Source organism: Ascaphus truei, chromosome 1 (genome assembly GCF_040206685.1).
Source record: "Ascaphus truei isolate aAscTru1 chromosome 1, aAscTru1.hap1, whole genome shotgun sequence".
Classification (NCBI taxonomy): Eukaryota; Metazoa; Chordata; class Amphibia; order Anura; family Ascaphidae; genus Ascaphus; species Ascaphus truei.
The window spans coordinates 553,925,504-553,997,592 of NC_134483.1; the positions used below are offsets into that span (position 1 = coordinate 553,925,504).

The 72,089-nt window shown below is 44.2% G+C and overlaps 1 protein-coding gene across 1 annotated transcript; it reads right to left on the reverse strand.

Annotated features, from left to right (window-relative positions):
* Positions 1 to 14,284: 14,284 nt before the first annotated feature.
* On the reverse strand, positions 14,285 to 50,505 carry LOC142466674 (vomeronasal type-2 receptor 26-like). The gene is made up of 3 exons (XM_075571990.1): positions 50,263 to 50,505; positions 43,476 to 43,599; positions 14,285 to 15,259 (listed from the first exon to the last, which is right to left on the reverse strand). The coding sequence occupies exons 1-3, from the start codon at positions 50,503 to 50,505 to the stop codon at positions 14,349 to 14,351; spliced, it is 1,278 nt and encodes a 425-aa protein (XP_075428105.1). The 3' UTR covers positions 14,285 to 14,348.
* Positions 50,506 to 72,089: the final 21,584 nt, after the last annotated feature.

Below are 72,089 nucleotides of genomic sequence, written 5' to 3' on the forward strand. Positions count from 1 at the left end.
GCTGCTTTGAAACGGCTAAGTCAGAATGAGCAGAAACCTGGAACCCATAACTCCGGTTCTGTTCAACCTAGAGGGCTCAGATTCGGTCACCATGTAGGACTTGTTCAGGCAGGCTAGCATGGCAAATAGCGACCCTCTCGTGGCAACAGAACGGAGTCAGGGTAATTGCGCAATTGGCGTGGGAACTAGGGCCTCAGTCAAGTTCACGGCCAATTGGCGTGGGAACTTCTGTTCTAGGGCACCTAGAAATAAAATTCATTTTGCCTATAGATGTTAGGAACCCCCTCACTCGACCCCAACAGGGTTCGACCAGTAATGGCGACGAGAAAGGGTCACGCCGGCGAGGAGGGTCCTATCATTGACCGTAATGGCGGACAAAGCCGTTTCAAACCAGCGCGGCTAAGTCAGAATGAGCAGAAGGTATTAGACTTCAAAGACAACAGCTCGCAAACGCCCCCATGAGTTTTTACACGGCATTGCAGTATTGCAGACAGCGAGAATAAAATGCTTATATCACGGGCGCGAAAATAACGCAATTCACTCCGGGCGAAAACGACACAAAACCGCACATAACCGGGATAATCTGAAATTCGCGGAGCTAGCCGAGTTAGAATAAAAGGTGCCGCCACTGTACATGTGTATGTTGTTTCATTTATTTTACATTGCATTAAATTTGTAATAATCCTTTTATCAATCTTTTCAGTGCTTTTTGTTTGTTTTGTAAGTTACACTATGATCTTTTTTCTTCTGTCTTTTTTATTTTTGTCTTATATGTTTGTTTGTCCCGATTGAGACTCCATTGAAGATTCCTCCCAGGACTCCTCCTCATCTTTGTTGGACTTTATATTTGGTCAGATTTTATATTTTAGAGGCGCCGGTTCCCCCCTTTTTCTTTTGTACATTCCTCTAATGCCAACTTGATAGCCAAGAGCTCTCGGTTACCGACATCATAATTCGGTTCTGCGGAAGCAATTTTTTTAGAAAAGATGGCTCATGGGTGTAACCTGGCTAAGGGGGAAGTCCTTTGGGACAAAATGGCGCCAGCCCCGGTGTCAGAGGCATCCACTTCCAGGGTAAATGTAATATTAGGGTCTTGGTGGGTGAGGATCGGAGCAGACACAAACGCCTTCTTGAGAAGATTAAATGCCCGAATGGCAGATTCGGACCATAAAGAAGGATCAGCACCTTTTTTGGTTAGAGCGGTGATGGGAGATACCGTGGTGGAAAAATTGCGAATGAAACGACGGTAGTAGTTGGCAAAACCTAAAAAGCGTTGCACGGCTTTAAGGGTGGTAGGACGGGGCCAGTCCAGGATGGCCTTTAGTTTTGCTGGATCCATAGTGAACCCGGAGTCAGAGATAATGTAACCCAGGAACGCCACGGACTTCAGATGGAATTGGCATTTTTCCAATTTTGCAAAGAGATGGTTCTCCTGGAGGTGTAACAGCACCTGCTGAACGTGTTTAATGTGTTCTTGGACGGACTTGGAAAAGATTAGGATGTCGTCTAGGTAAACGATAAGAAATTTGTTAAGAATGTCCCGGCATCAAACGGCATGACCAGGTATTCATAATGGCCATCATGGGTGTTAAATGCAGTCTTCCACTCGTCCCCCTCGCGTATCCTAACCAAATTGTAGGCGCCCCTTAAATCCAGTTTGGAAAAAATGGTTGCCTATTGCAGGCGGTCGAACATCTCCGAAATCAAGGGCAGCGGGTAGCGGTTTTTGCGCGTGATGTTATTCAAGCCTCGGTAATCGATGCATGGACGAAGGGACCCGTCCTTTTTCTTTACAAAAAAGAAGCCTGCTCCAACTGGGGAAGAAGATTTTCGAATGAAAATCCCTCTCCAAATTCTCCGCAATGTAAGTGTTCATGGCCTTAGTCTCTGGGAGAGAGAGTCGGTAGGATCGCCCCCTGGGAAGAACTGCCCCTGGCAGGAGGTCGATCGGACAGTCGAAAGGTCGGTGCGGAGGTATTACCTCGGATCGTGCTTTGTCGAACACATCGCGGAATTCTAAATATACCGTAGGCAAGGAGTTGACCTCCTCTGGCAGGGTACGCAAACCTCCAACCTTCTGGCACCGCCTGGTACAGGTCCTGGCACATTGAGCACCCCACTGGATGGGTTCCCGGTTGGTCCAGTCGATATGAGGGTTATGAAGTTGAAGCCAAGGAAGGCCCAGAATCAACTCGACGGAGGGAGTGTGGATGACATCGAGGGTAATGGTCTCCGTATGAGCCCCGACGAACTGCAGTAGGAGAGGCACCGTCTGTAACGTGATGAAGGCCGGCTGTAGAGGTCCCACTGGCCTCCCCTTGCTGGTAAGTGGGATATTGTTCCGTGTAGCAAAGGCTTGATCGATAAAATTGCCTGTGGAGCCGGAGTCCAGGAATGCCAGTGCTTGAGTATGAAACCCCTCTCCAGACAGCGTCACTGGCAGTAGGATCCTGGTGGGAAGGACATCCTTGATGATGGGGGAGAGAGGTAGCGTTCCCAATGAGACTCCCCAGGATCTCATTGGGATTTGGCGTTTCCTGGCTTGTAGGGACACTGGGGCACCAAGTGACCGGAATTGCCACAGTACATGCAGAGACCTGCACTGCGCCGACGTTGTTTCTCAGCAGGAGACAGCTTATTCCCTCCCAATTGCATTGGTTCCGGGACGTCCACAGGGGGAGGTGCTGGAGGGACGAACGATGGGGCGAGAGGCCTTGAAACCCGTTGACGATAACGAGAGCGTTCAGTCCTCCGCTTCTGCAGACGCTGGTCCACCCGAATGCAAAGGTCAATCAAATCCTCTAGGTCTGTGGGACGTTCCCGCGCCACAAGCTCATCCTTTAGGGACTCCGACAGGCCCTGCCAGAACGCCGAAGATAGTGCTTCATTGTTCCATCCCGTCTCGGCAGCAAGGGTGCGGAACTCCACAGCGTACCGGGCGATGGAGCGATCTGTCTGGGTTATGTGGTGGAGAGAGGAAGCTGCCGTTAACTGCCGTCTAGGGGTGTGAAAGACCCTTCGGAACTCACTGGCAAAACGGTCGATGTCCTGTGTGATGGGCGATTGTTGTTCCCAAATGGGGGAGGCCCAGGCCAGTGCCTCGTCGGAGAGAAGAGCCACGATATAGGCGACCTTAGAAGTTGAGGAGACAAAACGAGAGGGTGAAAGTTGGAATTGGATGAAACATTGATTAAGGAAGCCCCTACATCCTTGGGGGTCCCCAGCGTAGCGGTTGGGGGCAGGAATTCTGGGTTCCATAGCAGACGGAGGAGATGCGAAGACTGTTGCAGAGGACGTCGTGACCATTGGCACAGGTCCCAGACTGGAAGCTCGGGCTTGAACGGTAAGGGAATGAAGGCTCTGCTGAAGCAGATCCATCCGCCTATCATTTTGTTCCAGATAAGTCTCTAGCCTGGCGAAGAGATTGGAATGGGAAGTTAAAGTACGCTCCACCTCAGCGGGGTCCATGTTTGTTGGGCTGAGCATAATGTCAGGTCGAGCTCACCACAAACGAGGCGGGACCGCGGTGCTGAGGTGGAAATGGATATAACGCCACCCACAGCGACGAGGGCACATCTTGAGTGTAGAATGGTCTGGAAGTCCTGAGTCGGGGCAGGAGAGGTACGGATGAGTGGGTGCTGTTTAGCCAAGTCCGGGGTTAGAGAGAGGGACGTAATCATTTTACCGTTTGCCGAGTTCGGGATTCCAGAGGTGCGGAGAGTCGTATTGCCGGATGCCACGTTCGGGGTGCCAGAGGTGCGGAGAGTCGAGTTGGAAGCCGGTTCGGTACACGGGAAGACTGTAAGACAAGACATGACAGGACTAGGGAGGCAGAGAGTAAGGAGAACAACTGGTTCTATGCTCAGCCGACGAGTCAGTGATCCTGCAGGATATATATAGGTGAGAGGATCCAATGGCAGCGTAGCCAGGTGGGGGTGTGTGGACGGCCCAGGCTGCGGCAGGGATAGGTCCAGAATGGCTCCCAGGGGAGGAGCAATAAAGCCCAGTGGTTAGGCTGCATTTGACTGCAGCAATGGTTTGGGCTACTGTGCCTTTAAGAGGCTGGTGCGCCTCCGTGTGGCCACGCCTCCGTGTAGCTGTGCTTGCGGGCGCGTGACCGGGCCTACCCCTAGGGACGGCCCTTGAAGAAGGGGACCGGCGTGCGCGCGCGCGCCCACGTGGAGGAGGAAGCGGCGTCTTGGAGGGAGGCAGTGTGAGAGCCGCGGGAGGGCCCGGCGGCGCAGCAGGTGAGTGGGGAGCACACCGAGGGCGGCGTGACTCCCCGGTCGTTACACTAGCCTCATTCCTGGCACACATTAGAAAAATACTTTACACTTTTAAACCACTGTAAATCTGCTCAGCTTCATAACCTCAGCGTGAGCACCTTCCTGAACCCCAACACTAGGCTCAGGATACCGGGGCATGTATTTGGGTACCTTAGATATACTAAGGACTCAGTGTATAGCTGCAGATATATATATATTTTTTTATAACTTGAATTTTTATTGATGTAAAGTACAGGAACAAATTATACCGTAGCAGTGACATATGCAGTGAAAATTAAATGTGAGAATAAAAACAGGACAACATAGGACAAGACTAGACTGACTGAGACAACATCTAGCTCACGGTGTATCGGTTGCTAACTTATTTATAGCATATATAGCGTGCTACCAGATGGTGTTGGGTGGGATAGACATGGGGGGGGGAGAGAGTAGGAGGGTGGGATGGGTGAGCCAGCCCCTGGGTGTGGAGGGTGATCTTAGGGAGGTGCATTTTGGGTAAGGGTTTCCATACCTCGCCCTCTTTGGGTATGTTTCTAAGTCCCAGCTGTGCGGGAACCATCTTGTGAGATTGTGTATGATAACAGTGGACTCTGTGTGAAGATGAGGTATGATCTGGTCGAGCTATAGGAGAATGCATTTTGTGCTATCAATGCCAAATTGTGGTACGCTCCACCCCGGGGATGTCTGTTTGGGCTAGCCAAGGTATCCAGATCTTTAGATAATTGTTGCCAGTGTCATTAACTAAGCTTGTTAGTTTCTCCATCTGGCAGACATGCCAAATCCTGTTCCGAATCTTGAGGATGGGTGGGATCTCATTAAGTTTCCATATTGCTGCGATCTCGCACCGGGTTGCTAAGGCAAGATGCCCGATTAATTTATTATTTGCTCTTGAGAGTCCCTCTAGTGGTCTGTTCAGGAGGAACAGCCACGGGTCGAGGGGAATCGGGAGGCCCAAGATCCGCTAAGTCCAATCTCAAATTTCTTCCCATAGGGAGGCGATACGGGTGCAAGACCACAGCATATGTAACAGGTCAGCCGACTCTCCGCACTGTCGAGGTCACAGCGGGGAGAGTCCTGGCACATACCTTGATAATTTTAGTGGGGTGTGGTACCATCTCATTTGGACCTTATATGCATTCTCCTTTAGTGTATTACAGATTGAGCTTTTGGCTGCAGCTAGATAAATATTGTCCCAGTCATCATCCTCGAGGGTTTCTCCCAGGTCTGATTCCCACTGGGCTCTGTATGTCGGGTGTCGCTGAGCCGGGTGAATAGAACCGACTACTTCTCCGTATAACAGTGATGTGAATCCCAAAGTGTCTGTTTCTGCCAGACAGAGCGTTTCGAAGTTAGTCCGTGCTGGATAGGGGGAGAATTTCTTATAAAATGCTCGGACCTGGAGGTACTTAAAAAATTCGGAGTGCGGGATGCTTTTTTCAGATCTTATATGTTCAAATGTTTTGATTTTGTGCTATTTCCCTCCAGGTCTCTGAGGCGTAAATAACCCGCACTTTCCCAAGACCAGGAGCAAAGTTGGAGTTCCCCCACAGGGGGACATCAGGGAGTTTCTAGTAGTTAGGGAGTACTTGTGCTTTGACGTATTCCCTATTGACAGTGAGTTGGCCATAGAGGAAAGCGGGATATCAGCCGCTATTCGTGCTGTTTTGGGGAGCCAAATTAGGGACTTCAGCTCTATTGGGGCGCAAACCGCCCCCTCTAGTTCCACCCATCGTTTCAATTTACTGTAGGGCTGGAGTGCCATTGGATAATTTGGCTTATTTGTGCCGCTTTGTAGTAGGACAACAGGCAAGGTACCGCTAAGCCCCTTCGGCAGTGGGTCGTTTCATAATTAATTGGTTTACTCTCGTTTTTTTGCCTCCCCATATAAATTTGGAGATATTGGACTGAAGCGAGAGTAAATCTTTCAGTCTCAGTGGCACCGGTAGTGTTTGGAATAGGTACAGGATGCGGGGGAGAAGATTCATTTTGATACTCTGTATCCTTCCTATCCATGAGATTCTTTGGGAAGACCACTTTAAAATGTCAGCTTTTAGTGACTGAATTAAGGGAGGTAGTTTGCTTTATAAATATCTCTGACATTTCTGGTGATATGGATTCCCAAGTATTTAATCTGGTTTTTCTTCCAGCCTAAATTTTGATATCAGTATTAATTAGGGAGATTAGTTTATAGCTTTTGCAGTCCAGCGGATCTTTGCCTGATTTATGAATTAGTGATATAGACGCTCGAAGCATCTCTCCAGGGATCGGGGCTCCCGCTGAGATTGCGTTAAACATGTGGAGCAGCCTGGGGGCCAGTATTTTGCAGAACTTTTTATAGTATATCCCTGAGAAGCCGTCTGGGCCGGGGGCCTTAGATGGCTTTAGTTCCTTTATAACCGTGGCTATCTCCTCTATCGTAAATTCAGCACCAAGACTCTCTCTGTCAGCCTCAGTAAGTTTTGCTAGGTTTGAGTTTGCTAGGAAATCTCTTTTTGGTGGTATGTGCCACTTTCTTCCGTTATATAGAGCTTCGTAAAATTTGCCAAATTCGTCTACTATAGTTTTAGGATTGGCCGAAGTGGCGCCCGCATGAATATTATAATTGGCCTGCCGGTTACGTAGAAGTCGGGTCAGCATCGTATCTGGCCTGTTAGCCCTCTCATAGAATTTCCTCTTAGACCAACAGAGCGAATTGTCTGCCCTGGATGTCAGAAGCCTATTTAATTCAATTCTAGAATCTTTCATTTCCTTGAGGACCTGCGAATCTGGATTTTTTTGTGTCTCTCCAGTAGGGAGCTTAATTTAGTCTGAAGGGTGATAATTTTAGCATCTCGCTCCCTTTTACGTCTTGCTGCGACACTTATCAACGTGCCTCTGAGGGTCGCCTTGTGAGCCTCCCATAGAATTAACTGAGATTCCACAGAGCCTGTGTTGATTTCAAAGAATTGGTCAATTTCTTTACCAATGTGTTCACATATGTCAGGAATTTTCAAATTGGATTAGTTTAGTTTCCAGTTTGCTCCGAGCCTCTCATGTTTAATTTGGTTACACCGTAGCTCGATAGGTGCATGGACAGACGCGTTTCGGCCTTCACTGAGGAAGGCATTGCCGAAACGCGTCTGATGTGTTTTGGGCACTCACAGCCACCATAGTTGTCTAAGGGCAGAGCTAATTCCTCACACAGTCCTCACGCAGCTGTTGGAGCCTGGTCACGTGCGCTCTTGCACTCTGGACCAGGAGAGGAGAAGCAGCCAGCTGGCAGCAGAGAGGCTGATAAATCCCCCCCTGAAAGGAAATCAACAGAGGACAAGTGAAGGAAGATCTGCCTAACAAAGACAACAGGAGCTGGCAAGCTATGCACCAATGCACTGCTGTATAGCACGATTGTGAGTGTTCCTACTTTTATCTTTTCCTGTAATAAACGTTCTTATGCCATGTCCCTCTCTCTTTTCTTTTCTTAAAGTGGAACAAGTGTGAAGAGACATACCTATCAACTGGATCAAGTTAACCTGTGGATACTTTCTCCAAAGTGGACTTACTTTGTGGGATATTTTCACTTGGACATTTGTTTATGTAAGTGCACTTTTCACAGAGACTGGATATTTTTTGCACTGTATATGGGATAATTGTGTATTTTATAGGTTTAAACACATAGCTTATTTATTTATATATTTTATTTTTTGCACATTAGGGGACATATTTAACCCACACGCTGGTATTCTCTTTTTCCTTTATACAGTATATTGCTTTTTGGGAGGATATGGATCACATCCTCTCCCCCCACAATCCAGCAGCGGGATATTTAGTCACTGTTAGTATTTAGAAGTTGGCGCTGTGTTTTCTTTATTCACTTCACCACGGCTTCTACCTTGGCCGGGTCGGTGGCCACTCCATCCCCATATACTATATGGCCCACGTAAGTGACAGACGTCCGGCAGAAGCGGCACTTCTTTGCCTAGTCGGTCCAGCACCTTCATCAGCCGATTCTCATGTTCTTCGAGTGTTTTTCGAAATACAATTATGTCGTCTAAGTAGACCAAGCACTCACGAAGACTCATATCTCCAATCTTTTTCTCCATCAGCCGTTGGAAGGTGGCCGGGGCAGCGCAAATACCTTGGGGCATTCGGGTGAACGGATAAAACCCCAGTGGACAGACGAACGCCGTCTTCTCTTGATCTGCCGAGCTCATGGGAACCTGATAGTATCCAGATCCAAGGTCCAATACGCTAAATCACTGACTTCCAGACAACGCGCTGAGGATCTCCTCCAGTCGTGGTAGCGTGTATTGGTCAGGCACAGTACATCTGTTCAAGGTTCTGTAATCCACGCATAGGCGAACGGACCCATTCTTCTTCCGTACCACCACTATTGGCGAGTGTAACGATGGGGTTGCTAGCCCAGTAATAAAGGGGTTACCTCCAGCTGGCAACCCCTACCATCGTGCAGGAGACGAAAGGTTAATGTAATTATGTGTGATAATCTGTATGCATTCCCCTGCTTCAGCACAATATGTGTTTCCCCCTGGTTCATATGTTCCTGCGACGTGGTTGCATCAAACACATACACGGGGATCAGGTCGGGAGGGCAAGGGTTAACGGTGTTCTCATGTTTATAACACTTTGTCCCCCTTCCCCGCCCGTGGGGCAACCATTTTCCAGGAGTACCGGCAACCGTCACAGAGCCCCATGTAATCCTATGCAATGTTTAAAGGGCTGCTGCAACGGCAGAAAAATTAAGCTGGGCTTCAAAAGTGATTAAAACTGATGTTCCTATCTCCGGTTCAGTGATACCTAGAGAGATGGAATTTGGTCACCGTGCTGTCACCCCTACGGCATGATTGCATGGCAATTTTCAGCCCTCTCGGACAAGCCGGACAGAGGGAGTGTAGGTATATAAGTTACAGTTACCGCTATTGGCCGCCATGGGGGAAAAAGGATAGCTGGTTTAAAATACTGTTTAAACCCAAATATGCTATCTCCGGTTCGGTGATAGCTAGAAGGCTGAAATTTGGCCACCAGGTGGTCACACCTCCGGCATGATGGCATGGCAATTTTCAGCCCTCTCAGATTAACCGAACGGAATATTTTTTATATGTATAAATTGTTATATGTTTATTGTATTTCTCTGCCTACTGTAAAGCCTGTGAAAGTTACTGGCCCATCAGGTATGCTAATGGCCAAGAGGCGCCTACCTGTCTGTGGAGCAAGCTCCGAACGAAGGATCACTCCCCCAGATTAAGTATGCAGGGCGGAGAAAGAGCAGGACATGGCTTTTCATGTTAAGTGCCATATTTCACACCTCTGGTCAGAGTTTCCCGGTCCAGATTTCCAGATGGCAGACTTTGAGACGCCAACATTTTAGTGTGGGGCTCGGGAAATAGGACTCTGACTGGAAGGATGTGCGCAGGTGCCAAACACCTGGGAGCAGTTACCCTCCTGCTTCCCACGTGAGCTGGCAAGAGGTAATTGAGTCCAGGTAATTGTTTTCCAATACCTGAGACCCAATGTTAAGGGATAGAGACTAAATCCCATATAACTGATTGCAAGTATGAACTGTATCCTGTGCTGGATGAACTGCTAGCCCTGTGTCCTGGGCTATTTCATCTTCCCCTTCCCAAGTAAGTGTTATATTCAAATTGTTATTTGTCCAACATTGTGTGTCCACCTGTCTTTTAAGGAATACAATCTCTTTATTATACCACAGTCGTATTCAATTCAACCCAGATGATAAGGTGTATGCTATAACCCTGACCCTACTGTGACAGCGAAGCGTAGGGACTTCGAGATTCGGTCACTATACCGGCCGTCTCCATATCCTTTAGTACATTCCGCACATCCTCCACATCTCGGGGAGCTATACGCCAGGATCTTTCCTGGAACGGAGTGTCATCATTCAGACGATTCGTGTGCTGAGCGTTGCGGCTACATCCCACGTCCATCTCGCTCGTAGAGAACACTTCTCGTCGCTCTCTCAACAGAGCACATAGCCTCTCTTTCAACTCTTCCTCCAGTGGAGATTCCCCCGAAGTCAAACTGCAGTTCTTCTGCCTTTTCCCCCACACTGGTAGCATTGACTGTCACGATATCGTCCACGGGATCCACTGGGTATATCTTGCCCAGCCTTTGTCCTACTTCAAATGACATGGTGTGCAAGGAAGTATTCTGAATAGACACTGTAATCTTCTTAGGGATGTCTGATTTCCACTCACATACTTCGGGTATCATTCGGTACCCCCAATGAAGCTCAGACTCGGGGAAGGTCTCTATGAAAAATATCTATCGGTTTCCTGGTGACCGTAATACTTGACCAGCGCTGTCATGTGTCTTACTCCCCCTGGTGGAATCTCCACTACCCTCGTTCTTGATTGAAGATTTCGCCATACTCTTCTTGAGACGCTATCCGATAGCATTCATCCTTTAGTCCATGGGCTATTTTCAGGGATGACAACGGCAGCTCACCGGCTTCATGAAGATACGAGCGAATCACCGACATCACAATGTCTGCATTCGTGCCTAATATGATGGGTGCACTGGGATGTTCTCGAGCCTCGGGGCAAACCAGGGCTTCCACTGTCATGGGGTGTGATTTATTAGTGTTCAACTGCAGGATATCAACCTTGACTGCCACTGTTCCGTCTATGGGGTAATTGTCTTTTCTCAGCCCCCACAATGTCATCTTCTCTGCCGACTGCAAAGGAAGGTGGCTGAGGTGCTGATCGTAGAATGGACGATAGATGATAGACACCTGAGACCCTGTGTCCAGTAGCGCTGAAGAGTAGACTCCTTCCACGACAACTCATATGATCGCAGTGGGTCCTACTCTACTGTAGACATCGGGGGGAAGTTCATCTTCTGTTTGGACCCTTACTTCTCTTCCACTCTCTTCGGGTAAGGACTGGAACATAGTGAGGGTTTGCTGTGCTCGGACCGAAAGGGATTTGGCACTGATGGGAGATCTTTGCCGTTTTGGACACTCTCTACCGAAATGATCTGGTCGTCCACAGTGGTAGCATGTGTGTTCACCATATTGTTGTGAATTTCTGGGTGATCGAGGCATTGGCCTAGGACTCTCAGCGGGAGAGGTTTCCTTCACAGCAGGAGTCCCCATGGATTTTTGGCGGGATACCTCTTTGGTCTCTTCCTTACGCAAATATTTATCCTTCTTAGGAATATGTAGTCTAGTATGGGCCTCATGGACTTTACCTCATCCAGTAGATCTTCTAACGAAAGGGGCTCTCCTTTCATCAGGGCACATCTAATCATGACCACGATATGGTGTGTGGGTATAGCTCCTCGTAGAAATTGGGTGCGTCGATACTCATCCACAGGTGATGCGGTAATGACTTTACGGGAGCGTAGGTCCCACAAGACCAGTTGGAGTCACTGTATAAAATCGGATTGGTCTTCTTCGCCTTTCTGTCGGAGATTGTAGTACTTGGTCCATAGTTCACTCACGTCGTCTTCCTTTCCGTAGGCCCAAATAATAGAGTCCATCATTTGTTGAGCCTTGATCTCTTCATGCTGGTCCTTGTACATCTTTATCGTGGTGGAAGCGGGAGGTCTTAGACATTCCATTATTCTTTGTCGTTTAATGGCATCAGTACAGGTCCATTCGTCTAGAACCTGGGAAGTATATTCCTTCCAGACTTCGAATGCATCTTCGCCGGTAGGAGTGGGCTTGACCCCCGAAAAGATTCTTAATTTGCAATATGGCTGTGGGGGTGGAGATTCAGACTTGGACTCACCCAATTTCTGTATGACCCTGGCTAGCAGTTGTATATCGCCCATCCTAGTAGGGCTTGAGCTCATTATACTTCAACGACAGTTGGCACAGGATGAAACACTAACGTCATCTCCGCAACTACTTTCTGGTGGGGAGGATGAAAAGCGCATAGCAATCTCTTGCAAGTCAATACTGGGACAACAGGGTTGTGACTTAATCTGCATTTCAGGATAGATAATCGGGCACACACCTGTTGGAGCCCCTGGCAAACTTAGGAATTGGGGACCATCTTCCTCACATATGGCGTGACCAACATCCATTATTAGAGCACTCCATTGCAAAGTGGGGTCATACCTTCGCCCTATGACCCACGTATGAGCTAGCTCGGGGAGTTTACGAACATGCTCCTGAATCAAGGATACACAAGCAGGCACGTTGCCTACGGCCACCAAGTGGTTGGGAGTCATGCTAAGCTTCAAGGCCCATGTGTGGACCTCCAGCCTTGAGGGCACAAACATTGTGGAGAAGTAAATAAAACAATTTGGAATACTGAATAGGACACCCCAGGTCTGGAATCTCAGCAGCGCCTCCAAATATAGCCCTGTTTCCCCTAGAACACAGGAAACTAGTAATTGCTGCTCTTATACCTGTTGGCTCCAGGAGCCTGAGCCTCTGCCACGGAGAGCCTGGGGTGTATACTTACTCTGGTGCAGCGCCTCCACCTGTGAGGGATCCCAGAAGAGTGGAAGCAGCCCCTCACAGGACACAATAATAAACACCCACACAGTGTAAAATAATGCAGCCTTTACTGTAGTGCAATTGAATAGATCATAGAATTACTCTCCCTTATGAGTAAGATACATATACACAAATACCACACGCCTTGCAGGACTTACTCTCCTGAAATGCTACCCACCACCGTGTCCCACACCATGCCCAGAGAAATGTGTATCTCACACAGAGTCCCCAAGCATTCCACAGTATGTTAAGTCCCTTGGCCACTAGTCCTACAGTGTCCCCAAAGAACCCACCCTTATAGACGTGATCAGTGCCTGGGTATAGACCGGTATGTTGGTGCACTTGTTGACCTTTACCTGCCGGGCGCGACAGCACCCGGTCTGATGAGGCTTCGCAAAGGATCCGCCAATCCTCTCTCTCCCACACCGACGTCATCAAGTTGATCCCACCAAGGCAATGTCTCTGCAGTCTCTTCAGTGAGGCCTGATCCCAAACCTCTCTTCAAGGAGTTCAGCGTCTGCAGTGTCCCTAATATATCTAGGTACTACAGGGATCCGTTCCCTAAGCTATGGCCTGTCCCTGTAGCAGCCACAAGCTATGGTTGACTCAGGGCCTATTTTAGGCCTAGGGGGGATATATACTTGCCTAGTGTAGAGGCTTACTTGCCCTCCACATGGACCCTCTGCCCCCTACCTCTCCCTGTCACACTCTGCCTGCATGCTCCCTGTGACACACTTCCTTATCCTGCCTGCAGCACTTCTCCAGCTCCTAAAGGCTCCCTGGCATCAGGTGGGACACTGCTAAGGCTCATGGGACTTGTAGTCCTTTCCCAGAGCCTTCCCTTATTGGCTAGCATTCGCGTGCTTTTACACTGCGCATTCGCGAACTAGAATGGCCACCGCTCTGCGCATGCGCGAGCTTCTCTAAGATGGCTGCTCTCTCTGCAATCACCTGAGCCCCCGGCGACGCGATTGCCATCTCGGCACACACCACAACCTCCCGCTGCACGCCCCCTCTATCGAAGCTCATGACACGCGTGCACGCGCATCCGCACGCCCCCACAACCAGCCGCAACTCTACTGACCGAACAGAGGTAACATAACAAAGGGGCATAACCTCAGAGAGGGGGAAACTGGTAACAGGTGTAAATGCCTGGTCTCCTGTGACATGTAGTTTATAACTTCAGACTCTTGCCAAGTATAGAAAGGGATTATGGGTAAGAGATTGGTTCAAGAAAATGTTTAACCTTTAAAATTGCATAAACTATTGTTCTCCTAAAACAAGGGTGAAGCTTTGTTTCTTCTACAATTCTGACACACCCAGTCGACTAGGACTAAGGAGTTAGAAAGAGTCAATCCAATGTAATGTTTCTATAAGCTCGAAAATATATATATATTGTAAGATATATATATATATATATATATATATATATATATATATATATATATATATATATATATTGTAAGATATTCCTTCTGTGCTCAGTTAGTCAACTCATCACAGCTAGAGCCTTGGACAGATTAGGCTCACTCTGCCTGCACAGATAGAGACATGAATAAACATTAAAGAAGACAATATGAAATGTAAGCTTATTTCATCTTCTACATGTTAGCATTAGATCTCCCCATCAGATATTCTCTAGTGTTTTGTTCTGGTTTCAAAAGGATAACATAACATTTGGGAATAAATATACATCCAAAAAGCCCTGAGCCAGAAGCTAACATTGCAAATATCTCAACAGTCACCATATATTTGCCTTTTGTGCTCAGGTAGGCTGGGATGAAGGAAACCCAAACACTACAGAACATCAACATGCTGAAGGTGATGTACTTGGCCTCATTGAAGCTGTCAGGTAATGTCCTAGCGAGGAATGCTACAATGAAGCTCACAGCTGCCAGAAGTCCCATATAACCAAGGACAGAGTAGAATGCAACCAAAGAGCCTTCATTACATTCAATTATTATTTTCCCAACCTCCGAGTTCATGTTAACATCCTGGAAAGGAGCAGAGATGGACAACCAGATCACACATATCATAACTTGAATAAATGAGCTCATTATGACTATACCATGAGCTATTCTGGTCCCCACCCACTTCTTCAACCTGCTCCCTGGCTTGGTGGCTGTGAAGGCGATGACAACCATGACAGTCTTGGCCAGTACAGAAGACACAGCCACAGTGAAGATGATACCAAAAGAGGTTTGTCTGAGTATACAGTTTACATCCATGGGACGTCCAATGAAAAGTAGAGAGCACAGGAAGCTCAGCATGAGGGAGCATAAGAGAACAAAGCTGAGGTCCCGGTTATTGGCCTTGACGATGGGAGTGTCCCGATATCTCACAAAGAGCATCATGACCATGACAGTCAGAAAGGAGAGAAGCAAAGAGAGGAAAGATAACAATTCACCCAGAACATCTTCAAGAGATAAGAAATCTGTAACTTTGGGGATACATCTGTTCCTGTCTTCATTGGGCCACTGATCCTCCGGGCATGGTGTACAGATTTCCACATCTGGGGAAACATTAGTAATACTCAGATCTTTCAGAAACATATTTAGTGTTATACGGAAAAATATCGGTGGGGTTGCAAGCCCGGTAATAAAGGGTTTACCCCCTAGGTGGCAACCCCTACCATCGTGCAGGAGACGAGGGGTTAATGTAATTATGTGTGATAATCTGTATGCATTCCCATGCTTATATATATATATATACATATAGAATTGGAGATATGTGCCTAAAGGAGGCACCAAAAGATCCCTTTTGGAAGGCGCACAGCAAAATCTTATAGTATAATATGGTCAGGGGTGAATAAATGTGTGCATAAAAATAAAAACGTTTTATTAAATGTCTTTATTAAAAATCTTTATACAAATAGTATTGTGTAGTGTAATGTGTATGACACAGATAAAATAGACTAGGAGAGTCTATAGTACTACTCAGGTACCCTAGTAGCTACCAATGATGCATTGTGTTGATCAATACACTGCGCTATATGCGCAGCAAATAATCCTGCTAATAAAAATAGCACCACTCTGCAGAAATTTCAGTTATCAACTGCCAGTAGTAAATATGTAGCATTGTTCATCATTGGTAGCTACTAGGGTACCTGAGTAGTACTATAGACTCTCCTAGTCTATTTTATCTGTGTCATACACATTACACTACACAATACTATTTGTATAAAGATTTTTAATAAAGACATTTAATAAAACGTTTTAATTTTTATGCACACATTTATTCACCCCTGACCATATTATACTATAAGGTTTTGCTGTGCGCTTTTCAAAAGGGATCTTTTGGTGCCTCCTTTAGGCACATACCTCCAATTCCAGTAAGATTCACCTAAGATCAACCAAGATCCAGCGTCACCGGTTCCGGAGTGTGAGGGGTTAACTACATCGTAACGAAGGACCGTACCCTTCTTCCAGAATTTGTTTGAGCTAAGGATTCCCGAACGAATCCTGTAAGGACATTACGAAAGTATCAGTGTTCATCAAAAGGTTTGATCAGAAAGGAACCCTTTATAGTTAGCACTCAAATGTCACACTTATTATAATGATGGACACAGTGGTCCCGCAGTGAAATACTGCTTGTATGTCTGGTACTCCCGAATCACCGAGGATATCAAAAAATAATAAAATTGTATTAATTCTACATAGAAATTTAAAAACACAGATACATTGTTAAAAATCCCTATAGTCATGAGGTTAATATGTGCAGGTCAAATAGGGTAAGTACAATTGACTGTTCAATATATTGACATATCCTGACATCCAATTGTCACAGCTGTAGTTAGTTAAATATATATGGTATAATGTATATACTCAATCACACGACAGGCAGGCTAGAAAAATGCTCATATACCAAATATCCTTGCTGTAGTGTATCTTAGATAGTCTAAGAGCTCGGTAGTGATATACAGTAGGTATGAGATTCCTTAATGGGCAACTCTAAATTTGTTCATTAGATGTGTTAGTCTCTATATATCACATGAGACAAAAAGGAGTAAATGCCTTTAAACCACATTCGCCGTATATATCTATTGTTGTCCAAACAGAGGTCTAGATATTATAGTGCATCACAGTAAAACACATCTATATACAGCGGTACATGTATACCTGAATTGTAACCTATTGGTCACTGCCACTTGTATAGTATAACCTAGTATATCGTAGTTAAACCACTTTGATATAGATCTCGCATAAATAGCCCGGTATCCAAAGTAGGAAAAACACAGCGGTCACTTGTACCATAGAATGTATCTAGAGCTATGTTAGATATTAGGATATAACATAAACTATCATGGTTGTAGCCACTGATCTGCTCTATCTAGTGGTACAAGTGAGTTAAAATGGTGAATGTATATATTCTCAGCACGATACAAGCCTGCCCGTAGTTCCTGCTGTGAGGATGTCGCCACTCGATGACGTCACTAACGTGACGTCTTACGTCCCGACGCACGTTTCACGTGTTTACCACGCTTCATCAGGGGAAGGAGGGATAAAGAAATTATGTCCCCGGTGCAGTTTTTATAGCCCCAGACGAAATAAAATGATTCAAAACCGGGATTGTAATTGGTGGAATCTGAATCAATAGGTTCGTGTCACACCAGGAGGTAGACCGAACTTAAAGGTGTACTAGCTCTCTTGCCATGTCGGATTGGAGTATGTTATTGCGGCTATACACTACCGACACGCTTTATTGCGCATCGGCCAGATCCGCAAGCCGGGAGATTTCCCGGCTTGCTAGTGGCCGCCCCTCGGCGTGCCGCGCGTCATAGACGCGCGGTCACGCGTCTTCGGGAGCCTGCGCCCCCTGCACGCGTGTCCAGGGCTCCCTGAGGGAGCCCTTGTGTCCCGCGATGTGGGGGACGGCGGCAGGGGGTTCCGGGGGACCCGGCGGACCCGGCAGCGGTAGGGAGAGCGCCCCGATCGGAGGGCGCTCTTCCGCTGCTTCGGCGCGCGCCCGTCACCCTCGGGCGCGCGCCAGGCTACTGCTGCGGCCAAGAACGGGCAAATGCTCGAATAAACTTGGCCGCAGCAGTATGTCCAGTAGAGGTATATAATTTAAAATAAGGTAAGTATGATAGTGGATGTGTTTTGTCATCTCTTACAGTATGGTTATTGTTAAGATATTAATTATGGTAATGAACAGGAATAAAAAGATCAAATCTGTCTTGTTTCCATTCATTGGTGTCCTGTCGTTGTTAGGCTTATTCACATCAGACATATGTCAAAGTAAGTATTATTGGTGTAAAAGATGTTTAATAATATCCCACTGCCGATGGAATAAATACAGAATTAGCAGTATTGGGCGATATGTAAAGGTGATAAGTGGAGATTATTGCAATTAGGGTTTAGATATAACCATCATAATCTTGTCAACACTAACTAAGTGATCCTCTATCTATAATTGTGTTATGTGTTGAATATAATTAATAATATTACAGTGTTAGATGTAAATAAATACTTAACATCCATGAGAAATATTATTTATATAGTATAATAAAGTGATGTAGGACTGTGCTTAAAATATATATAGAGAACCTGCCCCTAATGGTCAATGCAGGTCTAGTTAACGTCATCATTAAATCTATAGTGTATTATGTGTAATGTACTGTGTAGAAGTGAATGAAAATCAAATCAATTCCACAACCTCTATATATAATTAATATGTTGTGATATTAGTGTTAAATATAAATAAACAAATAAGTAACATCCTTGAAAATTATTAAATATTGAATAGTGAGTGTAGTGATGTAGGACTGTGCTTAAAACATATAGAACCTGCCCTAATGGTCAATGCAGGTCTAATTAACGTGAACATTAAATTAATAGTGGTTATGTGTAATATTTTTAAAGAGTGACCCAATTTTAAACAGCACACTCCCAGAGAACCCAAAAATAATTTTAAAAAAAGCACAAAACCTAAAAAGTATCGTTGCTCCAAGTGCCTTAAAAAAGATAGAAACAAAAAACAAAGGATGGCTCCAAAAGTTGGAGGGCTTTTTTGGTTGTACAACGTGCAAGGCAAGTGAACATAAACAGACAGATAAGAAGAATTTTATGTGCAATGTAAATAAAGAACACTTCAAAATAAAGCAATATATGAATTGCCACAGTGACTATGTCATATACTTATTAGAATGCCCCTGTGGACTACAATACGTGGGAAAAACTAAAAGAGCCATCAGAACACGCATTGTAGCACACCTCAGCAACATCAGGAGAGGCATACTAACGCATAGTGTGTCCAAACACTTTGCCAAGCACCACAACTCAAACATTAAAGGTCTAAAATTCCCTGCCATCGAACATGTGCAACAACATTGGAGGGGTCGCAGCAGAGATATAGATCTGAGCAGACGTGAGATGTATTGGATACATAGACTAAAAACTTTAATGCCCAATGGGCTTAATGCAGAATTTGAGATTATCCCATTTCTCATCTAATACATTGTCTGCCCCTTATCTCTTTGCTGCGACCTCTCCCTCTGACATTATTTCTTCAGTTACATATCAGGTGTTTCTCCTTGTTTTAACTATGAAGTATTGGGTCACTTATTAAAAGAATAAATAGGTTTTTATATATATTATCATGAATTTAATTATATATTAATCATGAATGTATTTAATTTTTAATACTTTTGATGTATATAAGTGTATATTTTAATCAATATTTATATGTTACTAATCCATTCTTATACTCTTCTCCCCTCTCTCTCCCTCGTTGCTCTGTGAGTACATAAGACACAATCAGCTATGGCTCCCTATAAATAAATTAGCTTAGTGTTATGATTAGATTTCTATTTTTATTCACTTAGATGTTGTTTTTAAATGCTTAATTGTATCACCATTGCGCCGTTTTGAACACTGAGTTATGTACCAGCTTTATTGGAGAACCAGTGTGCCTTTTAAATTTATTCAGTAATAATTAAATTGTCATATTAAATTGTTTAATTGCTTATTTGTCTAATTGTTTAGCATATAAATATCCACAGCTCATTAGAGTGCTATTCATTGCTCCTGAGGAAGTTGTCTAGCACAACGAAACGCGTAGAGCCACGTTCTTTGCTGCAGCTGCTCTTTTCACTGAAGGCTCCAGAGTTGCCGAGTTCCCTCACCGCTCCCCTCTAAGACCGGATGTCGTCACCCTAACAGCGGATGTGACGTCAGACGCCATCTCCCACCCGGTCGGTTGTGAGTTAAGGAGAAGACCCTCGGTGAACTGTTCCACACTGAGCCGGCACTCCATTTGCCTCAAGTAAAACCTTATGTGAACTTTGAATATGTACACAATGTGAGTACGATTCTTAAAGCTTTACTGTTGTTTTATATATAAATTTTATGCACGATCGACACTATGGTCTGCCTTTCTTTTGCATGCCTCTGATCCAACCACATCCACTGACGTCTGAGCTGAGGTGCTGATATCATATGCTGTAAACCAAGGCTGTTGTTCCTGAAGATCCTGACACCTTTCTACCTATTGTGTATATCAATGCTTTTTACCATTTGACCTGCTGTAAGTAGGCATTGCTATAGAGCCAAGACGTACATGCTTTATCCAGATTGAAAAAACCTTATTGCACTATTGTATGCATTTATTTTTTATTTTTCATGGTGTATCCCTGCTATCTTCGCTCCCTCCCCATCCCGGACGAGCTACTATTGAAAGGAATCTGTACATATTACTGGAAGGTTGAGAATTTGATCAGTGATCACCTTGACACATTTATTTTGAATTTTATTTTTTGTGTGCACTATTTAATCACAGATTGGGTGTGGTTAGAGCCGGTAACAAATCACTTTAAGTTCACTTAATATACTCTGTAGAAATTAATGAAAATAAAATCAAATCCACAACCATAAATTAGAGAGTATTGTGAGTTAGTAAATTGGAGAAATTCATTTCTGTGAAAACCTTTTCATCAACCTGATCAGTAATTCACATTATGCAGTAAATAATATATATAGTACAGTATATTAATGTAGGAGTGTTATTAAGGTAAAATGGCCTGCCCACTAATGGTCAATGCAGGTCAAATTTAGCTTGTAACTAGTGATGTGTTATATGTAATATACTGTGTAGAAATGATTAAATGAGAACCATATTCAATATCCATACATAATATAGTCTTATACATACTTGGCAGCATTAAATAAACGGGGAAAAAATAAACCCTTCGTTTAATCCCAGTGGTGCCATAGTTTGCAGCTGGAATATCCATCGACTCTCCTGTTGTAAAAGTCGTTGGTCCCAGTTACCACCTCTTTGATCTCTAGGTATATGCTCAATACCACAGAAGTGCATTACTTTAGTGTCACCTTTATGTTGTTCGATGACATGCCTCGCAACTGTGGTATCTGTGGCATTCCTAACACTACCAATATGTTCTAAAATCCTCGTCTTTAGAGGTCTGTGGGTTTTACCCACATACATAATGCCGCAATCACAAATCATAAGATAAATAGTTCCGCAGGTGAGGCAATTGATAAAGTCTTTTATCATATACTTTACATCCTTCTCTGAGTTCATGAATTGTTTGGTAGTGGTCATGAAGGGACAGGCCTTACATTTGGCACATGGGAAGGAACCACACGGTTTAGTACCTAGCCAGGTCTTAGTCTGATTCTTTTCAAGATGGCTGTGAACTAACCTGTCTTTAATGTTTGTATTGCGTCTGTATCCTGTTGTAGGTTTATCTCTGAGAACTTTACATAGATCAGAGTCTCCCAGCAGGATATGCCAGTGTTTGTAGAGGATGTTTTTAGTAATTTGTGAATGACTATTATATGTTGATATAAATCTAATAACTTCCTCTTGAGGAAGGGTTTTTTTAGGTGCCAAAAGTTCATCTCTTGGGGATGTTAATGCCCTATAGTATGCTTGTTTGATTAGTTTATTGCTGTACCCTCTTTGTTGAAATCTACTGGACATATCTCCTGCTTGTCTGTTGAATTCTTTCGTAGAGGAGCAGTTTCGTCGCAATCTCAAAAATTGTCCTATAGGGATATTGTCAGTCACATGTTTGGGGTGATGGCTGTTGGCTTTTAATAGACTGTTGGTCGAGGTTGGCTTTCTGAAAATGTTCGTCTCAACAGTACCACTGTCAGTCCTAGTTATGGTGATATCCAAAAATTCAATTTTGTTTTTTATCACATTGACTTGTCAGTTTCAGATTGAAGTTGTTATTGTTCAGACTATCAATAAAGGCATGCAGTAGTGTCTCTGAGCCCTTCCAAATCATGAAAATGTCATCTATGTATCTGACCCACAACTCTATATGTTCAGTGTAGAATTCGTTCTCTTCTATGAAGACCACTGTTTCCTCCCAACAGCCTAGGTATAAATTAGCATAGGTGGGAGCACATGTGGTCCCCATAGCTGTACCCTGTATTTGGTGATACAGGGTATTGTGAAAAACAAAGAAGTTGTGGGTCAGTACATAGTCCAACAATTTGAGGATGAGATTGTTGTGCGCTGTACAGTCTGTATTTCTTGCTCTCAGGAAATGGGCAACAGCATCCATACCAAATTTATGGGGGATGCTAGAATACAACCCCTCTACGTCGAGGCCTACTAAGATAGAGTCAGAGTTGAGATAGACTCCTTCTAGTTTGCGTAACACATCTGTTGTATCTTTTACATATGATGGTAAAATTTCTACAAATGGTCTTAAGATTCTATCTAAATAAACACTTGTATTAGCGGTGACATTGCCAATACCTGAGACTATGGGTCTTCCAGGTGGAGGTCTCTTTTCTTTATGAATCTTAGGCAAATGGTAGAAGGTGGCAATTCTAGGAGTCTTGATCATCATGAAGTCATATTCCTTTTTAGCAATAAGTTTCTCTTCTAGACCTAGATCTAATATCACTTTTAGTTCGTTCAGATAAGTCTGAGTAGGATCTGTGCGTAGGACAGAGTAACAATGTTTGTCCGAGAGGAGACGTTTAGATTCTTGTATATAATCTTCCTCATTAAGAATAACAATATTACCCCCCTTGTCAGAAGGTTTCACTACAATAGTCTTATCTGTTTCTAGGTCTCTGAGAGCTGTTCTTTCTTGATAGGTTAGATTCTGTGGTCTTTTAGTGCTTTTGAGTTTAATCAAATCTTTAGTAACAAGTTGATTAAAAACAGTGACATTGGGGCAACAATCTACAGGTGGTGTGAATTTTGATTTTAATTTGAGATCTGTGAAGGGGCCCTCACCTGGAGGTCTAGAACTTTCTTCATCAAGTCCTTCTAGATTTTCTAAATTGTTAAGGTCTTGAGTATTTAGGAACTCTAGGGGGGTATTAGCTATTTGACACTGTTTCCGTTTTTTGAAAAATTTGTGCAGTGATAGCTTGCGACAGAATAGATTAAGATCTTTTATGCAGTCGAATAAATCCATTTGGCTAGTTGGACAGAAGGATAAACCATTTGACAAGACGTCAATATGGTTTGGATTGAGGACTTTGCTAGATAAATTGATTATCTGCGTCGTCTTATCTTCCCCCGGGAATTCCTCCTCCTTGATGGTTCCTGATAGGCCCATCTCTCCCTGTCTCTTAGATCTCTTTGATAATTTTCCCTTTCCCCTCCTTGTTTTCCTCTTGTTGTTGGAATTGGAAAAAGGCCTGTGTTCTCTAAAAAAGAGGGGCCTGACCTTTGTGGTAAGGGAAAGGGGATATCTATATCGGTAGTATGGACTTCTCATCCTTGTGCACCTGTGTCTTGTTCTAGATCACTGGCTGAGGTTTCCCAGTCTGTTGTGGAATCTTGTGTTTTTGAGTGTGTTTGCTTAGACGAAAATCTAGTTTTAAACCTAAAGATTTTTCCTTCTTTAAAATCGTCATCATCCCTGATAAATTTCTTCTGTTTTCTCTCTTTGAGGTCTTTTGTGAATTTATCAATATTGGATTTCAATTTATCTTCCAATTCTACAAAGAGAGTATTTGACTGCCATTTGGGTATATCTGCTCTTAGAGTGACAATCTCGGCTTTAACTGCATTCAATCTATTAGTCTCGTAATCTACAAGGAGTTGCATCAGTTGTGCTGAGCAGTTAAGCAGAATTTTTTGCCATTTTGCAATAAAGTCTATGTCTGTTACCTGGTGTGAAGGGGGGAGTTTGACTCTAAGTCCTCTAGGGACCAGTTCAGTTTTTAAATAATTTTCCAAACTCGCCACCTCCCACCAGATTTTTGCTCTTGAGGTGTATACCCTATTCAGTTCTCTAAAATAGCTGTTAATATCTGTTGATGTTCCTTCTTCATCAGGTTTATATGTAGTGGAAAATATTTGTAAAGCCTCATTAAGCCAGTGATCAATGTCTTGTCCCTCAGTAAAAAAATTTGTCATACTGACAGAGATAAAGAAAAAATAGTCTTTATAATAGTGTAGACACCCTATTTGTATAAATATTTACTAGATAGTACGGGAGCAGGTCCCACAATACAGAACAAGGGCTGTTCCAAAACTCACATTGAATACGTGAGTGAGACCGCAATCACCATATGTTTTTATTGTATCTATAATCTATGACAGGTGCTGTAAAGGGTAGATGCACAATAGTATCAGTGTTCATCAAAAGGTTTGATTAGAAAGGAACCCTTTATAGTTAACACTCAAATGTCACACTTATTATAATGATGGACACAGTGGTCCTGCAGTGAAATACTGCTTGTATGTCTGGTACTCCCGAATCACCGAGGATATCAAAAAATAATAAAATTTTATTAATTCTACATAGAAATTTAAAAACACAGATACATTGTTAAAAATCCCTATAGTCATGAGGTTGATATGTGCAGGTCAAGTAGGGTAAGTACAATTGACTGTTCAATATATTGACATATCCTGACATCCAATTGTCACAGCTGTAGTTAGTTAAATATATATGGTATAATGTATATACTCAATCACACGACAGGCAGGCTAGAAAAATGCTCATATACCAAATATCCTTGCTGTAGTTTATCTTAGATAGTCTAAGAGCTCGGTAGTGATATACAGTAGGTATGTGATTCCTTAATGGGCAACTCTAAATTTGTTCATTAGATGTGTTAGTCTCTATATATCATATGAGACAAAAAGGAGTGAATGCCTTTAAACCACATTCGCCGTATATATCTATTGTTGTCCAAACAGAGGTCTAGATATTATAGTGCATCACAGTAAAACACATCTATATACAGCGGTACATGTATACCTGAATTGTAACCTATTGGTCAGTGCCACTTGTATAGTATAACCTAGTATATCGTAGTTAAACCACTTTGATATAGATCTCGCATAAATAGCCCGGTATCCAAAGTAGGAAAAACACAGCGGTCACTTGTACCATAGAATGTATCTAGAGCTATGTTAGATATTAGGATATAACATAAACTATCATGGCTATAGCCACTGATCTGCTCTATCTAGTGGTACAAGTGAGTTAAAATGGTGAATGTGTATACAGAGGCAACCAACTTTATTCTAACTCGGCTAGTTCCGCAAATTTCAGTATATCCCGGTGATGTTCGGTTTTGTATAGTTTTCGCCCGGAGTGTATTGCGTTATTTTCCCGGCTGTGATTTAAGCATTTTATTCCCGCTGGCTGCAATACTGCAATGCCGTGTAAAAACACATGGGGGCGTTTGCGAGCTGTTGTCTTTGAAGCTGTCCCCTATACCCCCTAACATACAGTACTGTACATTTTTATTCATAGTGTACATGTGCATTGGGTCTCCAGAGCTGAACCGCGTTGGTTTCAGGTCGGGGGACCCCCTGCTCCCCGAGATACAGACCCCTTTATGAGGTGCCGGTATCCCTCTGTATTTCAGATCCCGATCACGTGACCGCGGCCTGTGAACAAAGCAGAGGGATACCGGCACCCCCTAAAGGGTCTGTATCTCGGGGAGCAGGGGGTCCCCGGACCTAAAACCACAGCGGTACAGCTCCGGAGACCCTCTGCACATCTACAGTATGAATAAAACACATATATAAATAAAAACTCATTCCTTACCTTAGCGGCTATGTGCTACGGTAACGAAGCAGCATTTCTGTATTTTAATAATATTGTACAGTGAGCAGGGGGTTCCATGAGCCAAAAATTAATGCTCAGGGGACCCCCTGCTCCTGCACAATATTATTAAAAATACAGAAATGCTGCTTCATTACCATAGCGTATAGCCGCTAAGGCAATGAAGGGGTTAACCCACCGTGCCCACTTTATTGTGGGTAGCGGGGGTGTGTGAAGGGTGTATTTGGCCCTTGGTGTGAGTTTAGGACTTGCGGGGGGGTTTCGGGTTCACTTAACCCCTTCACGACCGTAGCAATTAATACCGCTACGGTCATGAAGGGGTTAACCCCTCCCGCTACCCCCCGCAAGCCCTAAACAACCACCGTTGGGGCTAATACCCCCTTCACCCACCCCCACTACCCACAATAAAAAAAACTCACACACACAAAGCAGCCGCCAAAAAAAAATAAAAATAAATCTAAATAAATAAATTAATGAATATAAATAAATACATTTGAAATACATTTTTATTCATAGTGTAGATGTTCAGGGGGTCTCCGGAGCTGAACCGCATTGTTTTCAGGTCGGGGGACCCCCTGCTCCCCGAGATACAGCCCCCTTTATGAGGTGCCGGTTTCCCTCTGCGTTTAAAGGTCCAGATCACGTGACCGCGGCCTGTAAACCAAGCAGAGGGATACCGGCACCCCCTAAAAGGGATGGTATCCCGGGGAGCAGGGGGTCCCCGGACCTAAAACAACAGCGGTTCTGCTCCGGAGACCCTCTGCACATGTACAGTATAAATAAAACACATATATAAATAAAGAATCGTTCTTTACCTTAGCGGCTATGTGCTATGGTAACGAATCAGCATTTCTGTATTTTTAATAATATTGTACAGTGAGCAGGGGGTTCCCTGAGCCAGAAATTAATGCTCAGGGGACCCCCTGCTCCTGCTCAATATTATTAAAAATACAGAAATGCTGCTTCATTACTATAGCATAGAGCCGCTAAGGCAATGAAGGGTTAAGGCAGAATAAACAATAAATACATTAAATACATATTTTTAATGTGTGTGTTAAACCTCCCTGCCTTCACTGTAATCTATGTAAAACCCCCTCCCCCTAATGTGTCTGCTAAGCTTCCCTACCTTGACTAATCTGTGTAAGCCCCCCTCCACTATTGTGTAGGTTAAATCTCCCTGGCCTGTGTTTCTGTGAGTGCAGTGTACTGTATGTAAATGTGGGGAGGGGGATCCCGTGTAAATAACCACACCCACACCCACTACCCACCTGCACATGGCTCCTCCGCTGCTGCAAAAAAGAGACAAAAATGAAAACATACAAAGTAATGTCCCCTAACCCCTTAATCACCATAGCGGTTATTAACCGCTATAGTCATTAAGGGGTTAACCCACCCTCACCCACCACTCGGGATGCCTACATACCCTCCCACACTAACCCCCCCCCCCTGAGGCCTAACCACCCTCACCCAGTACCCACAAGGGAGGCCTACCCACAAACCGTTGGGGAAACACCCCCCCCCTACCCCCAGTACCCACAATAAAAACAATACAGTGACCCACAATAAACATCATTCTATTTATTAAATACATTACCCACCCCCTGTGCACCCCCATAAATACATGATTTATTCTTTTACATACAGGGTTCATAACGCAGCCCCACGTGAGTCCCCGGTGGGCTGGCGGGGCACCTGGACAGACCTACAGGGTACCAGCATCCCTTTTTACACAGGTTCTGGAGGCCTGCTGGTAGGTCCCGCCAGCACCATGGCCCACAGGTGGTCTCCTTGGGTCACCGTGGGCCACAATTGGGTCCCCACGGTAGGCCCGCGGATGTCTGGGAGCCCCGGGTCAGACCCACAGGTGTCTGCGGGGCCTCGGGCTGTTCCCACGGGTGTCTGGGGAACTCACGAGTGCTCACTATGGGTCCGCGGTGCTCCCACAGAAGTGGGACCACACATCATCATCCCCGCACCTTCGGGTCGGCGGTGCCCCCACAGAAGTGGGACCACACATCTTCATCCCCGCAGACTACGGGTCGGCGGTGCCCCCACAGATGTGAGACCACCGCTTCATCCCCGCATGTGTCACCCGTGGAACCACCAGCCTGATACCCGTGAGATACCCGAGGAGACCCGCAGGTGGTCTCCAGAGGTCCCACGCAGAACCACGGAACCAACCCTGAATGTAAAACAAATAAACCTGGCCTATACATTCAATACATACACCTCCCTCCCCCCAACACCTACAGTACAATAATGTGCAAAATAACTATTATCCAGATATGGATAATAGATTAATTGCCCATTATTAAAAACATTAACTAGCATATTAAAATAAATAAAGTACTACTGACCTCATCAATACGAAGTGTCCGTCGCCAGCAACATCCTTGTCTTGCCCACAAAATACATAGCAAATACAAAGCCAATACATTGCAATTACATTCAGATATCAATTAACCCCTTAAACACCTTATCAGATAATAACCGCAAAGGTGATTAAGGGGTTAAGCCACACTGGACCGATACCCACCCTTCACCCATGAATTTGTACACTGGCTTCATCATGCAACTATATATACAGTATATATATATATATATATATATATATATATATATATATATATATATATATATATATATACAAATAGATATATATATATATATATATATATATATATATATATATATATATATATATATATATATATATATATATATATATATATATATACAGATATATATATATATATATATATATATATATATATATATATATATATACAGTATATATACACACACTTCTCCATACAGACACACTACAATAAAATCAATTTCCTTTAATAATCCTAACTGATCTCACAATCTAAGTCATCAAATGCCAATGAAACACCTCACATTCCAATCAATACATTACAACCAATCAAGTAAACAAAAATCAATTAGCAATCATTATTTACATCCCTAAACAATTGACACTCCATCCTGAACAATGAAACAATTAACTAATTCACGCCTGGAGCAGAACAATTTAGCATGTGAAAAAATATAAGTACCAACCAAAATACAACCTTTAAAACCAAGGCTATCCCTGACCTCCCTCAAACACACAATACAATACCAAGGATTACATCTATCTAATTTTAAAATACTTTAAACTCACAATAATGCATAGCAGCATAGACAAATTAATTTAAAACACATCAAATCAAGCTTTTAAAACAACATCATTTCTTACCCTGTATGTATATATCTCTCTAGACATATATACATACATACAGTGGCAAGAAATGATATACCACAAAAAAAAATACACATGTTAAAAAAGCTTTTAAAAAAATTAACAAGTTAAATAAAATACATTTCTTTAGTTCACTTACCATTACTTGGCCCCACCGACTCCCATTGCGCAGCTTACTCACGAACCAATCCACCAGGCACAGGAACCCATAGAATAATAAACCATAAAAAAATAAACATTAAACTAAAAATCCAAATCAATCCACGGGTCTTCTAATTGTAATCCATCTTCATCTGTATTCTTCTTTCTTCTATCTTCTTCCGGGCGGGGTCTTCTTCCCGCCTTCGGCCACGCCCTTGTCTTCTTTCTTCTCCGGAGGTCCTTCCTCCGCGGCGTCTGGCTTCAAAATGAGACGACATAGGCTTTTAAAGGCCTATGACGTCACATTTTCGTCATATGGTTCCCACGGTCCTGATTAGGCCGTGAAAACCATGTGTTTTGGCCGATAAAAATAAAAATGATGACGTCACTTAAAGGCAATGAAAGCACAGAAAATCAGAATGGATTTGCTTCAATTGCCTTTAAGATGACGTCATTAAAAGACACATGGCCGTGCACACATGGTACGGTAGCCAATCAGAGCGTGTGAACTGCACCCCTACTCTGATTGGCTCTAGTATACCATGTGACAGAGGCTTGGGGGAGAAAGGATGTGACGTCAATGAAAACCTGTCACATGGTACGGTAGCCAATCAGAGCATGGGAACTCCATCCCATCTCTGATTGGCTCTAGTAGACCATGTGACAGAGGCTTGGGGGAGAAAGGATATGACGTCAATGAAAACCTGTCACATGGTACGGTAACCAATCAGAGTAGGGATGGAGTACCGCGTATGACGCATGCGCGGTCTACACACTCCGTGGGTATGCCATATGGACACAGTGTGAATATTTTTTGAGTTACTGAGGGAAGCTAAACTGTTGATATAACACTGCCCTCTCTACAAAGTTATTTTTGGAGCACCAATATCTATATGTCTATGTTTATGTGACAGGTTTACTACATTATCAGGGTCACTTAACACCACCTCGATTTAGAGGCAATATTTGAACCTATTCAATACATTTTTCATGATCTTGGAGAATCAGTCTCTGTCTCAGTACACTGATTTTTTGACAAACTGTCCCATTCAAACACAGTTCAAGGTGTATTTTATCCCTGTGCTTGGACACAGATGTCCAAACATAAATTACCTTGAACACATATTCTATCATCTAATCAACACTCCTAGTGGGGACCAAGGGGAATTATCATTAGTGATCGTAAAGTGCACAATATCACATTATCTGATCACATATACTTACCTCTACCACGGAGCATGTGATTTGAAGGACTATAGGTATCCTATGTAGCTACGATACTACATTGACCAGAGCCCAAGAGCTCAGCGAGACGCTTGGTGGAGTAATATAGACGTCACTGTCTATCTTTTATTTTAGTGTATGGTACTGCACTATATACTGTTTTAATTACACATTTACACAGTTATTTAATAAAGTTTAAACTATTTACTACATCCACCCCTGACCGTCTATACTATAAAGGTCTGCGGTGCGCCTGCAAGGGGATTCTTCAGTGTACCTTCCTTGGTACACATCCTTATCTAAGAAATGATGTTGTTTTAAAAGCTTGATTTGATGTGTTTTAAATTAATTTGTCTATGCTGCTATGCATTATTGTGAGTTTAAAGTATTTTAAAATTAGATAGATGTAATCCTTGGTATTGTATTGTGTGTTTGAGGGAGGTCAGGGATAGCCTTGGTTTTAAAGGTTGTATTCTGGTTGGTACTTATATTTTTTCACAGGCTAAATTGTTCTGCTCCAGGCGGGAATTAGTTAATTGTTTCATTGTTCAGGATGGAGTGTCAATTGTTTAGGGATGTAAATAATGATTGCTAATTGATTTTTGTTTACTTGATTGGTTGTAATGTATTGATTGGAATGTGAGGTGTTTCATTGGCATTTGATGAATTAGATTGTGAGATCAGTTAGGATTATTAAAGGAAATTGATTTTATTGTAGTGTGTCTGTATGGAGAAGTGTTATTTGTAGGACAGTATGGTTTTGATAACCCTTCTACATTTATTTGTATATTGGTTCATCATGTGTGTGTATATACTGTATATATATATATATATGTATATACAGTATATATATATATATATATATATATATATATATATATATATATATATATATATATATATATATATATATATATATATATATACTGTATATACAGTTGCATGATGAAGCCACTGTACAAATTCATGGGTGAAGGGTGGGTATCGGGCTAGTGTGGCTTAACCCCTTAATCACCTTTGCGGTTATTATCTGATAAGGTGTTTAAGGGGTTAATTGATATCTGAATGTAATTGCAATGTATTGGCTTTGTATTTGCTATGTATTTTGTGGGCAAGACAAGGATGTTGCTGGCGATGGACACTTCATATTGATGAGGTCAGTAGTACTTTATTTATTTTAATATGCTAGTTAATGTTTTTAATAATGGGCAATTAATCTATTATCCATATCTGGATAATAGTTATTTTGCACATTATTGTACTGTAGGTGTTGGGGGGGAGGGTGTATGTATTGAATGTATGCCAGGTTTATTTTTTTTACATTCAGGGTTGGTTCCGTGGTTCTGCGTGGGACCTCTGGAGACCACCTGCGGGTCTCCTCGGGTATCTCACGGGTATCAGGCTGGTGGTTCCACGGGTGACACATGCGGGGATGAAGCGGTGGTCCTATACTGTGGGGGCACCGCCGACCCGTAGTCTGCGGGGATGAAGATGTGTGGTCCCACTTCTGTGGGGGCACCGCCAACCCGTAGGTGCGGGGATGGTGATGTGTGGTCCCACTTCTGTGGGGGCACCGCGGACCCGCAGGGAGGTTAAACACACACAATAGGGGGAGGGTTTTTTACATAGATTACAGTGAAGGCAGGGAAGTTTAACACACACAATAGGGGAAGGGTTTTTTACATAGATTACAGTGAAGGCAGGGAAGTTTAACACACACATTAAAAATATGTATTTAATGTATTTATTGTTTATTCTGCCTTAACCCTTCATTGCCTTAGCGGCTATACGCTATGGTAATGAAGCAGCATTTCTGTATTTTTAATAATATTGTGCAGGAGCAGGGGGTCCCCTGAGCATTCATTTCTGGCTTAGGGAACCCCCTGCTCACTGTACAATATTATTAAAAATACAGAAATGCTGCTTCGTTACCATAGCACATAGCCGCTAAGGTAAAGAACGATTCTTTATTGAAGGGTGTGTTTTATTTATACTGTAAATGTGCAGAGGGTCTCCGGAGCAGAACCGCTGTGGTTTTAGGTCCGGGGACCCCCTGCTCCCCGAGATACAGGCCCCTTTAGGGGGTGCCGATATCCCTCTGCTTGGTTTACAGGCCGCAGTCACGTGATCGGGACCTTTAAACGCAGAGGGATACCGGCACCTCATAAAGGGGGCTGTATCTCGGCGAGCAGGGGGTCCCCCGACCTGAAACCAACGCGGTTCAGCTCCGGAGACCCCCTGCACATCTACAGTATGAATAAAACACATATATAAATAAACACTTGTTCCTTACCTTAGCGGCTATGTGCTACGGTAACGTAGCAGCATTTCTGTATTTTAATAATATTGTACAGTGAGCAGGGGGTTCCCTGAGCCAGAAATTAATGCTCAGGGGACCCCCTGCTCCTGCACAATATTATTAAAAATACAGAAATGCTGCTTCATTACCATAGCGTATAGCCGCTATCTGGAGACCCCCTGCACATGTACACTATGAATAAAAATGTATTTTAAATAATTTTTAATGTGCCGATGTTTGCGCAGAGAGAGCAGCGGATCTCTCTCTGCTGCAAAAACATCTCGCCCTCGCCGGCCATAGTATCATTGATGTGCATATACAGTACTGTATGTGTACAGTACTGTATGTTAGGGGTTATAGGGGTTGTTGTTATACAGTATATATATATATACTGCATTATAATTCATGATTTTATGCCATCTGGCGGACACGCGAAGCATTGCAGCCTATTAAATCCTGAACCATTATAAATTAACACATCAGCCGCGCGTCAGCCGGGCATGACCCCTGGCTGGGAACGTGGCATGCTCCGGGTGAACAGCGTCGCATTCCAGGAACAAGCCAGGGACAAACCGGTGAATTGTTAGAATAAAGTCTGCCGCAGCAGTATTCTAAGCACGATACAAGCCTGCCCGTAGTTCCTGCTGTGAGGATGTCACCACTCGATGACGTCACTAACGTGACGTCTTACGTTCCGACGCACGTTTCACGTGTCTACCACGCTTCATCAGCGGGAGGAGGGATAAGGAAATGATGTCCCTGGTGCAGTTTTTATAGCCCCAGACGAAATAAAATGATTCAAAATCGGGTTTGTAATTGGTGGAATCTTAATCAATAGGTTAGTGTCACACCAGGAGGTAGACCGAACTTAAAGGTGTACTAGCTCTCTTGCCATGTTGGATTGGGGTATGTTATTGCGGCTATATGTCCAGTAGAGGTATATAATTTAAAATAAGGTAAGTAAGGTAAGGTAAAATAAGGTAAGTATGATAGTGGACACTGAGTGCCTTTTAAGGTTGGCAGTGTGCTCAGCACTTTTCAAAGAAATTACGTTACAAGTAATTAGTTTGGAGTTCTATACAGAATTATTTTAGCCATTTTTTTCTTTTGGTTTGGCAATAGCTGAGGCACCAATTTGAATGAATTTAGATTGTAGCAAAGTCAGGACCACAGTGACTGTTTAGTAAAACAATTAGTAAGTATTGTATGCAACTAATATATTTTTGAGTCTCTCTAGGCACATGTCAAAGTTGAAAGTGCACCTACGAGAGATGGGTTAATGGTCAAGCATTTCCTACGCAAGAACGTTCTTCATCCCAGATGAAAAGACGCTACTACTACTATTAAAAGTACTACTCATCACCACTACAGCAAATAAAGTGGCAGAGGTCTCTTTTTGGATCCACGTTACGCATATGAAACTTATCCCAGCACCACCCACAGTTGCTTCAATCTGCACCGTATCCAAAGTGGAAAAGCCTAGAGACACAGCCAAAATTCCAGGCCTCAACATATGAACTTTGAACTTTTTAATAATTTTTTTTTTCTTTACAGGTTTTGTTATTTTAATTATAAATGTATAGTCTATTAGGTTTGTGTAAATAGTGTGCACACAAAGACGATAGGGTAGGAACAGGTATATTTTGTTTAGTAATTGTTATTTTGTTTTTATTGATTTGTGTATAGCATATATGCACACCTTTTGTCACACAATGGAATCCTAGTAAACAAAGCCCATATTTTATGTATAATATAACCCAATATACTATCTATATTCAATAGGTTGCACCCCAGGGAAAATAAATGTTATATTTAACCCCTTCAGAAAAAGACAATATGAAATAAGACATTTGTAGAACCATCTATAAGAAATTGGTTACGAAGGGTGTAGAAATAAGAGTTTGCCCTAGGGAAGTTATTGACTCTGTGATAGGAGGACAGATAGAATATTACCCTGCAACTAGAACAGGTCATGTTATTTGGGGAAAATAGTCCAGTGTTTAAAGGTAGAGATGACGGATGGGATTTGTTGGGACTTGGTGGTTGGATTAGTTCTCTGGGAGCGAAGCTATTGGATGCTTTTGTGTGTGTGTCTGTCCTACTCATCACTCTCTATGTATGTGTCATATGCAGTAAACTTTGATCCAGAAGTGCGTTGCACCCCCACCGACGCTATGCCTCTTTTCGGTGATGTCAGCAGTCCCCCAGAAGAAGAGACCGAGAAGAAATCAACTGTGCCGATATAATGGCCGAAAAAGAATGACAAGGCACAATTGGACAATCTCCTGGTCCAGCAGGACTATGCAATGGTTAACTGTTCTTTAAATAGACTGTCTCTAAAGAATAAGAGGGGACTAAGAAGATTGGATATGAGGCTATGAGGAAAGTGGGAGGTCACCCAGAGGCGTGTGTCAGCCACAAGGAAAGGATCATAAGTCAGCCATTTTTTACCATAGCAGCCATTTTTCTGTTTTGCCATTCTGAATAAATGCAGTATGAAAGATGCGTGCAAGATGGATATTTGTGCAATCGCTCCCGGTAGAAATTAGCCCCACCAATTTTCACAAATTTTAGCCGCCATAATGTGCTAGTAGTTACAGAAGAGCAGTGTGAATAGTAATTTAGAAATTGGTAATAGTTTTTGTAGTAATAGTCAACCCGGTAAACAGAAAAGATATCATACCAGCCACACCGATATATATCTCTCTACAAACAAGAACTCCTGTGGCCACATATATATATATATATATTTATTTTCTTCGGACCCCCAAAACCTGCACCACTATTTCAATACGACAAAATATATCAACAATATCAAAAACAATATAGTAGTTGTTAGGTTATGGACCCACGACAAAATGAGGGAAAGAGAATTGTTATGGGACTGATATTTATCGTTTGCATATTTGTAGTATTAGTTGTTATTATTTCATGTTACAAATTAATGTGTTTATCTTTATGTAAAATGATTATGCCTTTTGGTAAGTCAATTGATCACACATATGCATCACTGGACGTTAATGCCCCCATTCACAGTTTCCCAAATATGATACATGACTCTGGACCTACTGCCACTAGAGTCCAGATACCTTTGATGGATTATGATAATATTCAAATCCAATACGAGACCCCCATATCCTAGAGGTTAATTGTCATTTAGTCATGACAAAAGGGGGGATTGAAAATGTGCATATAAGGGGGGACTCCATTTTGATTGCTGGATAACCATTTTTCTATAACTATTCTGTACTAACATTTAAGTCTCAGGAACTAACCACATGCTATATGCCATACGTAATTGTGCTGTCCAGGCAGGTCTGAGAAAATGACCTGACCTATCACCCACTTATCACTAGCTGAACTGTATTTGTTCAGACTTATTTTTTGCCCTGTAGAAACAGGAACTTCTTCCCAGCCATATTGAGCATGAGTTACACAAGAATGCATTACTCAACATACTGTCCTAAAGACTGACATTTCCTTTAACTGCCTCCAAGTTCGGTATTAAGGCCCCTTCCCAGACTATAAACTGTCTATGCTGTCTAACTGTTATTTTGCTGAGATAGACAGACTGTAAATTAAAAGAGGAAGTATGTTCTCATATGTGTGTTTTTTCTATGCTCAAGTTTGCTATATAAACTGGCTGTATACCCTTCAATAAACAGGAGAACAGTTTTTGACAAAGCTTCACTGTCTGACTCAATTACTGCTTTCCTCCGAGCTCGTCCACCATTTTGTTTTCCCAGATCATCAGCGCTATAAGAGTGGGCTAAATCCTCCGGAGGTTGAAGTCATCCCGAGTCGGGCAGCTGGTGTATTTTCACGCTAAGACGTTGGAGAATACAAGGGCATATTTTCAGACTATCTAAGATAAACTACAGCAAGGATATTTGGTATATGAGCATTTTTCTAGCCTGCCTGTCGTGTGATTGAGTATATACATTATACCATATATATTTAACTAACTACAGCTGTGACAATTGGATGTCAGGATATGTCAATATATTGAACATTCAATTGTACTTACCCTATTTGACCTGCACATATCAACCTCATGACTATAGGGATTTTTAACAATGTATCTGTGTTTTTAAATTTCTATGTAGAATTAATAAAATTTTATTATTTTTTGATATCCTCGGTGATTCGGGAGTACCAGACTTACAAGCAGTATTTCACTGCAGGACCACTGTGTCCATCATTGTAATAAGTGTGACATTTGAGTGCTAACTATAAAGGGTTCCTTTCTGATCAAACCTTTTGATGAACACTGATACTATTGTGCATCTACCCTTTACAGCACCTGTCATAGATTATAGATACAATAAAAACATATGGTGATTGCGGTCTCACTCACGTATTCAATGTGAGTTTTGGAACAGCTCTTGTTCTGTATTGTGGGACCTGCTCCCGTACTATCTAGTAAATATTTATACAAATAGGGTGTCTACACTATTATAAAGACTATTTTTTCTTTATCTCTGACAGTATGACAATTTTTTTGACTGAGGGACAAGGGATTGATCACTGGCTTAATGAGGCTTTACAAATATTTTCCACTACATATAAACCTGATGAAGAAGGAACATCAACAGATATTAACAGCTATTTTAGAGAACTGAATAGGGTATACACCTCAAGAGCAAAAATCTGGTGGGAGGTGGCGAGTTTGGAAAATTATTTAAAAACTGAACTGGTCCCTAGAGGACTTAGAGTCAAACTCCCCCCTTCACACCAGGTAACAGACATAGACTTTATTGCAAAATGGCAAAAAATTCTGCCTAACTGCTCAGCACAACTGATGCAACTCCTTGTAGATTACGAGACTAATAGATTGAATGCAGTTAAAGCCGAGATTGTCACTCTAAGAGCAGATATACCCAAATGGCAGTCAAATACTCTCTTTGTAGAATTGGAAGATAAATTGAAATCCAATATTGATAAATTCACAAAAGATCTCAAAGAGAGAAAACAGAAGAAATTTATCAGGGATGATGACGATTTTAAAGAAGGAAAAATCTTTAGGTTTAAAACTAGATTTTCGTCTAAGCAAACACACTCAAAAACACAAGATTCCACAACAGACTGGGAAACCTCAGCCAGTGATCTAGAACAAGACACAGGTGCACAAGGACGAGAAGTCCATACTACCGATATAGATATCCCCTTTCCCTTACCACAAAGGTCAGGCCCCTCTTTTTTAGAGAACACAGGCCTTTTTCCAATTCCAACAACAAGAGGAAAACAAGGAGGGGAAAGGGAAAATTATCAAAGAGATCTAAGAGACAGGGAGAGATGGGCCTATCAGGAACCATCAAGGAGGAGGAATTCCCGGGGGAAGATAAGACGACGCAGATAATCAATTTATCTAGCAAAGTCCTCAATCCAAACCATATTGACGTCTTGTCAAATGGTTTATCCTTCTGTCCAACTAGCCAAATGGATTTATTCGACTGCATAAAAGATCTTAATCTATTCTGTCGCAAGCTATCACTGCACAAATTTTTCAAAAAACGGAAACAGTGTCAAATAGCTAATACCCCCCTAGAGTTCCTAAATACTCAAGACCTTAACAATTTAGAAAATCTAGAAGGACTTGATGAAGAAAGTTCTAGACCTCCAGGTGAGGGCCCCTTCACAGATCTCAAATTAAAATCAAAATTCACACCACCTGTAGATTGTTGCCCCAATGTCACTGTTTTTAATCAACTTGTTACTAAAGATTTGATTAAACTCAAAAGCACTAAAAGACCACAGAATCTAACCTATCAAGAAAGAACAGCTCTCAGAGACCTAGAAACAGATAAGACTATTGTAGTGAAACCTTCTGACAAGGGGGGTAATATTGTTATTCTTAATGAGGAAGATTATATACAAGAATCTAAACGTCTCCTCTCGGACAAACATTGTTACTCTGTCCTACGCACAGATCCTACTCAGACTTATCTGAACGAACTAAAAGTGATATTAGATCTAGGTCTAGAAGAGAAACTTATTGCTAAAAAGGAATATGACTTCATGATGATCAAGACTCCTAGAATTGCCACCTTCTACCATTTGCCTAAGATTCATAAAGAAAAGAGACCTCCACCTGGAAGACCCATAGTCTCAGGTATTGGCAATGTCACCGCTAATACAAGTGTTTATTTAGATAGAATCTTAAGACCATTTGTAGAAATTTTACCATCATATGTAAAAGATACAACAGATGTGTTACGCAAACTAGAATGATTCTATCTCAACTCTGACTCTATCTTAGTAGGCCTCGACGTAGAGGGGTTATATTCTAGCATCCCCCATAAATTTGGTATGGATGCTGTTGCCCATTTCCTGAGAGCAAGAAATACAGACTGTACAGCGCACAACAATCTCATCCTCAAATTGTTGGACTATGTACTGACCCACAACTTCTTTGTTTTTCACAATACCCTGTATCACCAAATACAGGGTACAGCTATGGGGACCACATGTGCTCCCACCTATGCTAATTTATACCTAGGCTGTTGGGAGGAAACAGTGGTCTTCATAGAAGAGAACGAATTCTACACTGAACATATAGAGTTGTGGGTCAGATACATAGATGACATTTTCATGATTTGGAAGGGCTCAGAGACACTACTGCATGCCTTTATTGATAGTCTGAACAATAACAACTTCAATCTGAAACTGACAAGTCAATGTGATAAAAACAAAATTGAATTTTTGGATATCACCATAACTAGGACTGACAGTGGTACTGTTGAGACGAACATTTTCAGTAAGCCAACCTCGACCAACAGTCTATTAAAAGCCAACAGCCATCACCCCAAACATGTGACTGACAATATCCCTATAGGACAATTTTTGAGATTGCGACGAAACTGCTCCTCTACGAAAGAATTCAACAGACAAGCAGGAGATATGTCCAGTAGATTTCAACAAAGAGGGTACAGCAATAAACTAATCAAACAAGCATACTATAGGGCATTAACATCACCAAGAGATGAACTTTTGGCACCTAAAAAAAACCCTACCTCAAGAGGAAGTTATTAGATTTATATCAACATATAATAGTCATTCACAAATTACTAAAAACATCCTCTACAAACACTGGCATATCCTGCTGGGAGACTCTGATCTATGTAAAGTTCTCAGAGATAAACCTACAACAGGATACAGACGCAATACAAACATTAAAGACAGGTTAGTTCACAGCCATCTTGAAAAGAATCAGACTAAGACCTGGCTAGGTACTAAACCGTGTGGTTCCTTCCCATGTGCCAAATGTAAGGCCTGTCCCTTCATGACCACTACCAAACAATTCATGAACTCAGAGAAGGATGTAAAGTATATGATAAAAGACTTTATCAATTGCCTCACCTGCGGAACTATTTATCTTATGATTTGTGATTGCGGCATTATGTATGTGGGTAAAACCCACAGACCTCTAAAGACGAGGATTTTAGAACATATTGGTAGTGTTAGGAATGCCACAGATACCACAGTTGCGAGGCATGTCATCGAACAACATAAAGGTGACACTAAAGTAATGCACTTCTGTGGTATTGAGCATATACCTAGAGATCAAAGAGGTGGTAACTGGGACCAACGACTTTTACAACAGGAGAGTCGATGGATATTCCAGCTGCAAACTATGGCACCACTGGGATTAAACGAAGGGTTTATTTTTTCCCCGTTTATTTAATGCTGCCAAGTATGTATAAGACTATATTATGTATGGATATTGAATATGGTTCTCATTTAATCATTTCTACACAGTATATTACATATAACACATCACTAGTTACAAGCTAAATTTGACCTGCATTGACCATTAGTGGGCAGGCCATTTTACCTTAATAACACTCCTACATTAATATACTGTACTATATATATTTTTTACTGCATAATGTGAATTACTGATCAGGTTGATGAAAAGGTTTCCACATAAATGAATTTCTCCAATTTACTAACTCACAATACTCTCTAATTTATGGTTGTGGATTTGATTTTATTTTCATTCATTTCTACAGAGTATATTACACATAACACACTATTAATTTAATGTTCACGTTAATTAGACCTGCATTGACCATTAGGGGCAGGTTCTATATGTTTTAGGCACAGTCCTACATCACTAAACTATTCTATATTTAATAATTTTCAAGGATGTTACTTATTTGTTTATTTATATTTAACACTAATATCACAACATATTAATTATATATAGAGGTTGTGGAATTGATTTGATTTTCATTCACTTCTACACAGTACATTACACATAATACACTATAGATTTAATGCTCACGTTAACTAGACCTGCATTGACCATTAGGGGCAGGTTCTCTATATATATTTTAAGCACAGTCCTACATCACTTTATTATACTATATAAATAATATTTCTCATGGATGTTAAGTATTTATTTACATCTAACACTGTAATATTATTAATTATATTCAACACATAACACAATTATAGATAGAGGATCACTTAGTTAGTGTTGACAAGATTATGATGGTTATATCTAAACCCTAATTGCAATAATCTCCACTTATCACCTTTACATATCGCCCAATACTGCTAATTCTGTATTTATTCCATCGGCAGTGGGATGTTATTAAACATCTTTTACACCAATAATACTTACTTTGACATATGTCTGATGTGAATAAGCCTAACAACGACAGGACACCAATGAATGGAAACAAGACAGATTTGATCTTTTTATTCCTGTTCATTACCATAATTAATATCTTAACAATAACCATATGAGATGACAAAACACATCCACTATCATACTTACCTTATTTTAAATTATATACCTCTACTGGACATATAGCCGCAATAACATACTCCAATCTGACATGGCAAGAGAGCTAGTACACCTTTAAGTTCGGTCTACCTCCTGGTGTGACACGAACCTATTGATTCAGATTCCACCAATTACAAACTCGGTTTTGAATCATTTTATTTCGTCTGGGGCTATAAAAACTGCACCGGGGACATAATTTCCTTATCCCTCCTCCCCCTGATGAAGCGTAGTAGACACGTGAAACGTGCGTCGGGACGTAAGACGTCACGTTAGTGACGTCATCGAGTGGCGACATCCTCACAGCAGGAACTACGGGCAGGCTTGTATCGTGCCGAGAATATACACATTCACCATTTTAACTCACTTGTACCACAAGATAGTGCAGATCAGTGGCTACAACCATGATAGTTTATGTTATATCCTAATATCTAACATAGCTCTAGATACATTCTATGGTACAAGTGACCGCTGTGTTTTTCCTACTTTGGATACCGGGCTATTTATGCGAGATCTATATCAAAGTGGTTTAACTACGATATACTAGGTTATACTATACAAGTGGCAGTGACCAATAGGTTACAATTTAGGTATACATGTACCGCTGTATATAGATGTGTTTTACTGTGATGCACTATACTGTAATATCTAGACCTCTGATTGGACAACAATAAATATATACGGCGAATGTGGTTTAAAGGCATTTACTCCTTTTTGTCTCATGTGATATATAGAGACTAACACATCTAATGAACAAATTTAGAGTTGCCCATTAAGGAATCTCATACCTACTGTATATCACTACCGAGCTCTTAGACTATCTAAGATACACTACAGCAAGGATATTTGGTATATGAGCATTTTTCTAGCCTGCCTGTCGTGTGATTGAGTATATACATTATACCATATATATTTAACTAACTACAGCTGTGACAATTGGATGTCAGGATATGTCAATATATTGAACAGTCAATTGTACTTACCCTATTTGACCTGCACATATTAACCTCATGACTATAGGGATTTTTAACAATGTATCTGTGTTTTTAAATTTCTATGTAGAATTAATACAATTTTATTATTTTTTGATATCCTCGGTGATTCGGGAGTACCAGACATACAAGCAGTATTTCACTGCAGGACCACTGTGTCCATCATTATAATAAGTGTGACATTTGAGTGCTAACTATAAAGGGTTCCTTTCTAATCAAACCTTTTGATGAACACTGATACTATTGTGCATCTACCCTTTACAGCACCTGTCATAGATTATAGATACAATAAAAACATATGGTGATTGCGGTCTCACTCACGTATTCAACAACGACATTATGAAAGAATTCCTTTTGGCAGAGATATAGGGCTGGCAAGTTGCGCCCCTAGCCAAGGACTGTCGCACGGCTCACATCACGCACCCACTTGCATGTGTGCAGGGGTGCCCAGAGTCTTTGTTTCATTCGTGGACATTTTATTTAGTTTCCCCATCCCAGTAAGTGTATATTGACTATAATTGTGAAGTATTGTGTGTTTGTCTTAAAAGGAAACAAATTACAATTTATTTTACACTCCTTGTACTGCTCAGTCCAGAATCCCGGTATTAATTTATTGGTAACACCTGATCTACCGTGACAGTCGGGCCTCCGACTATCGGGACAGGCTCTACCGGTAATTGCACCAAAGAGTGTTTTTATCCATTGTGTGCCGACTCTCAAAGCCGCCCCAGGAAATTGTTGTACCCCATAATGGATTGTTTCCCCAACCCAGAAACAGAGGGACTCTTGTGGCTACCCCTGGCCTCCCCTCTGGGTAACCTACTCCGTGGGGAGAAATCAAATCCCTTCCCAGGATAGAGGTGGGACACAAAGTGGATAATTGTGTGTTTTGTGTACGTTTGAATGCTTCTATTCTGTTGACCTTGCAAATAAACATAGTTTCTTGAACTCCGTGCCTTGGGTTGGCGATCCAACAAACTAGCTGGCCTGATCAGTACCGTTACGTGACAATCACCTACCAGATGCGTTGGAGATCTCCCCCTTTGAACAAGGAACACAAATATAGCAGCAAACTGGTTTTCCTTCTGGATGTGTTTTGCGGTATCCTGGAGTACAAGGCTCAGTGCACACGGCACGAGGAACCTGTCATGAAACAAAGCCGGTATAATGTCATGTGAGAGTCACTGCCCGGCACACATTGATAGTCATGGTTAATACTGTATTCTGCTTTAACATGAATAGTTTGATGTGTATCCAGGATCTGATTCGTTTTCTGAATCAAGATGTTCTGGAGAAAATATATTTCCCTAGTCAAACTGAAGTGCGCATTTCCGATACAGTTTGGTTTTGGTCCTAAAAATAAATGTGTTTTTAGTTTGGACGCGATTTAGGTTCTACACAGTTTGTGTTTTGTTTTGGATTTGGTTTTACACAAACTCAATTTGATTGGTTTCAGTGTTGGATTTGTTTTTTTATTTGAGTTTTTACAAAATTTTAGGAACACATTTATGAAAAATCATATGAATTATAAACTAATGACAAAATCATGAAAACAGCTGAAACTGAGAAATTGCAGAGTGGAGATGAGGTGACAGGAGTGGGGCATTTTGAGACACAGAAAGGTGCAAATAAATTACAGATCCTCAAATGGAAAGACTACCTGCATCTGACCCTGAAGATTTAAGAATAGTAAGTGAGACTGGCAAATTTAAAACTGGAGATAAGACAGGTGACAGCAGGAGGCAGTTCTATACAGGACTGGGGCAGATTTGAACAGGATTCAGCTGAGCACTCCCATATTGGGAGTTTATAGCCTTATCCCACTGAAGGTACAGATGAAGGTGGGATCATCATTATGGAGCATATTCCGGTGGCTGCAGTGATCGGCTGAGCATCACAGAGTTGTTACTGGGAAAGATCAACAAACAAAAACCGTATAATAAATGAGGCAGAAGAGAAGTTCAGACAGGCTTAGGTCAGGGTAGGTGGCAGCAGGGGTGGATTGCAGGCACATACCTGCCCGGGCAATTCCTTCTATAGTGGCTCCTTCTGCAGCATCCCAGCATCATGACATTGCTGCATCATGCAATATGGTGTTATATAGTTACATAGTTACATAGTAGATGAGGTTGAAAAAGTTCAACCTATGCTAAATTTAGACAACAGATACTTTATCCTATATCTATACTTATTGATCCAGAGGAAGGCAAACACAAAACCCCAGATATCCAATGATATCTCATAAGGGGAAAAATAAATTCCTTCTTGACTACAAGAATTGGCAATCGGATTAATCCCTGGATCAACATTCTTCCCATGTATACTTATTTGGTATATCCCTGTATACCTTTCCCATCTAAAAAGATGTCCAACCTTTTTTTGAACAAATCTATTGTATCTGCCATCACAGTCTCCATGGGTAATGAATTCCACATTTTAACTGCCCTTACTATAAAGAACCATTTCCTTTGTCGCTGGTGAAATTTCCTTTCCTCCACCCTTAAGGGATGGCCCCGAGTCCTTTGTACTGCCCGTGGGATGAACAGTTAATTTGAAAGCTCCTTGTACTGTCCCCGAATATATTTGTGTAGCCAGGTCTCCCAGGAGTATCAGCACCCCCTTCACCTCTCTAGAGATCGCGGGTGCCGCCGAGTCCAATGGCGGCCCCGTCGGGCGATACGGGAGGTGAGGGCGGTCAGGTCCCGGCTCGGGGGTTGCTGGGGACATGTGCGGCCGGTTGCCAGAGCCGCACGCGCGTCACGGGAATCCCGGCACTCTCGGAGCCGGGCAGTTAGGGCGCCGCCATTGCGCGTTTGTTCGCGCATGCGCAGTGGTCGCGCGAATGTAGGGCCGGAGCGGGGAGTAGCGCGTTGCCCCCTAGTGCAGGCCGGTTGCCGGGGATGCGATCGGGCCGTCGCTAAGGCCGCGATCGCGTTGCTACGGGCCCGGCAGCTAGCAAGGAGTGCGCCATCAGTTCTTAGTGATCGCGCATGCGCAGGGACTGTCCCAGAGTTAGTGTAGAGTCGCGCGAGAGTAGGGATAGAGAGGGAGATGTTGTGGCGGCCATTAGGGGTTAGTGCAGGCATAGGGAAGGTGCGCACGCGGCCCCAATGTAAGTACAGCCTCCACGGGACTACAACTCCCATGAGGCTTAGGGCCAAGCACACCAGGTGCCTCATAGGAGCCAATAGGGCTGCAGGACTGCCAGGAGAGCAAGTGGATACATTTCGCGGGCAGAGAGCCTGCGAGTCAGTCAGAGCAAGGGGCAGACAAGGGAAGGAGGTAGGGGTACAGTAGAGAGGGACCCCTGTACTAGGCCAGCACCCCCTTGGCCCAAGATAAGTATAACTTATCCCATGATAGTGAGTGTTGCCAGGGACTGCCCTAGAGTAAGGGACCCTGTAACATACAATCGGGTTGGTGCTTGCAGCAACCAATGTAGGCTGAGAGCCTTTGCTGATAATAACATGAATACATTTTATTAAAGCAATACACATAGATAAAAACAGGGAAATAAAAATCCTAAAAAAAAGAAAAGAGATGCTTTTTAGGCCTTATTAGGTATTGATACTAATACTGTTTTCTTTTTTTTAGACTTTTTTTCCCCCTGTTTTTATCTATGTGTATTGCTTTAATAAAATATATTCATTGTCCATGCATCGTGGATCTTTGGCGGCTGTGATATATCAAGCTTTGGTCTGAAGTACTGGACAGTTTAGCTACAGGCTTATACCTTTCAGCTTTGCTGTAAGTAGGGTTTCAATTTTATCCCTACCGGATGTCATCGCTTTAATAGTGTCTCTAGCCCAACATTACTGCACCGACACACTTTATTCGAGCAAATACCCGGTATGTACCTGGCAGATACCTGGAATGCGCCGCTCCTCACCTCTGACAAGCCCCGTTGCGTTTGCCTTCCCAGCCTGGGTTCATGCCTGGCTGATGGGCGGCTGATCTGTTAAATGATAATGATTAGAATTTAATAGGCTGCAATGCTTCGCGTGTCTACCAGTTGGCATAAATTCATGAATTGTAATGCAGTATATATATATATACTGTGCAGTATTGCAGCCAGCGGGAATAAAATGCTTCAATCCCTGCTTGGAAAATACCTCAATGCACTCGGGCAGAAAACAGTCACAAACCTCAATACACCCGGGTATACCCGAATTCGTGGGACTAGCCAAGCTCGAATAAAGTGTGTCGCCAGTGTATGTGTTTGTTTTCTAATTTATATATTTTTATTCACTTGCATTAAATTTGTAACTATTTTCTTGTCAATCTTTTCAGTGATTATTTGTTTATTGTTGTTTTTAGTTGCACTATGATCTCTTTCTTTTTTCTTTCTTGTTTTTGTCTTATTTGTTTGTTTGTCCTCCCATAAGACTTCATTGAAGATCCCTTCCTGGATTTCTCTTCAGCCATATTGGACTTTATACATGGTCAGATTTTATTTATATCTATTTTTGGAGGCGCCGGTATTTTGTTTTTATTATAGTTATATAGGTTTTATTAGCTGTGCACTGTATTTCTTTCTTTTACCCCACAGATGTACCCTAGAATCAGGTAAGATTCTCGGATACATTGAAGCACAGTGCTCCGGTCAAAATCCTACCCTGGAAACGCTCTTACGACTCACCGCCAGGGTTCCCTGCTTCAGCACAGACAGGAAAAGTAAAAAGGGCATCAGGATCAAGGTATCCCCAGAATGGTACAGTGTCCCTAGCATAAGAGGGGATGCCCAGTTCATACCCAAGTCACCCTGAACCCGTTATAGGGGTTCAGGGGGTGCTCCAGCTATGTGATCAAGCTGCGTGTTTTTTATTTGTGTTTAAAGTCTAAAGTCAGATTTCTGTAGTGTGGCAGGGATGAGGCTAGAAAGAGTAGAAAGTATATAATCTTATTCCATCCCTGACACCAGAAAGGGGACTTAGACATGTTTAGCACAAGATACAGGGGAAAAGTATATTTTGTATTGTATTGTATGCCTTTATTTACAGTATATAGCACCATTAATGTACATACTGTAGCGCTTCACAGTAATAATACACGTGGTAATCATATAAATAACAAATAATATAAATAACAGGTCATGGGAATAAGTGCTTCAGACATAAACGTAACATTTAGGAAGAGGAGTCCCTGCTCCGAAGAGTTTATAATCTAATTGGTATGTAGGAGGAAAGTACAGAGACAGTAGGGAGGTCATTTTGGTAAGTGCTTCTGCAGGGGGCCAAGCTTTATGTATCATGTGTCTAATAATAGCTACGGTGCATGCTGCATTCCTCCACTAATTCCTCTGAACGCCTCTGGAGGAAATCTCATACTCTCGCAGACTTCCTTCACTGCAAATTTATGCTGTCCTGTTTCAACTCTACCCTCTCTCAGGCTAAACAAACCTACTTTTCTTCACTAATGAACACACACAAATCTAACTCACGCCGACTCTTCTCTGTCTTTGACTCGCTACTCAGACCACCCCCAGCTGCCTCTTCCTCCATTTCACCTCAGGACTTTGCTGACTATTTCAAGGAAAAGGTGGAATCCATACGCCAGAACATCCCCTCTGTTTCCTCCTCCCATCCTACACTGCTTCCTAACTCTCCCCCTGCCTTCCTTGACTCTTTTTCTGCTGTCACAGAGGAGTATGTATCACTACTGATCTCCTCTTCTCCCTCTGCCACTTGCCCTCTTGACCCCATTCCCTCCCATCTCCTAAAACATCTGGTTCCTACTATAACCCCTATGCCAACACACATATTTAACATCTCCCTCTATTCTGGTACCTTTCCATCCTCCTTCAAACATGCAACCGTTATACCATTAATCAAAAACAGCCAGTTTGACTCTACCTGTCTTTCTGTAAGGATGTGCTCACCACAAACGAGACGGGACCGCGGTGCTGAGGTGGGATAGGAAATAACGCCACCCACAGCCACGAGGGCACGTCTTGATTGAAGAGTGGTCTGGGATTCCGGATCGGGGTAGGAGAGGTACGGTAGGTAGAGAGGCCGTTAGCCAAGTCCGGGGTTAGAGAGAGGGACGTTGTCGTTTACCGTAAGCCAGGATCGGGATGCCAGAGGTGCGGAGAGTCGTGTAGCCGTATGCCGAGTTCAGGATGCCAGAGGTACAGGAAGACGTAGCGGAAGCCGGTTCGGTTCACGAGGAAGTCTGCGGAATAGAATAAGGAGGCAGAGAGAGGTGAGAACAACTGGTTCTATGCTCAGCCGACGAGTCAATGAATCTGGAGGGTATATGTAGGTATGAAGAACCAATAGCCGAGAAGCAAGGCGGGGGTGTGTGAATGGGTCAGGCTGAGACAGGGATAGGTCTAGATGAGTTCCTGGAGGAGGAGCTATAAATCCTAGAAGTATTGGTGCATTGTATTGTGGCATTGCAAAAGGGTACTGTCTCTTTAAAGGGTTGGTGCGCCCCTGTGTGGCCGCGCCTCCCGGTGGCAGCGTCTGTAGCTGCGTGCGCGGACCCACGCCCTGAACCGAGGGCAGAAGAAGAGACTGGATGTGCGCGCGCGCACATAGAAGGACCGGAGCTCGGCGCCATGGGGAATGAGTCCCTGTGAGTCGCGGGAGACCCCGACAGAGCCGCGGGTGAGTAAGGAGCACGCCGTGCACGGCGTAACTCCTGCTTCCTTACAGTACCCCCCCCTTCAGGGGCGACCTCCGGGCGTCCATGACAAGGCTTGGAGGGATTCCTATGATGGAAAGCCGGAAGAAGGCGAGGTGCGTGAAGATCCCGATGGGGAATCCATGAACGTTCCTCAGGTCCGAACCCCTTCCAGTGAACCAGGTATTGTACTCCTCCTCTGGAGATCCTGGAATCCAAGATAAACTGGACCTCGTACTCCTGTTGACCGTGAATCGTAAGAGGAAGTGGAGGAGAAGTATTCTTGGAAAAGCGAGAACTCTGAAATACTGGTTTAAGTAAGGATACATGGAAGACCGAAGGTATCTTCATCGAAGGTGGAAGGCGTAGCTGGTAAGCCACAGGATTAACCCTCCTAACTACGGTGAAGGGACCGAGGAACTTGGGAGCAAGCTTCATGGTAGGAACCTTTAGTCGGATATTCCTGGAAGAAAGCCACACCTTGTCTCCTGGAACAAACTCCGGTACTTGACGTCGAAGGCGATCTGCCTGGAGTTTCTGTCTCCCTGTAGCTACCTTTAAGTTCTCCTGAATCCTTGTCCATAAGTCTTTCAGCCGGGAGATGCGTTTGTCCACCGCTGGTACTCCTGAGGATAGGGAGGAAAAAGGTAAACGAGAAGGATGAAAGCCACAATTAATAAAAAATGGAGATTCTTGAGTGGAATCATTGCGAAGAGAGTTAAGAGCAAACTCGGCCCAAGGAAGCAAATCCACCCAATCCTGCTGCGTATCGGTTATAAAACATCGAAGATACTGTTCTAGGTTTTGGTTGGCCCTCTCCGTCTGCCCATTGGTCTGTGGGTGGTATCCTGAAGAGAATTGAAGTGAAATCCCCAATTTTCGGGAAAAGGCACGCCAAAATCTTGATACAAATTGAGATCCACGGTCCGAAACAATAGTTGCTGGCACCCCGTGAAGACGAAAAATCTCCTGAATGAAGACATCCGCAAGGCGGGAGGAATTTGGAAGACCCCTCAAAGGCACAAGATGCGTCTGTTTGGAAAAACGATCAATGACCACAAGAATCGTATCCTTTCCCTTGGAATCTGGAAGCTCCACAATGAAGTCCATAGAAATATGGTTCCAGGGACGGTCTGGAATGGGTAAAGGAAGAAGAAGGCCTGCTGGTTTGACCCGAGGTACCTTGTTGCGAGCACAAGTACCACACGATTTGACGAACTCCTCTACATCCTTAGCTCTCTCTGGCCACCAGAAGGTGCGTTGAACGAGATCGTTAGTCTTCCGTATTCCCGGATGTCCTGCAGATTTAGAAGAATGACACCATTCTAAAACCTTTTTGCGGTGTTGGACTGCCGTGTAGAGTTTTCCCTCTGGAACTTTGAGCCCTATAGGAATCTGAGATTGTTCGGATTGAATCTTGCCCATAATATCAAAGGAATTGGCGGACAGGATACATCTGGAAGGAATGATAGTCTCTAGCTGTTCTTCAGATTTGTCCTCTGCAAGGAACTGTCGAGAGAGGGCGTCCGCTTTAAGGTTCTTGGAGCCAGGAATGAAGGAGATGAGGAAATTGAATCGTGAAAAAAAATAATGCCCAGCGGGCTTGCCGAGAGTTCAAACGACGTGCCCCTTCTAGGTAGAGAAGGTTCTTATGGTCTGTAAGAATGGTTATGGGTGTCTCAGTACCCTCTAAGAAATGTCTCCACTCCTCTAAAGCCAACTTGATCGCCAAAAGCTCTCTATTCCCGACATCATAATTCCGTTCAGCGGACGAAAATCTCTTCGAGAAAAACGCACATGGGTGCAGTCCTGCTAAGGGCAGTCTGGCAATGTCCGATGCATCCACCTCCAAGGTAAATGGGAGCTTAGGATCTGGGTGGGTGAGGATGGGAGCAGACACAAAAGCCCTCTTAAGCAGATCAAACGCCTTAATGGCGGTCTCCGACCAAGATGAAGGATCTGCACCCTTCTTGGTGAGGGCAGTTATGGGAGATACGGTGGACGAAAAATTGCGGAAGAAACGTCGATAATAGTTTGCAAAACCTAAAAAGCGTTGCACGGCTCTCAGAGTAGTCGGACGAGGCCAGTCCAGAATAGCCTTAAGTTTTTCTGGATCCATATTGAAACCGGAGTCCGAGATGACATAACCCAAAAATGCCACTGATTTGAGGTGGAACTGACATTTCTCCAGCTTCGCAAAAAGATGGTTCTCCCGAAGACGTAACAGTACTTGTTGAACATGTTTGATGTGTTCTTGAGTGGATTTAGAAAAAATGAGGATGTCATCCAAGTAAACAATAAGAAATGAGTTCAGAATGTCCCGAAAAATCTCGTTGACAAAATCCTGGAAAACTGCTGGTGCGTTGCACAAACCGAACGGCATAACCAGATATTCGTAGTGGCCGTCATGGGTGTTAAAAGCAGTCTTCCACTCGTCCCCCTCTCGTATCCTTACTAAATTGTAGGCACCTCTTAGATCCAGTTTAGAAAAGATAGTAGCTCCCTGGAGACGGTCGAAGAGTTCTGGAATCAAAGGCAGAGGGTAGCGATTTTTACGAGTGATATTATTCAAACCCCGGTAGTCTATGCATGGGCGGAGAGAACCGTCCTTTTTCTTGACAAAGAAGAAGCCTGCTCCGACCGGGGAAGACGATTTTCTGATGAAACCCCTCTCTAAGTTCTCAGCAATGTAAGTGTTCATGGCCCTTGTCTCTGGGAGAGAGAGAGGATAGGATCTTGCCCTGGGAAGCGGTGCGCCCGGAAGTAGGTCAATAGGACAATCAAAAGAACGGTGCGGAGGTAGAACCTCGGAACGTGCCTTGTCGAATACATCACGGAATTCCCAGTACACAGAGGGTAAGGAGTTAATCTTCTCAGATAGGGTAGACAATCCACCAATCCTTTGGAAAATCTGGGTACATGTCTTGGCACAAGAAGGAGCCCACTGGATGGGTTCCTGATCCGTCCAGTCGATGCGAGGATTATGAAGTTGAAGCCAAGGAAGACCCAAAATAAGCTCAGCAGAAGGAGTGTGGATTACATCGAGGGTAATGATCTCCATATGGACGTTGACAAACTGCAGTAGAAGAGGCACCGTCTGTAGCGTGATAAATGCTGGTTTAAGCGGTCGACCGTCAATGGCCTCCAATCCTACCGGCGTCCTCCTGTTGATCAAAGGGATATTGTTCAGTCTAGCAAAAGTCTCATCAATGAAATTACCTGCAGAACCGGAATCAATGAATGCTCGTGCCTGAGTGTGAAACCCCTCTCCAGAAAGTGTAATGGGCAAGATTATCCTGGTGGGAAGAATGCTCTGGACGATGGGAGAAAGTGTCAATATTCCCAACGAAACTCTCCGGGATCTCATTGGGAGCTGGCGTTTCCCGGTTTGTGAGGACACTGGGGTACAGCGTGACCGGAATTGCCACAGTACATGCAAAGACCGGCCTTGCGCCGACGCTGTTTCTCAGCAGGAGACAGCCTGTTGCCTCCCAACTGCATGGGTTCTGGAATGTCCCCGGAAGGAGGTAACGGCGCCACGAAGGAGGGAGCAAGAGTTCTTGAAACCCGTTGACGGTAATGAGAACGCTCGTATCTCCGCTCCAGCAGACGCTGATCCACACGAATGGACAGAGCGATCAACTCCTCCAGGTTAGTGGGACGATCTCGCGCGGCAAGCTCATCCTTTAGGGTTTCAGACAGACCTTGCCAGAATGCAGAAGATAGGGCCTCATTATTCCAACCTGTCTCAGCAGCAAGAGTGCGGAACTCCACTGCATACACGGCAACCGAACGATCTCCCTGGGTTATGTGGTGAAGAGCAGAAGCTGCCGTTAACCTCCGTGCGGGAGTATCGAAGACTCTTCGGAATTCCTCGACGAAGAGATCGATGTCCTGTGTGATAGCACCCTGTTGTTCCCAAATGGGGGATGCCCACGCCAGTGCCTGGTCGGTGAGAAGGGAGTAGATGTAGCCAACCCTGGAGACAGAAGACACAAAGCGAGAGGGAGAGAGCCGAAATTGGACGAGACATTGGTTAATGAAACCCCGGCATCCTTGGGGATCCCCCGCATAGTGTCTGGGGGGTGGAATTCGTGGTTCCGGGCAGACGGAGGTGTCGGAGCAGGACTAGCCGGTACAGGAGCTGCCATGGGTGAAGGTTGCTGAGTGAGGGCTCGAACCTGAAGAGTAAGGGCCTGGACGCTTTGCTGCAACTTCTCCGTCCGTTTATCTGCTTGGTCTAAATAAGTCTCTAGTCTGGAAAACAGAGCAGTATGGGCGTTTAAAGTGCGCTCCACCTCAGCGGGGTCCATGTTTGTTGGGATGAGCATAATGTAAGGATGTGCTCACCACAAACGAGACGGGACCGCGGTGCTGAGGTGGGATAGGAAATAACGCCACCCACAGCCACGAGGGCACGTCTTGATTGAAGAGTGGTCTGGGATTCCGGATCGGGGTAGGAGAGGTACGGTAGGTAGAGAGGCCGTTAGCCAAGTCCGGGGTTAGAGAGAGGGATGTTGTCGTTTACCGTAAGCCAGGATCGGGATGCCAGAGGTGCGGAGAGTCGTGTAGCCGTATGCCGAGTTCAGGATGCCAGAGGTACAGGAAGACGTAGCGGAAGCCGGTTCGGTTCACGAGGAAGTCTGCGGAATAGAATAAGGAGGCAGAGAGAGGTGAGAACAACTGGTTCTATGCTCAGCCGACGAGTCAATGAATCTGGAGGGTATATGTAGGTATGAAGAACCAATAGCCGAGAAGCAAGGCGGGGGTGTGTGAATGGGTCAGGCTGAGACAGGGATAGGTCTAGATGAGTTCCTGGAGGAGGAGCTATAAATCCTAGAAGTATTGTGCATTGTATTGTGGCATTGCAAAAGGGTACTGTCTCTTTAAAGGGTTGGTGCGCCCCTGTGTGGCCGCGCCTCCCGGTGGCAGCGTCTGTAGCTGCGTGCGCGGACCCACGCCCTGAACCGAGGGCAGAAGAAGAGACTGGATGTGCGCGCGCACGCATAGAAGGACCGGAGCTCGGCGCCATGGGGAATGAGTCCCTGTGAGTCGCGGGAGACCCCGACAGAGCCGCGGGTGAGTAAGGAGCACGCCGTGCACGGCGTAACTCCTGCTTCCTTACACTTTCTAACTATCGACCTGTCTCCCTCCTGCCTTTTGCCTCCTTGAACGTCTTGTATTCTCTCGCTTGCTCCACTTTCTCAACATCCATTCTGTCCTAGACCCTCTACTATCTGGCTTCCGCACTGCTCACTCGACTGAAACAGCCTTCACTAAAATAACTAATGACCTCCATGCTGCCAAAGTCTGAGGTAATGACACTCTGCTCATATTACTCGACCTCTTTGCAGCATTTGACACCGTGGACCACCCTCTTCTCCTTCACATTCTCCATACTCTTGGTATTCGTAACAAAGCTCTATCCTGGATCTCCTCTTACCTCTCCCATCGTACTTTCAGTGTCTCTTCTGCTAACACCATCTCCTCCATAGATCTCTCTTTGGGGGTGCCGCAGGGTTCTGTCCTGGGATCTTTTCTCTTTTCTCTTTACACACTTTCTTTAGGTGACCTAATCACATCCCTTTAGTTTAAATATCACCTCTATACTGACGACACACAAATTTACTTTTCAACCCCTGACCTTACACCTGCTGTACAGAATATATTACAGTGTACAGACCAAAGTTTCGGAATGCCTCTCTGCTATATCATCCTGGATGGTCCTCTCCCGAATTAAACTGAACATGACCAAAACAGAGCTCCTCATACTTCTTCCCAAACCTGGCCATACTACATCCATCCATATTACTGTTGAAAGTACCATCATTCACCCAGTAGCCCAAGCACGCTGCCTAGGTTTCCTCTCTCCTCTCTCACATTCTCCTCTCACATTCAAAACATCTCTAAAACTAAAAATCGCTTTTTCCTCTGCAATATAACAAAGATACGCCCTTTCCTCTATTGCTCGACTGCTAAAACTCTGACTCAGGCCCTCATTCTCTCCCGTCTCGACTACTGTAACCTCCTGCTGTCCGGCCTTCCTGCCTCTCACCTGTCTCCCCTACAATCTATCCTCAACGCTGCTGCCAGAATCACTCTACTCTTTCAGAAATCTGTCTCAGCATCTCCCCTGCTGAAATCGCTCTCCTGGCTTCCTATCAAATCCTGTATCACACATGCAATTCTCCTCCTCACTTTTAAAGCTTTACATTCTTCTGCCCCTCCTTACATCTCATCCCTAATTTCTCGCTATGCACCATCCCGACTCTTGCGTTCTGCTCAAGGATAAGGTGCACAGAAAAAGATCCATATCCATCCGCTGGAGCGGATGGATATGGATCTTTTTCTGTGCACCTTGTTACTGTGAGAGGATCTACACACCACCACCGGATGCCACAGGGAGACGTCTCCACACGTCGGGCTACATTGGACTTCCAGGGAGCCAGGCGGTGTACGATCGTGAGTAACTTGTACTCCAGACACCGGGTGCAGCCGGGGTGAACCGAAGGGAGACTGAGTGAGTTGGTTTCTCATGGACCGTCCCCCGCATGTGTTCCGTTGCCCCCCTTGCCTCCCTGTGTTCCTGCACAGCGTGCACACCTTTAACCCGCAAAATCCGGTGTATACTCCTGTTATTTCAAATGCATTATTACTGCTGCTGCTAGCAACACTGACAGTTACTCTTTAGAGCTTGTACACGGTTTTTCCAGAATCTTCTGCTCAAGGATGTCTTCTCTCTACCCTCTCTGTATCTAAAGCCCTCTCCCGCCTTAAACCTTTCTCACTGACTACTCCACACCTCTGGAATGCCCTCCCCCTCAATACCCAACTAGCACCCTCTCTATCCAACTTTAAGATCTAAAGAAAAAAAATGGGACCCTGCGACCTTGCATTGACTATCGAGGAAGCAACAAAATTACAATCAAAAATCGCTATCCTCTTCCTCTCATATCCGAACGTTTTGATCGTCTTCAAGGAGCTAAAATCTTTTCCAAATAGGATCTACGGGTGCGTATAACCTTAGCAGAATCTGTCAAGGCAACGAGTGGAACGCTGCATTTAATACTCGAGACGGTCACTACGAGTATTTGGCCATGCCTTTCGGCCTATGTAATTCCCCAGCTGTGTTCCAAGATTTTGTCAATGAGATATTGAGGGATCTTCTCAACTCGTTTGTAATTGTTAACTTGGACGATATTCTGATCTTTTCTAAGTCTGTGCAGGAACATGTAGGACACGTCAAACACGTGAGAACCATTTATTTGCTAAACTTGAAAGTGTCACTTTCATCAATCTTCTACAGTTTTCTTATCATACATCATTTCGGATACCGGCCTTACGATGGATCCTGACAAGGTCAAAGCAGTTCTGGACTGGCCCCAACCCACCACACTCCAGGCAGTACAGCGCTTCCTGGGGTTTTCCAATTATTATTGCAGATTCATTCAGAATTTCTCTTCTTTAGTAGCTCAACTGACGGCTCTTACCAAAAAAGGAGCGGATCCCTCATCTTGATCTGCTGCAGTAAAGTCTTTTGATCTCTTAAAAAAAAACTTTTTATCCGCCCCGGACATCGGTGTAAGCGCTGTTCTTTCCCAGAGAAAAAACCCTCAGGCAAGGTTGAATCTTTGTGCTTTTTTCTCCAAAAACAATTCCGCAGCTGAACGGAACTATGATATTGGTAATCGTGAACTCTTGGCCATGAAACTTGCATTGTGTCAAGGATTGGACTTCGGCTGAAGTGGATCCCAGTGGCAGGAACAGCAGGGAGCGAAGTAGGGGTCACAAGCAGAGATCAGAGGCAGGCGGCAGATAGCGAAGTCAGGTAACAAGCAGGGGTCCGAGGCAGGCGGCAGGTAGCGAAGTCAGGTAACAAGCAGAGGTCGCAACGAGGAGACTGGAAAAGGATGATAGCAAATGCTAGCACAGCAGAAAACACAGGAACCTTGCAGGAGCTAGGAACCAGTATAAACAGGCAAGGGAGGAACAGGAAAGGGAGGTTTATATATGCAGGCTGAGAGGTGGAGCAAAGGTGCAGAGGTGTCAGGTATCAGAGTCTGGAATGTTCCTTAGTTTAGCAGCAGCAATCCCGGTGGACAAGTATAGGTACTGCAGGCTAGAACAAGACATTGAGAGTGGCAGCAGTCCCGGTGGCCAAGCATGGGTACAGCAGGCTAGAGAATTTGGCACATTGGAAGAATGGAGACATCTTTTACAAGGAACAGAGATGCCTATAACAATTCTTACGGATCACAAGAATTTGCTGTACATCGAGGAAGCTCGTCGCCTGGTGCCTCGTCAAGCCAGATGGTCACTTTTTTTTTCAAGGTTTAACTTTGTTATCTCCTACCTTCCTGGGATAAAAAACGTCAAAGCAGATGCTCTCGTCAGTTTTCTCTTGAGGATAATTCTGAGGGTCAACTCAAGTCTATTCTTCCATCTAAATGCAATCTTTCTTCCACTTACTTTTGAGGCTTTAATGGATATTGTTCTTCAACAAAACCAGATTCCTGATAACCCTACGGTTCCTGAGGGCCGCCTGTTTGCAAAAAGGACATTGGATCTCATCTCCCGGACTTTCTGGTGGCCTCGGATGCAGAAGGATGTTAAGGACTTTGTACTTGCGTGCCCAACTTATGCCAGAACTAAAACTTCCAGAAACCTTCCTGTTGGGTTACTTCATCCATTACCTGTCCCGGTTTGGCCATGGACACACTTATCCATGGATTTCGTGGTGGATTTACCCAATTCTAAAGGTATGAACACTATTCTTGTAGTAGAAGATCGGTTCTCCAAGCAAGCACACGTTGTACCACTCAAAGGCCTGCCTAGCTCTCCCACACTTGCTGAGATATTCATCAAGGTGATCTTCCATTAACACGGAGTCCCTACAGTGATTGTATCTGATAAAGGATCGCAGTTTGTATCTAAATTTTGGCGCTCTTTCTGTCTTCAGTTGGGCATATCTCTTCACTTTTCTTCTGGATACCACCCACAGACTAATGGTCAGACAGAGATTACTAATCAGTCTTTAGAGCAATTCATTCGGTGCTTTGTGTCCGATTCCCAGGACGATTGGTCAGAGCTCCTTCCTTGGGCGGAATTCGCACACAATAATCTTCCCAGTGAATCGACCACTGAATCTCCTTTTTCATCAATTACGGGTTCCATCCAGCTACTCTTCCTCTTATAGTTTCTACCTCAGGGGTCTCAGCCGACAGGATCAGGGAACTTCAAAAACTGTGGGAGATGACCCAAATGAACATCAAATCGGCCATCGAGAGACAGAAACGTCAGGCTGATCGCCATCGCAGACCAGCTCCTAAATTTAAGCCTGGTGACAAAGTCTGGTTGTCTTCTAAAAATATTAAGCTGAAGGTTCCGTCTATGAAATTCGCACCTAGATTCCTTGGTCTGTTCTCTATTTCTGAAAAGATCAATCCAGTAGCTTATCGTTTGTCTTTACCTTCTTCCGTGAGAATTCCCTCAGTCTTCCATGTGTCGATACTGAAACAAGTGATCCAGAATGCACATTCCGTTCCCGTCCATCCCACCACCTCCGTGTTGGTACAGGGTCAGCCCGAATACAAATCCAATCTATCCTGGATTCCAAATTTTCTCGAAGTTCTTTGCATTATCTTATTCATTGGAAGGGAATCGGTCCTGAGGAGAGATCTTGGGTTCCCAGTCAGCGGACTCATGCGGCAAGGATGGTCAGGAGGTTTCATCTAAATTTTACAGAAAAGCCTTCATGGAGTCGCCCGGAGGTCGCTCCTAGAAGGGGGGTACTGTGAGGATTCGCCATTCTGGCGGTTCGGTCCCCTTAACCCTAACCCACTCGTCGGCTTCCTGTGGCACTCAAGAAAGGCAGCCTAACAGTGGTGCCCACCCAACAGTGTGTATGGTAGCGCTACCCGTGAACCGTTGGTGCACTTTAGTTGAGGTACCTGCCGGGTACTCTAATACCCAGAGTGGCCGATTAACAACAGGGATCCTGGAGATCCAGCAACATCGCCGTCAGCAAAGCCTCCGCCTCTGTGTAGGGTGGGTTCCAACAGGATGGGCCCACCAATAAAATAGTCTTTAATCATGTATGCCTGTATTGGGTCCCAGACTGCAGGCTATGCTTCACAATGTGGGGTCTTCAATGGCACTATAAACTAACTATATACAGCTAATGGGGAAATGTCCCTTGCTAGGGGTTTCCCTGAAGCACCCACAATCTAATTAGGTGATTGTGATGGTAGACAAGGTCTTAACACATTAATCCCGTGATTCTGGACTGAGCACACAAGATGAATAAAGTACCCTCAGCTGCCTCTCCTTCCTCCATCTCAACTCAGGACTTTGCTGACTATTTTAAGGAAAAGGTGGAATCCATATGGCAGAACATCACCTCTGTTTCTTCCTCCCATCCTACACCTCTTCCTAACTCTCCTCCTGCCTTCCTTGACTCTTTTTCCACTGTCTCAGAGGAGGATGTGTCGCTGTTGATCGCCTCTTCTCCCTCTACCACTTGCTCTCTTTACCCCATTCCCTCCCATCTCCTAAAACCTCTTGATCCTACTATAATCCCTACCTCAAACACATTTTAACTCCTCCCTCTGCTCTAGAACCTTTCCATCCTCCTTCAAACATGCAACAGTTATACCATTACTCAAAAACAGTAAGCTTGACCCTACCTGTCCTTCTAACTATCGACCTGTCTCCCTCCTGCCTTTTGCCTCCAAACTCTTTGAACGTATTGTATTCTCTTGCTTGCTCCATTTTCTCAACACCTATTCTCTCCTAGACCCTCTACAATCTGGCTTCCGCACAGCTCACTCCACAGAAACAGCCCTCACTAAAATAACTGATGACCTCCATGCTGCCAAAGACAGAGGTCATTACAAGGAGCTTTCAAAAGAACTATTCATCCCACGGGCAGTACAAAGGACTCGGGGCCATCCCTTAACGTTGGAGGAAAGGAAATTTCACCAGCAACAAAGGAAAGGGTTCTTTACAGTAAGGGCAGTTAAAATGTGGAATTCATTACCCATGGAGACTGTGATGGCAGATACAATAGATTTGTTCAAAAAAAGGTTGGACATCTTTTTAGATGGGAAAGGTATACAGGGATATACCAAATAAGTATACATGGGAAGGATGTTGATCCAGGGATTAATCCGATTGCCAATTCTTGGAGTCAGGAAGGAATTAATTTTTTCCCTTAATGGGGTTTTTTGTTTGCCTTCCTCTGGATCAATAAGTAAGTATAGATATAGAATAAAGTATCTGTTGTCTAAATTTAGCATAGGTTGAACTTGATGGACGCACGTCTTTTTTCAACCTCATCTACTATGTAACTATGTAACTATGTAACTCTGCTCATATTACTCGACCTCTCTGCAGCATTTGATACCGTGGACCACCCTCTTCTCCTTCACATTCTCCATACTCTTGGTATTCGGAATAAAGCTCTATCCTGGATCTCCTCTTACCTCTCCCATCGTACTTTTAGTGTCTCTTCTGCTAACACCTCCTCCTCCATAGATCTCTCTGTGGGGGTACCGCACGGTTCTGTCCTGGGATCTCTTCTCTTTTCACTGTACACACTCTCTCTAGGTGACCTAATAACATATTTTGGGTTTAAATATCACCTCTATGCTGACGACACACAAATGTACTTTTCAACACCTGTCCTTACACCTGCTGTACAAACCAAAGTTTCTGAATGTCTCTCTGCTATATCATCCTGGATGGCCCTCTGCCGCCTTAAACTCAACATGGCAAAAACAGAGCTCCTTATACTTCCTCCCAAGCCTTGCCCTTCTACCTCCTTCCACATTACTGTTGGAACTACGATCATTCACCCAGTAGCCCAAGCACGCTGCCTAGGGGTCACACTCGACTCCTCTCTCACATTCACCCCTCACATACAAAACATATATAAAACCTGTTGCTTTTTCCTCCGCAATATACTGCTGCGGCCAAGTTTATTCGAGCATTTGCCCGTTCTTGGCCGCAGCATTAGCCTGGCGCGCGCCCGAGAGTAACGGGCGCGCGCCGAAGCAGCGGAAGAGCGCCCTCCGATCGGGGCGCTCTCCCTACCGCTGCCGGGTCCGCCGGGTCCCCCGGAACCCCCTGCCGCTGTCCCTCGGGGAGCCCTGGACGCGCGTGCAGGGGGCGCACGCTCCCGAAGAAGCGTGACCGCGCGTCTATGACGCGCGGCACGCCGAGGGGCGGCCACTAGCAAGCCGGGAAATCTCCCGGCTTGCGGATCTGGCCGCAGTGCGATAAACTGTGTCGCTACTGTAACAAAGATACGCCCTTTCCTCTGTTGCTCGACTGCTAAAACCCTGACTCAGGCCCTCATTCTTTCTCGTCTTGATTACTGTAACCTCTTGCTGTCCGGCCTTCCTGCCTCTCACCTGTCTCCCCTACAATCTATCCTAAACGTTGCTGCCAGAATCACTCTACTCTTTCCTAGATCTGTCTCAGCATCTCCCCTCCTGAAATCCCTCTCCTGGCTTCCGATCAAATCCCGCATCACACACTCCATTCTCCTCCTCACTTTTAAAGCGTTACACTCTTCTGCCCCTCCTTACATCTCAGCCCTAATTTCTCGTTATGCACCATCCAGACTCTTGCGTTTCTCTCAAGGATGTCTTCTTTCTACCCCCTTTGTATCTAAAGCCCTCTCCCGACTTAAACCTTTTTCACTGACTGCCCCACACCTCTGGAATGCCCTTCCCCTCAATACCCGACTAGCACCCTCTCTATCCACCTTTAAGACCCACCTTAAGACACACTTGCTTAAAGAAGCATATGAATAGCACTGTGGATATTCTAAACACGATACATAATGCTTGGCCCCCCGCAGACGCACTTACCATATTTCCCTCCTACTGTCTCTGTACGTTCTCCCTACCTACCAATTAGACTGTAAGCTCCTCGGAGCAGGGACTCCTCTTCGTTAATGTTACGTTTATGCCTGTAGCACTAATTCCCATGACCTGTTATTTATTTGATTACCACATGTATTACTACTGTGAAGCACAATGTACATTAATGGCGCTATATAAATAAAGACATACAATACAATACAAAGTATGTTGCAAACTGTCCTGTAGCCGTTGTACATACTTGAAATGTGTCCTATTGGATACCCCATCGGTAGATATCCGCAGACGTATATCCACCGGTAGCCGAGCTTCTCGTCTGAACATGAGGAAGTAAGGGGTATACCCGGTGGATTCGTGGCAGGTGCAATTTTGGCATGCACCAAGGACTCCACCTGCTTACTCCACTCGCTCTTCTGCGAGCCCGTCAGGGTGCCCAGCATATCGAGCAGTGTTCGGTTGAACCGTTCAGGCAGAGCAGCCCCTTCTCGGTGATAAGGGGTCGTTCGGGACTTAGTGTAAATGCCTTTTTCAAGCATTTTCAGGGGTCTCTGGTAATGGTATAAATGGATATCAGCTCAGGAGACCCCGGCATCAATCCGATGCATGAACAAGGCCTGATTTTTTTAAGTCCCGTCTCGCCGCTCATCCCCACCTTCTTCCCAACTTTTTCTAGCATGGCCATTTGGAGATAAATTCTCCATTTTAGAGCGGCGAACAGCTACGAGAAGCTGGTCGAGGCTAATAGAATATAGCGAGTTTGAGAAGCTGGCGATGAGCGATGAGAAGGGGCCTATCTCCAAGCGGTCGGCGGATTTTTTTTTTCGGGGAAAAAAAACGGCGAGTTTTGCTTTTGTCGGCAGCTTCTCTGGGCTTACTGAATCGCAGATGGCTTTTTTGGCGAGAAGCTGGTGATAAGGGGTTTATTGCTGTTTACTGCATAGGCCCCTCAATGTGAATTTCAAGTCTGGAAAAAAAGATACATTCCCCCCCCTTTTTTTTTCTCATCATGGGCTTATTTAAAGGACTGATTTTAATAAATCATTATGTGAAGCATGTTTTTGATACTTTATCAATTTTTGCCATTCTTACAATCAATTGCTTTTTAATTCCTCAGTTAACCAATTGCTCATTAATGTGGAGGTTGTGGCTTCCTCCTGCGGCACTACTATTGGACTTGATTCTTCCCTGGTAAACACAGAGGCAAAGAATTTGTTTAATACCTCAGCTTTTTCCTTATCTCCAATAATCTGCCTACCCATCTCACACTGAAAGGGTCCTATATTTTCTTTTCTCATTTTTTTGTTATTAAGGTACTTAAAGAACTTTTTAGGGTTGACCTTACTTTCTATTGCAATCCTTTTTTCATTATCCATTTTTGCTAATTTAATTGCCCTTTTGCAATTTTTGTTACATTCCTTATAATTCTGCAAAAAACAAGATAGGTAGCGCTAACTAAAATGATGTGATGGTACAATATGATGAATGATAATAAATATATCATAGAAACAAATCCTCATATACGGACATATATTATAACCATATATAAGTGGCTGCCACTGATACAATTCCGACCCCCTGGTCAGAAACAGACAGAATGAAGAGAAATATGTATCTAAGGCGCCTAACACATGAAATATATAAACTATAAAAGGATATAGACAGCCGAGCCTGTTAGTGGTGCAGGTCTCGAAGTGTCTCCAGGTGAAGTGCTGAGTGCTTCAAAAGAATAAAAACAGTGCATAGCATAATACTGTATGATAGGGTAACAAACAAAACATACAACACAAATGACAAACAGCTGAGATATTCAACAGGTGATAATTAAATATATAAACATTTAATAAAAACATACATTGGACACATAAAAAATAATAAAATGGTACATAAACAAATGAAGCACTAAGCACTTCACCTGGAGACACTTCGAGATCTGCACCACTAGCAGGCTCGGCTGTCTATATCCTTTTATAGTTTATATATTTCATGTGTTAGGCGCCTCAGATACATATTTCTCTTCATTCCTTATAATTCTGATACGATGTCTACGTCCCTTCTGACTTAAAGAATCTAAACGCCTTCCTCTTCTTGTCCATTTCCTCCCCTACCTGTTTATTTAGCCACATTGGTTTTGACTTATTTCTTTTATACTTATTACCCAAGGGTATACACTGATAAGTGTGCTTTCCTAACAATGTTTTAAAGACTGCCCATTTATCTTCTACATTTTTCCCTGCAAAAACATCATCCCATTGTATTACTACTAGATTAGACCTCAGTTTATTAAAATCTGACTTTCTAAAGTTTAAGGTTTTTGTTGAACCCAAGTAATCTATTTTTTGATCATGTATTTCAAATGAGACCATGTTATGATCACTGTTACCCAAATGTTCCAGGACTTGAATATTTGTTATTACTTCTACATTGTTTGATATGACCAAATCCAGTACTGCCCCTCTCCTGGTTGGTTCCTCAATAATTTGGGTCATATAATTGTCTTTAAGCACCCCCAAAAACCTGCTCCCTTTTGTTATAATGCTAATCTCATTGCCCCAGTCTAAGTCTGGATAATTAAAATCCCCCATTATGCAAACATGACCCAGTTTTGATGCCTTTCTCCATTTGCAAAAGTATTTTAGCTTCCTCAATCTCACAGATATTTGGTGGTTTATAGCATATTCCCACAAACATTTTCTTTATACTTTTACCTCCACTGCTAATTTCTATCCACAAAGTCTCTACATTTTCATCATTCCCTTCATAGACATCATCCCTTATAATAGGGTTTAGATCCGGTTTAACATATAAACATACTCCACCTCCCCTTCTATTTGTTCGATCCTTCCGAAAAAGAGAATAACCCTCTAAATTAACTGTCCAGCCATGAGTTTCATCCCACCATGTTTCAGTAATGCCTATGATATCATACTGCTCCCTTGTAGCTATTAATTCAAGCTCCCCCATTTTATCTGTCAAGCTTCTTGCATTAGCAAGCATGCATTTCAGGTTTTTTTTCAGCCTGTACTATTATCTTATCTGCTCCTTCCTTTCTGCGCCCACTTGGTTTAGTCTTTAGAAGTTTTCAAGTATTATCTGTATTTACTATGGTTGTCTCACTGCTTGTCAAACTCGCACTTGCCCCCATTCTACCTCCATACCCCCTTGTATCCTACTCTATTCCATTTAGTTCATTCTCTGTTTCATTCCCCTCCCCCCTCCATCCTAGTGTAAAATCTCCTCCATCCTTTTTATCATTCTCCCCCCTAGCACAGAAGATCCCTCTTCATTGAGGTGCAATTCGTCACTAGAATATAGATGGCACCTCTCAGAAAAGGAGTCCCAGTGCTCTTAAAACCCAAACCCCTCCTTTTGGCACCACTTTCTTAGCCATGCATTAACCTCCCTGATCTCTGTCTCCCTGCGGTAGTGCATAGCACTGGTAGTATTTCATAAAAAACTACATTGGAGGTCCTTGCCTTAAGCTTTTGGCCTAGATCCCTGTAATCATTTTTTAGGACCCTCCATCTTTCTCTAACTTTGTCATTGATGCCAACGTGTATCAAGACTTCCGAGTGAATCCCAGCCCCCCTCTCCCAACAATCTGTCTACCTGATCCATAATGTGCCGAACCCGAGCACCCGGGAGACAACAAACTGTTCGGTTCATGCGGTCACGGCAACAGATTGCTCTATCTACCTTCCTAATAATGGAGTCCCCTACCACCACAATCTTTCTTTGCATCTGAGCATCCTGAGTCCCCACTGTGCTGGAGGAACTATTCCCCTGGCTGCTAGTGGAATTAGTTTCCCCCAGCCTTGCCATTTCTGCCCCAACATTCCCAATATCTTCACTCAACATGGCAAATCTATTGGGATGTGTCAGCTCAGAAATGACCTGCCTCTCCCTATTGCCCCTGCTTCCCCTTCTATTTGTCACCCAGCTACCTACCTGCTCCTCACTAACAGCAACCAAGCTACCTACCTGCTCCTCACTGATAGCAACCAAGCTAATCACTAATAGCTCCTCAGCGCCACCATTTGCACCACTAGTCGAAGCAAGGGCCTGCTCAGTGAGCTCTAAACCCCTTTCAAGATTGCCAATGTCCCTCAATATTGCAAGTTGCCTCTTCAGATCAGCAATCTCTGACTCTAAAGAGATCACTCGCTCACACTTCCCACAGCGGTATGCTCCTTGGAACAGCTGCTCCAAGTGCACATACATGTGGCAAGATGTGCATTGAGTGGCATTTTCAATCCTGCTCATTCTAGCAACTATGAAGTTTATAAGTACTAACAGTAGACTGTACTTCAATAAACTATACCTTGTTTAACCTCTTCCTGGTTCAAACTGCTCCTGGTTCTAACTGCACACACTTAAACAACCAGCACTTCAAATCAACCACACAGATCAGCCAGTATACGCAAGCTGTTCATTTTGTTTGTTCATTTGTTACTTATTCTAACCTGTTTCAAAAACTTATTCCAACGTATCGCACTCTTGTTCAGTATGATCTGCTGTTCTTTGGGATATGAACCATCATAGCTGCCGACTTTATAATAGCCAGAATGATTAAGTGGAGAGATAACATAGTTTAAGATATCATATCGAGCCGGTGCGTTCCCATCTTTATCAAAAAATATCTCCTCGCCAACTGGGTTTGTAAACCGGATATTCTTCATATGATGGTGCAGCTGGGGTGAGAGAGCAAGAGAATAATTCTGAATAGGTTATATGGTTTCAAGAAGAAAAAGCAGACACACAGTATTAAACATAAATCATATTATATCTTCTTTTGTGTGTGCTGAGCAAACTTCCACATACTTTATCATTCTAAAACAATCACAAGGCATAACACTCACTTATTCTAATCTCTAACAATGCTTCTGCCCCTGCCCTCTTATTGATGGTGGCAAGCACCACAGCCTCAGTGTCCTGGGTAGACCAATCTACACCCATGAGCATGTAACAATTTCCACACCAACTGTGGATCATGAGGGGTCCCACTACGTCTTTAGCTACAGCTTGGTAAGTTTCCCCTTTTACATGTAATGGGTTCAGGGCTGGCCTCGCATGATCACCCACCTTACCTACTTGCTGCCAGGCATCCCTGGCGTGGCAGAACTCTGCCATAGCCCCTGATGCCCCAAGCAAGGCTGCAACAGCTGGGCTCTCTTGCGAGTGACTCCCTGAGGCCCCGCTAGTGGTATGGAGTAGACTCTTTATAACAACTGTTGCCAATACTCGTTCAGTACCACTAACAGTCTTCTACCAGTTCAGACTATCTAAACTGGTAGACCCTGGCTCTTCACACAAGAGCCCGCGATGTCAGGAGTCCCGGTCTGACCCACTGGCCGAGTTAAACTCGGACACTTGCAGCCTCCTGCACTCCGCTCTGGGTCAGACCGCACCGCACCCCTAAACATACACGCAATCTATCCCTCCGCTGCCACCAGAAAAAAGCCTGTCACGGGATACCAATGCTTTGAAAACCTTAATTACCAGGATCATTGATTGAGCAAAGCAGAGAGATAAAATAAATGTTGATTTATTTACAAAAAGAACATACACAGCAATGTTACACAAAATACAGAAGAAAGACACACTTACTTTGGAAACTGGAATACAAAATATAATCTTTCCTAGGTGTAGGGACTTCACATCTAGAAGTTTACCCCCAATAGGCTTGTAACTGCAAAGCTTCTAGGCAGGCTGTGCTGAAGCAGAGCCCTGCCTCTTTCTTGCTGGGAACTGGAAACTTAAAATCACCTAGGACTTTGAAATCTTGAAACACACCTTGAATCACATTCACTGGGCTGGCTGCTCATTTTTTTTTATAACCGTTTCAAAGGCAGCCCCCAGTATTACCACCAACCAGCAGGGTGGGAATTGTCCCACTAGCCACTCATAGATGCTTGCCAGTTCTGGGAAAGCTGACACCTGAGCTTCAGCATGGCAACAGAGCATGTGCGAAAAACGCCATCGTGCCTAATCACTATGCAAAAAGCCAGGGGTCTCTCAGTTACTCCAGGCTCCACAGAGTCTGGATTTGGTCTGACAGCATTTGTTAGAACAGGATGTCGGTACTCAACTTAGCCATCCGCTTCAGATGGCTTTCACACTTATGCCTAGCATGTGTCCCTGTGATCCAGGGTCAGAATCAGACTTAATGGCTCCACACCTTTTGTTAGCATAAGCCCCCTGTGACAGCACTCAGAAGGTTAACACAGGAGAAAAATCTGGGCAATCAGGAAGTAAGCAGACACATGACAACCAGCATGATGAGATATAAGGAAGACTTTTCTGGTAATCAGGCAGCTGTCTCAGAGCTATCCTAGACAAGCTGCGAGGCAGATGGATTCACAACTATGGGCTCCATGCAGTAAGCGCTGAAAAAGCACTCTTGGCAGGGATTTGAACTCGGCATGATTTTGGCGTGTTGCCCTCGCAGTATACAGGAAGGCCCGAATCCCTCCCGAATCCCTGCGAGAGCAACATTAGAAAACATGGCGTTTTGCCGGTGGCGAGATAGTCTGCCTGCCGATAACCTGCCGATAAGGCTCCCCTGCTGAGATCTGTCTGCGGCAGAGAGAGATTCGCCTCTCTCTGTGCAAACCTCGGCCAAAAATACATATTTCTTAAAAAAAAATAATAATCATAGTGTAGATGAGCAGGGGGTCTCCGGAACTGAACGGCGTTGGTTTCATGTCTGGGAAACCCCTGCTTCCTGAGATACAGGCCCCGTTATGAGGTGCCGGTATCCCTCTGCATTTAAATGTCCCGATCATGTGACCGCGGGATGTAAATGTAGCCCTGGTAAGAAATTGGGCTATATGTCTATCCTCCTACTGGTATAAGCCCTGGTAAGGGCAGGCTGCCAGTAGTTATCATGGGTTTCCCCCACTTCAAGCCCTGCCCTGATTAGTGGAGGTAGGCCACCTGACTCTGTGTCTAAGGCAAGAGACATAGGGGAGGGGCCTGCCAAAGTCATAAAGGGCAGTGCACAGTCTATTTAGTGAGAGTTGGGAGAGTGTCAGTTGGAGAATTCCTGTTAGTGAGTTCCTGTTAGTGTGTTACATTTGGAGTAGATCAGGCAGGCCCTGAGTAGAGCTGATAGAACTACGGTGGACCAGTGCCTCTCACCCTGCATAAGGGGTGAGGGAAGAGCTAGCCCCACCCTGAGCGCCCGCGGCTTGGGGTGGTGGCAGGGATACAGTGATCCAGAGAGCCCATCCTGAAGGAGTGCAGTTTGGAGGAAGAGAAGACCCTGTACCTGCTATACGGTGCTGCTGTTGTTGTTGCTACTCTGCTGGTTGCTATGAACAATAAAGATAGCTGCTGCTGTTTTATAAGAGACTCTGTGAGACTGAAATTTCTCGCCCCTGAGTGGGGTTCTCTGGAAGGATTTCACCCTACCCTGATAGGGCTTGCCAGAGATGGAGGCTTTGCACCACTGAGTAAGGATAAAGGCATGAACCCCAGAAACCTGTTCCCGTTGTCCCCCATACCATCGCGGGAGACTCAGGCCCTCCTGTTGACCACAGGTATGCACCACCTAGACACATGTAGCCAGACCTTAGTACACCCTAGGGGTCCGATCTGTGACAGGTGGGGGGGTCTATGGGTTACATAAACAAAGCAGAGGAATACCGGCACTCGATAAAGGGGTCTGTATCTCGGGAAGCAGGGGGTCCCCGGACCTAAAACCAAAGCGGTTCAGCTCCGGAGACCCCCTTCACATCTACACTATGAGTAAAACACACATATCAATAAATAATAATTCATTACCATAGCGGCTATCCGCTAAGGTAATGAAGCAGCATTAATGTATTTTTAATAATATTGGGCGGGAGCAGGGGCTCCCCTGAGCTGAACCGCATTGATTTCTGCCTCAGAGACACCCTGCTTCCCGAGTTACAGGCCCAGGTTTGGGGCATCGGATGCCAGAGTCGCCGCCATCTTACTAGCGTCCAAGACGCGACGTGGCCGCTAGAAAGATGGCGGCGACATTGGCACCCGATGCCCCAAACCGGGGCCTGTAACTCAGGAAAAAGGGGTCCCTGAGCCAGAACTCAATGCGGTTCAGCTCAGGAGACCCCCTGTTTCCTCACAATATTATTAAAATAAATTAATGCTGCTTCATTAGCTTAGAAGCTATCCGCTAAGGCAATGAAGGGGTTAAGGCATAGTAGCATGTTTATTGGGGACAATTGCCCCAATAAACATTGCAATACACAACACACAGCCTCTGTGCCACCAACAACCCCTATACCCCCTAACATACAGTACATATATGTAATTTTGGGGATGCAGAGCAATGGTTCTAGAGGCCGGCGGGGGCACGCGGGTGTTCTCCGCAGGTGCCCGGGGGTCCCCGCTTACCTGAATTACCAATGCTGTGCCCCCCAAAAATAATTAAAAAGCCCAAAAATACTTATAAATAAATACACGCCCCCCCCCCCCCGCCCCCTATCACATACAGTATAGTAATGGGCAAAATTACTATTATCCATATATAGTGCATTTGCCCATTTAAAATACATAAAGCAGAATAAATACAATAAATACATTTTGCATTCACCCATGTCCGGCTGCCACGATGAAGGCCATCCTCATCTTCATCACCCTCCATGTCCCCTTCCGATGCTGCAAAACATACACAAGAATAAATAGAGCCAATGTAATGTCCCCTAACCCCTTAATCACATTAGCGGTTATTAATTAGTAATTAAGGGGTTAACCCACCCTCACCCACCACTCAACTGGAGGCCTAAATACACCCCCCCCCCACTACCCACCGGGAGGCCTAACCACCCTGGCTTGGGGACAATACCCCCTTCCCCCACCCCACTACTCACCGTAAACATCACTATATTTAATAAACAATACATAACCCACCCCCTGTGCCCCCCCATAAATACATGATTTATTCTTTTACATACAGGGTTAATACCCCAGGCCCATGGGAGTCCCCGGTGGGCCTGACAGGTCACCTCACAGACCCACAGGAAGTTTTTCAGACTGGGACAGGTTTTCAGATTGGGACAGGTTTTCAGACTGGGACAGGTTATCAGATTGGGACAGGTTTTCAGACTGGGACAGGTTATCAGATTGGGACAGGTTTTCAGACTGGGACAGGTTATCAGACTGGGGCCGGTTATCAGACTGGGGCCGGTTTTCAGACTGGGGCCGGTTTTCAGACTGGGGCCGGTTTTCAGACTGGGGCCGGCCTAACCCCACCTCAGCGCGGTCCGATTTTTAGGGGCTGGACATACTGTAACGTACGTGCTTGCCACAAACTGGTACCGGACCGCGGGGCTGAGGTGGGGATGTATAAGCACCGACCTTAGGCCACGGAGTCAGGTCCGGAGTGCGGATTCCATAATCAGACATAGCCAGGTCAGGATTGGAGAAGGTAGGGTTAACGTTATCCAGGCACGGGTCAAGGCAGGCGGCACAGGTGCGGTGGTCAAGGAAACAAGCCGAGGTCATCAACAGGAAATCTTGGGTGAAGGTACTTCAGGGATAGGAACAGGAACTGGAAATCCAGTGCTTTAGCACAGAACGGCACCCCCTAGCCGGGTACAGCTGAGAGTGGTGGAGACCAATGGGAACAGGGACTGCAGAATCCAGTGCTTCAGCACAGAATGGCACCCCCTAGCCGGGTACAGCTGAGAGTGGTGGAGACCACTGGGAACAGGAACTGCCAACAGGAAGGCCACAGGAACCAGGGGTGCAGACACGCCACAGGAAACACTGGGGACACCAGCGTTGCCGCTTCAGCACGGCGGCGAAGTCTGCCAGGAACAAGGAAAGCAGCGCTGGGGCTGCTAAGCAAGAAGGCCTTGTGAAGCAGGGGACTGGAAGCAGGATACCAGGCACAAGGAGGCCTAGCAGGCCAAACAGGGAGTCTGTGACATGCACAGTTACTTGCAACTAGGATTGCAAAGTCTATGTCTAGCCACTTCCTGAGGGCGGGGCAGGCATTAAATAGCACAGGAGGCCAATCAGGCCAGATCTGCACAGGAGGCAGCAGGAGGCAACAGGAGGCAGCAGGAGGCAGCAGGAGGCCAATCAGGCCAGAGCTGCACACGAGGCAGCAGGAGGCACAGGAGGCCAATCAGGCCA

What these genes read in the sequence shown, in the direction of transcription:
- LOC142466674 (XM_075571990.1), bottom strand. Translation starts at nt 50,505, where the DNA reads ATGGGCAAGATTCAATCCGAACAATCTCAGATTCCTATAGGGCTCAAA. An exon ending in GTACTTGTGCTCGCAACAAG is followed by an intron (nt 43,600 to 50,262) that starts GTACCTCGGGTC and finishes GTTTCATGACAG; the next exon opens with GTTCCTCGTGCCGTGTGCAC. An exon ending in GGAGATCTCCAACGCATCTG is followed by an intron (nt 15,260 to 43,475) that starts GTAGGTGATTGT and finishes ATGTTTCCCCAG; the next exon opens with ATGTGGAAATCTGTACACCA.